A 72,089-nucleotide genomic window follows, 5' to 3' on the forward strand; every position below is an offset into this window, starting at 1 on the left:
TGCTGGAGGGGGTGTGGAGAAAAGGGAACCCTCCTGCCCTGTTGATGGGAATGGATGCTGGTACAACCACTAGGGAGAACAGTAGGGAGGTACCTTAGATATCTGTACATCGAACTACTGTATGACCCTGCAATCCCACTCTTGGGTATCTATCCAGACAAAACTCTCCTTAAAAAAGACACAGGCACCATGTTCATTACAGCACTATTCACAATAGCCGAGACATGGAAACAACTCAATTGTCCAATGACAGATGATTGGATTGGGAAGATGTGGTATATATACACAATGGAATCCTACTCAGCAATAAAATATAATGCCATTTGCAGCAACATGGATGGAACTAGAGACTCACATCCTGAGTGAGGCAAGTGAGAAAGAGAAAGACAAATACCATACAATATCACTTATATCTGGAATATAGTATACGGCACAAAGAAACCTTTCCACAGAAAAGAAAATAATTATCTTGGAGAATAGCCTTGTGTTTGCCAAGGGGGAGGGCCAGGGAGTGGGTTGGATTGGAAGCTTGGGGTAAATCGATGCAGAATATTGCCTTTGGGATGGATTAGCAATGGGATCCTGCTGTGCAGCCCTAGTCACTTATGATGGAACATGTAATGTGAGAAAAAAGAAGGTATACATGTAAGTGTAACTGGGTCACAATGCTGTACAGTTGATAAAATATATATATAAATAAAAGATAAGAAAAAAATAAAGTTTTATACATTTAAAAAATAAATAGGGACCTAGGGACGGCCAATGTCCCAACATTGTTCCTTTAACCGCACTGTGGTATTAGTCTTTCCACTAGAACAGCCCCTGAAGGGGGTCTCACCTGCCCTTTGTCCCTCTGGGTTATGGACATGGTCAGTTTTCTAACTCTTCTCCCTCCTCCATGCCTAAGCAGCCCCATGAGGTATGCCTAAGAAGTGGGCTGGTGGGGACACCCCTGGGAAATTAAAGGTTCTGCACTTCCTCACATGTGACTCTTACATGTGCCCACTTTCCTCTCCCTCCCATGGCACATGAGGCTTCAGCTGGTCCTAAAACCACCCACACACAGGTCTATGCCCCCCAGCACTGCCCTCCAATTTGCATGCTCTAGGCTTAGGAAATGGACATTAGAGTCGCTCACTTTCCCTTCCACCTGATCACCCTCAGCCTGTGCTCTTAGGAAGGCCAGCCCTGGGGCACAACCCAAACACTGCAGCCATGCCACTGGAGTGCCACCAGAGACCAAGGCACTCTTGTGTTCCCTAACGCTGGGGTCAGACTGGGGTCACCAAAGAATCCTGCAAAGCAGAGATTGATTTCAAGGCCCTTCTAAGGCACAGCCAGCAGTGAGTGGCCTTACAGCTCTAAGGCTCAGTTCTCTCTTCAAGAGGTCAGGACATCCCTCCATCCTCCTCAGGGACCTCGATCAGGACCCAGGGCCAATGAGGTTCTTGAGGAGACCTGTCCTCTTAGGGAGACCTGAGGGCTGGGGAACAGCTCCAGTAAGGAGGAGGAGGATCTCCCCACCCTGACCTTCCTCCTGGAACCTCAGCACAACCTGCTGTCCTTGGTGCTGCCCCAGAGCCAAGTCCCCACCACAGGCCTTGTGGGGACTCTGCAGGCTGGGGGACTCAACGAGCTCACTGGGTCACCCCACCCCCCAGAGAATAGGCATCAGCCCAGCCTCCCCAGCAGCTGGCTCTGTGTGGAGGCCTGGCCACCACAGAGAACCTGCCCATGCCCAGGACTGACCTGGGAGTCTTTGGGAGACCAGCCCTAGACAGGGGCTTGTTTACCCTGACAGACCAAAAAGAGAAGGTGTAACACATGTGTCACAGGGAAGAGGATGTTCCACTGCATCCAGTAGTGAACAGTGGGCCAGCTTTCCAGTGCAAGCCCAACAGGAAGCCTAGGGGCTCTCTTTAGTCCCAGCACTGATCCTGGCTGACATGGGGGCAGGGAGGAAGGGCAAGGCTATCAGAGCCAGGAGAGGGGTGGCCCTGCGGGGGGTTAGGTAGTGGGGGATTTGGGTCTGGGTGTGCACAGAAGCACCATTGGGATGAAGTATGCAAAATGTGGACAAAGATAGTTTTATGGGAAATATTCATGGTCCACTGTCATCTTGCTCATGTCTGTGTTGCTCCACAGAGTGTTCTTTGGAGGAAAGAAGGATGAGGGCTGTCACAGGTGCTCTGGATTTACAGGTGAACCATGAAATCTTTCCTCCACAAAGACAAGGACTCATCAAGCTACTCTGGGGAGCACACAGATTTCACTATCCCCAGGAACCCCCACATCATCTCCGTCTCTCAAGCCTGCCTGACTAGTGGGCATCTGGGGCATTTCTACCATTATCTGCATCCCGCTACCTTCAAGGGATTTGGAGCTGCTTTTGTGCCTTTCAGCCCTCTGAACACTCAGAAGTTCCTAGAGTGGAGGCTGGTGACAGCCTATACCTTTAGGGAGTTTCTCTCTGCTTCCCCGAAGTGGCCAGATGACAGGCTGGGATGATCCTACACTCATCCAGGGTGCCCTGTGTGGGTGGCCTGGCCAGAGAGGACAAGGCTTGGCTGTAGGGACAGGACTTTCTGCTTCTCTGCCTCATCGATGGGGGAGAATCCACTGTTCTCAGTGGGATTATTGCAATGGGCAAAATGGTGGAGGCAGGTGCCTCTTAGTCCCAATGAGGACAGAAAGATGGGAATGGTTGAGAGGAAATTCATAGATGATTAGGGACTTGAGTGGAGTAGTCCATCGTGATTTATTTATTTTTTCTTTTTAAGGCTGCACCAATGGCCTAAGTAGGTTCCCAGGCTAGGGGTCACATCAGAGCTGGAGACACTGGCCTATGCCACAGCAATGCCAGATCTGAGATGCATCTTCAACCTACACAGAGCTCACAGCAATGCTGGATCCTTAACCCCCTGATAAGGTCAGGGATCGAACTGGCATCCTCATGGATACTAGTCAGATTTATTGCCAGAGAGCCACTATGGGAACTCTGAGTATTGCACCTTGTCAAATCCCTGCACCACCCCAATGGCATCAACACCCAGATAGCTTTAGAAAGAGCAAGACCTAAGACTTTACAAAGACCAGGAATAGAGTTCCTGCTCTGGGAAAGAGGCCTAAGAATCCTGCCTTGTTCCAAGGAACCCCCATATGCCAAGAGTGTGGCCAAAAAGGAAAGTAACAAAACCAAAAAATGAAATAGACTAGGTTTAACATTAAGGTGCATGGACTGCAAATGACAAATTACACTAATGTTCTTCAAACCATAAAAGGAATGAAATAGAAGGAGTTCCTGTTATGGCTCCGAGGTAATGAATACAACTGCTATCTGTGAGGACATGGGTATGATACCTAGCCTTGCTCATTTGTTTAAAGTTCCAGAGTTGCCACGAGCTGTGGTGTAGTGTCATGTAGCTTTGATCATGCATTGCTGTGGCTGTGGCATAGGATGGAAGCTCAAGTTCTAATTCAATTCCTAGCAGGAGAACGTCCAAATGTCCAGAATGAACCCCACCAAAACAAAAAGAAAAAAAAAAGAAAAGAAAAAGAAAGAAAAAAAAGAACGAAAAAAGAAAAAGAATGAAATTAAAAATATTTAAGTGGAATTTTCATTCAACAGAATCAGCTGTAGCTTACATTTGACCCCTAGTCAGGGAACCTCTACATGCTGCAGATGGAGCCAAACTTGACAAAAAATACATACATAAAATGAAATAAATCAATAGTGATCTAATGGACGATACATTCATGGAATCAGAGAATTGACTACCATCCACAGGGTGGATAAAGGAGGTTCCTAATTGCAGGGGTAGCATGGCTGCAGCTTGTCTGAGGGAGAGGCAGGTGCTGGGCAACCTTTGCATATGATACACACCAAGGGGAAGCCTGCCCATTGACAACACAGAAAGTCTCATCTCCAAAACTCTCAACATGGAATCAGAGCATTGGCTGAAGGAACACACCTGACAGAGGCTGTGGGCCACCTGGTCTGGGTTCTCCCTACCAAAGGCCATGTTTCTCCAAGAACAAGGCAAGGAGTAACACTTTTCTAAGTCACAGACATCATATATGAACAATACAGCTATTACAATTGTGCAGGCAAAGGGCTCTGAAGGGAATTTTTAAGTGGGGGGCAGGGAGCAGTTGTGTACTAGGGAGGATTTGGGCCCTCTGGCTTGTAGGTGACCTCTTGTCAGACAGGGGAAGTGACACACGTGGAAGCTGGGTAGTGTTCCAAGGCACTGCCTTCATTCCTCAAATGGCAGGGAAATGGAGGGTTTAAAAGTGGGAGCAGAGCAAAGAGTTATCACCTACTGCCTCCTTACCTCCTCTGCTTCAGGGTGAGGAGCTTCCTGCTTTCATAGAAATTATTGCTAGCACACCGATCATTGGAGATCTTGAACATCAACATTTTACTTCTCAGAAGCACATAGGAGAAATGAAAGATAGCCCATGGGTGTAGCTAAGGGTCTTGTCTTAGGGGAAACTTGCTTAATTGCAGTAGCTGCTTCCTGGTTAACTGGGGTTCGGTTGTACTTCTTCTAGAAAATGATGTTACTAATATTTGAAAAAGAACGTTTGGGGAGTGACCACCATGGCTCATTGGCTAACAAATCTGACTAGGAACCATGAGGTTGCAGGTTCTATTCCTAGCCTCGCTCAGTGGGTTAAGGATCCAGCATTGCTGAGAGCTGTGATGTAGGTCGCAGTAGTGGCTCGGATCCTGTGCTGCTGTTGCTCTGGCATAGGCCAGTGGCTACAGCTCTGAGTAGACCCCTGGCCTTGAAACCTCCACATGCCATGTGTGCAGCCCTAGAAAATACAAAAAGACAAAAACAAAAGTTTGGCAATCCCATGTTTTGGGAGGTAGCAAGATGGAGTGATGAGATTTCGGTTTCTGAAGTAGTGAGAGGGCAGGGCTGACTTGGGCAAGACAACCTCCCTGCAGGAGAAAGCCTGGCCTTCCTGGGACTTCAGGGTCACTGCCCATAGCCAGGGCTTATGGCTGGCAGAGATGGGAAGTGCTGCCTAGTGACTCAGCCACTTTGGCCTTCTGAGACTTATGGCTGCACCCACAGCTCAGACCCACCCTGAGCAGCAGGAAAGAGGCTGGAGCTTCCCCCACCCTGAGCGCTCATCCCGCAGCCAGCTACTCAACCTGCATCCTGCATGTCACCATGCTGGTTGTAGTCCCTGCCCACAGGGGGCCTGGACTTCTCTGATCATGCAATAAAAAGCACCAAGCCCAAGATCTGGGCCCCTCTCCTGAACGCTGGGTCCGAACAGAGTCTCTGGGTGCTGACCCGGAAAACAATGTGCAATGGCGACCCACAAATTCTCCTACTATTGTTCTGTCTGTGAACTTCCCTTGATAAACGCAACTTCAGCAGCATGAATTCATATATTCAGGCAATTCCCTTATGGTTACTGTATAAGTGAAAAGTCTGAGAACTCCCATGTAAAATTAATATTCAAAAGTTTCACACCAATGACACTGGAGGAACCTATAAGATAAACAAATAGTCATTACATTTCACTCCACTGTGTCCAAAGTATAAGCTTCCCCTTGTATAACAATGAGAATGAGAAGTGAGCCTCCAAATATGTGGAAATTGAGATGCACACTTCTAAATAACCCATGGTTAAAGATGACTCTCAAAGAAAAATTTTGAAATGAATAGAACTGAATGCAAAGGAAGATACAGTCCATAAAATGTGATTGGATCCAGATAAACCATTGTGTAGATGGAAACAAATGGCACTAAATGCTTCTACAATACAAAAGAAGAAAGGTCTCAAAATCAATAGCTTAAGTTTTCCTGAAAGGAAACTACAAAAAAACATTGCAATACTAAACCAATATCTGAAGAACAAATGAACTGACAATGCATTATAATCAAATGGAGTTTATTCTAGGAATACAAGCTTGGTTTAGTATTTAAAAATCATCAGTGTAGTTTGCTGTTATTAATAGATTAAAATAGAAAACGTACATGGTCACATCAATTACTACAGAAAAAGCATTTGGCAATGTTCAACAACCCATGCATGTTAGAAACTCTCAGAAAACCAGGAAGAACACTCCTTCAACCCAGTACAGAACATCTACAAAATACCTACACTAAGCATCCTACTGAAAGGTGAAAGAATGAACGTTTTCCTCCTAAACTCAAAAGAAGGTCAGAATGTCCTTTCTCATTTCTTCCATTCTACTTAGCACTGCAGGTACTTGCCAATGCAGCATGGCAAGAAAAAGAAATGAAGACATACAGAATAGAAATGAAGAAATATAACTGTCCAGGTTCATGGATAGCATGGCTACCTCCACAGAAAATCCCAACAATTCTCTTAAGGTACACTGAAGAGATGGAGGTTCCTTTACCAAAGTCTCAGGAGAGAAGATCACAGAAACATTCATCATATTTGTAAATGCTAAAAAGGGACATCTGGTAGCCCAAACCAAAAACACAATGCAATACAGAGCAGTTCCAAAAAATGAAATATTTGGTTATACATATAAGTTTATGGCTGCTCCTGCAGCTTGTGGAAGTTCTCAGGCTAGGGGATCAAAATGGAGCTACAGCTAGCAACCAACACCACAGCAACAGCAACACCATCTCCAACTGGCATCTGCACCCTACACTATAGCTTGTGGCAATAAAAGTACCTTACTCCACTGAGCCAGGCCAGAGAGTCACCCCACTTCTTCATGGCCACTATATCAGGTTCTTCATCAGGGACCCATAATGGGAACTCTCGTTAGAAATGTTTTGATAGAGGATTTGATTTGTATGATAAAACCCTATAAGACCTAAACAAATGTGTACGCATATACATAGATAATATTCACAGTCTGGAAGTCTCCACATAATAAACTGTCCACTTCCAACAGAATTGCTTTTGTCAACATGGACAAGCTTATTATAACATGTATAAAGAAAAGGAGCCAAAATAGCTAAAATTATTTTGAGAAAGAAAATTAAAATTTGAGGCTATTAGGCTCCATATAAAGCCATATGGAAGATAGATTAGCATTGGTGGAGGAATAGATTCATAGTTTGGTGTACAGGATAGAGAATACAGAAATAGACACATACCAATACAGCAAACTGGAATGGCTTAATACAAAAGTTATAGAGAAGTAGAATGGAAAAGGGATAGTTTTTAACGGATATTGAAATTCTACAAAATGGGGCATAGATTCAAATGCAAATTTCGAGACTGTGAAATTTTTACAAAAAAAAAAAAAAAACTAGGAGAAAAATCTCTGGGTTGTTGGGCTTGATAAAGAGGTCTTACACAGGACAAAAAAAAATTACCCAAAAAAAGAAAAAAATGGAAATTCATAGTTCATCAAAATCAAACATTTCCCTATACTGAAATGTCCTTCAAAAGGCACATGCACCCCAAATATCCCTGAAGCACTGCTTACAAAAGCTATTGACCATGAGAAGTAGGTTGTGAGACCTCCCTCTACAGGCCTTCACAACTTGAAGTTTAATGAAGATTTCATTTTCTTAATTGGCACAGTTGTCCTTGATCTGGAATGATCCAGATCTTTCTCTGAAAGCATCACTGATCAAGAGTCAGGTTTTCCAAATTTAGAAGTCTTCACCTCTCAGTGCCAGGAAGGCTCTTTCTCATGCACTGTGTCCCACATAGAAGGGAAAGTAGACAGACCAGAAATCACTTGAGGTCACATTTGAGTAACAGGAAGAATAGTAGGGAGAACCCTCAGGTATGAGAGTCTACAACCCTATTGTTTGCAAAAAGGGGATCACACTCAAAAGCTCTACAAAATGACAAGGCATAGAATTATAACTCAGATAAAGGAAGAAGAAAAAAAAACATAAAAACAATTAAACGATCTGAAGATTATCAACTTCCACAAAAAAGACCTTAGACTAGTGATAGTCAAGATGGCTCAAGAACATGGAAATAAACTGGAGGCAAAGAGAGACAAGTTACAAGAAAACCCAACAAATAGAAGATTTTAAGATTAAGCAAGCAGAGATGAAAAACACAATAGCTGAAATAAAAAAATTCACATCAAAGGAAACAGTAACAGAATGCAGAAGGCAGAAAAATGAATAAGTGAGATGGAAGACAGCCTGGTGGAAATCACTGACGAGGAACAGAAGAGAAAAAAAGATTGAAAAGAAATGGAGGCAGTCTATGAGAACTCTGGAACAACATGACACGCACCAACATCTGCATTATAGGGGTACCAGAAGCAGAAGAGAGAGAGAAAGGGCCAGAGCACATAACAAAAACTTCCTTAACATGGGAAAGGAACCACTCACTCAAATCCAGGAAGCACAACGAGTACAATAGAAAACAAACCCAAGGAGGAACACCCCAAGACACATATTCATGAAACTGACCAAAATTAAAGACAAACAGAAAATGTTGAAAGCAGCTAGGGAAAAGAAACACATAACATACAAGCGAAGCCCAGGAAGGTTTTCAACACCACCAAACCAGCTTTACAACAAATACTACAGGACTTCAAGAGGTGGACATGAAAAGGCCACCACTAAAATAAAAAATACTAAAAACGACACGGCTTACCGGTAAACATATACATATACATATAGTAAAGGCAGGAAATCATCCACACACAAATATGCTGAAAAGTCCAGAAAGCATCCAAAGAGGGTACAAATGCAGCATACCAGAGTTGCATTTGCAACTAAGAGACCAACAACTTAAAACAATTTGTATATAGATAGAAGCCTATATCAAAACTTCATGGGAACTGTGACCAACAATCTACAATCAATACACACAAAAATAATAAAAAGCAGTCCAAACACAACACTACATAGAGTCATCAAACCACAAGAGAAGAGAAGGGAAGGAAAAGAGGCCAACAAAAACAAATACAAAACAGTTCATAAAATGGTAACGTCATTGGACTAAATGCCCCAACCAAAAGATATAGACAGGCTGAATGGATACTAAAGACCCACATATATGCTGTCTCCAAGAGACTCACGTCAGTTCTAGGGACATATGAAAAGTGAAAGCGAGGGGATGGAAGAAAATATTCCATGCATATGGAGTCAAAAGAAAGCTGGAGCAGCAATACTCTTTTCAGACAAATTAAACCTTAAAATAAAGAATATTATAAGAGACAAACAAGGTCATTACATAATGATCAAAGGATCAATCCAACAAGCATGCATAGGGATGGTAAATGCATATGCACCCGAAAGAGGGTTACCTCAAAACATAAGGCAACAGCTGTTAACCTGACCAAGGAGGTGAAAGACTTCCATGCTGAGAACTCTACAACTTCACTCAAGACAGTTAAAGAGGATTCAAAGAAACAGAAAAATGTTCCACACTCCTGGATTGGAAGAATTAATATCATTTACATGACCCTCCTACCCAAATCAATCAACAGATTCAAGGCAATCCCTATCAAATTACCCATGCCATTTTTCACAGAACTAGAACAAACAATCCAAAAATTGATATGGATCCATAAAAGACTCAGAATTGCCAAAGCAATCCTGAGGAACACAAACCAAGCAGGAGGCATAACTCTCTCAGACTTCAGACAATATTACAAAGCTACAATCATCAAGACAGTGTGGTACTGGTACCAAAACGACATACACTCCAATGGAACAGAATACAGAACCCAGAAATAACCCCAGACAACTATGGTCAAACAATCTTTGACAAACGAGGCAAGAATACAAAATCAGGGAAAGATTGTCTCCTCCCCAAGTGGTATGGACAAAGCAGAACAATTCCACGTAAATCACACTCTCATACTAGAACTAGAACACACTCTCATACCGTACACAAAAATAAACTCAAAATGGCTTAAAAACTTAAACATAAGAGAAGACATCATAAAACTCCTGGAAGAGATCATAGGCGAAACATTCCCTGACATCAAACATTGAAAGGTTTTCTTAGGTCAGTCCCCCAAAGCAATAGAATGAAAAAACAAAAATAAACCAAAGGGAGCTAATCAAGCCCACAAGCATTTGCACAGCAATGGAAAACTTTAAAAAAAGCAAAAAGACAATCTATGCAATGGGAGAAAAGAGTTTCAAATAATGTAACTGACAAGAGCTTAATTTCCAAAACATACAAACAACTTATACAACTCAACAGCAAAAACAAAACAAACAAACAAACAAAACCCAGTTGAAAAATGAGGAGAAGGGGACTGGATTAAGATGGCAGGACAGAAGGAATGGAGTTCACCTGCTCTCTTCAAAACAACAAAATTACCACCAAATGCTGAACAACCTTCAACAAAATGGATTGGAAACTTTCAAAAAAGATATCCTACTCCAAGAAACAAAGAGGAGACCACATCAAGATGGTAGGAAGGCCTATTATGTGACATACACAAGCCCATGAGCATCATGTGGGCAGCACACAGACTGGAAAGGAACTGTGTCACAGACACCCACCTACAGGAGCGAGAGTTCTGAGTCCCACATTGGATCCCCATACCTGGGGGTATGGCATTGGGAGAAAGAGCCCCCAGAGCATCTGGCATTGAGGGTAGTAGGGCTTCTGTGCTAAAGCTCCATGGGACTGGGGGAGACAGAAACCCCATTCTTGAAAGGTACACACAGGCTTTCATATCCACAGGGTCCCAGAGAAAGTAGAGACCCCATGGGAATCTGGGGCAGGCCTGACTGCAGTTCTTGGAGGATCTCCTGGGAAAACAGGGAGTGACTGTGGATCACTGCTGGGGAAGGACACTGGAAGCAAAAGTCTCAGGAGTGCTCACTGGCATGTGTTTCTCTAGAGGTGGCCATTTTGGGAAAATCCGGCCCCACATATCAGCACTGAGAAGCCCCAGGTCAAACACGAATCCAGGTGAGATCACAGCCCCACCCATCAGTAAACAGGCTGCCTAAAGACACCCTAATCACACAACTGCCTCTAATCTCACCCAGAGCAAAGACCCATCCTCCAGAGGGATAAGAAGCAGCTCCACCTACCAGTGGGCAGGCACCAGTCCTTTCCATCAGAAAGCCTATAGCAAGCCCCCATACCAACTTCAGCCACAAAGGGTGCAGACTTCAGAAGAAAGAGGGGCTACCACATTGTTTTCTGGAAAAAGGAGACCACACCAAAAACCTATAAAAATGTAAAGGCAGAGAACCATAACCCAGATGGATAGAGAAAAACCCCAGAAAAACAGCTAAGTGATCTGGAGAGTATCAGCCTCCAGGAAAAAGACTTTAGACTGATGATCATAATGTGATGCAGGGCATTGAAAACAGATGGGAGGCAAAGACTGATAATTTACAGGAAACACTGAGCAAAGAAATACGAAATTTAAGACTGAAGCAAGCAGAGATGAAAAACACAATACCTGAAATATAAAATTCATTAGAAGCAGCCAACAACAGAATACATGAGGCAGAAGAATGAACAAGTGAGGTGGAGGACACACTATTGGAAATCACTGATGTGGAACAGAAAAAGAAAAAAGATTGAATAGATTGGAAGACAGTCTAAGAGACCTCTAGGACAACATTACATGCACCAACATCTGCATTATAGGGGTGCCAAAAGAAGAAGAGAGAGAGAAAAGGCCAGAGAACCTATTTGAAGAGATAATAGGCCAAACCTTCCCTACCATGGGGAAGGAATCACTCACTGAAATCTAGGAAGCACACTGAGTACCATATGAAATAAACCCAAGGAGGAACACCCCAAGACACATATTCATGAAACTGGACAAAATTAAAGACAAAGAGAACATATGGAAAGCATCTAGGGAAAACAAACACATAACATACATGGGAATCCTGAAAAGCTTTTCAGCTGATTTTTCCGCAGAAGCTCTGCAGGCCAGAAGGGAGTGGCACGATATACTTAACGAGATGAAAGGAAAAATCTCCAACCAAGGTTACTCTACCCAGCAAGGCTTTCATTCTGATTTGAAGGAGAAAGCAAAAGCTTTACAGAAAAACAACAGTTAAGAGCCTTCAGCACCACTAACCCAGATTTACAACAAATACTGAAAGAACTTCCTGAGGCAAAGAAAAGGCCACAACTAGAAACCAAAACACTACAAATGACAAGGATCACCAGTAAAGGCATAGACACAGTAAATGTAGGAAATCATCCACGCTTCAATATGCTACCAAATCCAGAAATTGGGAGAAGAGGAGGGTACAAATGCAGGACACTGGAGATGCACTTCCAATTAAGAGACCAACAACTTAAAACAATCAGAGAGAGAGAGACGCCTATCTCAAAACTTCAGGGTAACTACAGGCCAAAAACCTACAATAGATACACACACAAATAAGAGCAATCAACTCAAATACAACGCTAAAGGTAGTCATCAATCCACAAAGGAGAGAACAAGAGAAGAAGGGAAGAAAAAAGAGCAACAGCAACAAATCCAAAACAGTTAATGAAATGGCAATAAGAACATACAAATCAGTAAATAGCCTACATGTAAACAGACTAAATGCCCCAACCAAAAGATCTAGACTGGCTGAATGGATACAAAAACAAGACCCATACATATGCTGTCTTCAAGAGACCCACTTCACTTTCTAGGGACACATACAAATTGAAAATGAGAGGATGGAAGAAAATATTCCATGCAAATGGCAATCAAAAACGCTGGAGTAATGATACTCTTATCAGACAAAATAGGCCTGAAAATAAAGAATATGATAAGAGACAAAGATGGGCATTACATAATGATCAAAGGACCAATCCAGGATCACTTCAATATATAAGGCAACTGCTAACAACCTTAAAAGGAGAAATTAACAACAACACCATAGAGCAGGGGACTTTAACACCCCACTTACTGCAATGGACAGATCATCCGGACAGAAAATCAACAAGAAACCTCAGGCCCTAAATGAAGCATTAGACCAGATGGATTTAATAGAGAGTTATAGGACATTCCATCCAAAAGCAGCAGAATACACTTCTTCTCAAGTGCACATGGAATTTGCTCTAGGAATGATCACTTTCTGGGCCACAAATCAAGCCTTGGTAACTTTAAGAAAATGGAAATCATATCCAGCATCTTTTTCCAAACACAACGCTATTCAACTTGAAATCAACAAGAAAAAAATTGCCAAAAACCACACACACACAAAGACATGGAGGCTAAACAACATGCTACCAAACAGCCAATGGATCATCGAAGAAATCAAAGAGGAAAACTATAGCAAAAGCAGTTCTAAGAGGGAAGTTTATAGCAATACAAGCATACCTTAGGAAACAAGAGAAAGCTCAAATAAACAACCTAACTTCACATCTAAAGCAGCCTGAGAGAGTGTAACAGACAATACCTAAAGATATAAGAAGGAAAGAAATAATAAAGATCAGAGCAGAAATGAATGAAATAGAAAGGAAGAAAACCATAGAAAAGAGCAATAAAAATAAAAACTGGTTCTTTGAAAAGATCAACACAATTGAAAAACCCTTAGACTTATCAAAAAAAAAAGAGGACTCAAATCCATAAAATTAGAGATGAAAAAGGAGAAGTTACAAAGGACATCACAGAAATACAGAGGATTCTACGAGACTACTACATACCAATAAATCTATACCAATAAAAGGGAAATCCTAGAAGAAATGGTCAAATTCTTAGAAAACTACAATCTTCTAAGACTAAACCAAGATGAACTAGAAAAGATGAATGGACCAATCACAAGCACAGAAATTGAAACTGTGATTTAAAAAATTCCAAAAAATAAAAGTCTAGGACCAGATGGCTTCACAGGAAATTCGATTCAAACATTTAGAGAAGAGATAACACCTATTCCTCTGAAACTATTCCAAAAACTTTCAGAGGAATGAACACTTCTTCCAAACTCATTCTAGAAGTCCACCATTACCCTGATATCAAAACGAGACAAAGATGCCACAAAAAAAGAAAACTACTGGCCAATATCTCCAATGAATCTAGATGCAAAAATCCTCACCAAAATACTAGCAAACCAAATCCAACAGTACATTGAAAGGTTTGTACATTATGATCAAGTGGGATCTGTCCCAGCAATGCAAGGATTCTTCAATATCCACAAATCAAACAGTATGATACACCACATTAACAAACTGAGGAATAAAAACCATATCATCCTCTCCATAGGTGCAGAGAAAGACTTTCACAAAATGCAACACCCATAAAATCCCTTCAGACATGGGTACAGAACGAACCTACCTCAACATTCTAAAGGGCATATATAACAAACACACAGCTAACATCATTGTGCATGGTAAAAAGCTGAAAGAATTCCCTCTGTGGTGAAGGATGTCTGCTCTCACCACTAATATTCAACATAGTTTTCGAAGTCTTGGGCATGGCAATCAGAGAAGAAAATGAAATAAAAGGAATCCAAATTGGAAAGGAAGAGGTACAACTCTATTTGCGGAGGCATGATACTATACCTAGAAAATCCTAAAGATGCTACCTGAAAACTGTTAGCATTCATTGATGAATTTGGAAAAGTCACAGAATACAAAATTAATACACAGAAATTCATGGCATTTCTACATACTAAGAATGAACGATCAGAAAGAGAAATTGAGGAAACAATCCCATCAACCATCACATCAATGAGAATGAAATTCATAGGAATAAACCTACCTAAAGAGACAAGAGACCTGTACTCTGAAGACTATAAGACACTGATGAAAGACATCAAAGGTCACACAAACAGATGGAAATACCATCTTTTTGTATTGGAAGAATCAATATTATCAAAATTATTGTACTACCCAAGGCAATCTGCAGGTTCAATGCAATCCCTATCAAACTACCAAGGACAGTTTTTGTAGAACTAGAAGAAAATATCTAAAAGTTTGTTTGAAAGCATGAAAGGCTCAGAATAGCCAGACATCCTGAGAAAGCAAAACAGAGCTGGAAGAATCAAGTTCCCTGACTTCAGATTATTCTACTAAGCATCAAAACCATATGGTACTGGCACAAAGACAGAAATGTACATCAGTGGAACAGAATAGAAAGCCCAGAATTAAACCCACACACCTACAGTCAACTAATCTATGGCAATAGAAGCGAGAACATACAATAGAGAAAAGACTGTACCTTCAATAAATAATGCCATGAAACCAGGACAGCCACATGGAAAAGAATGAAATCAGAACACTTCCTAACACCACACACAACAATAAATGCAAAATGGATGAAAGACCTAAATAGAAGACCAGATAACATAAAACTCTTGAAGGAATACCTAGGCCAAACACTCTCTGATATAAACCAAAGCAATATCTTCTCAGATCCACCTCCTAGAGTAATAACAATAAAAACAAAAAAAATCAATGGGACTTAATTAAATTTAAAAGTTTCTGCACAGCAAAGGAAACCCTAAACAGAACAAAAAGACAACCCAAAGAATGGGAGAACATATTTGCAAATGAAGAGACTGACAAGGGGTTCATCTCCAAAATTTATAGTTACCCCTGCAGCTCAATTACAAACAAGAAAATAACCACATCAAAGAATGGGGAGAAGACCTAAACCGACAATTCTCCAAAGAAGACATAACAGATGGCCAAAAAACACATGAAAAGATGTTCAACAGCACTAATTATTAGAGAAATGCAAATCAAAACTACTAGGAGGAACTACCTTACACCACCCAGAATGGCCATCATTAAAAAGTTTACAAACTGGAAATGCTGAAGAGGGGTGGAGAAAATGGAACCCTTATCATACTTTTGGTGGGAATGCAAATTGGTGCAATACTATGGAAAAGTGTGTGGAGATTCCTCAGAACACTAAAAATAGAATTACCCTTGATCCAGCAATCCTACTCCTGGGCATCTCTCCAGAGAAAACATGACTTGAAAAGATACCTGTACTCCAATGTTCATTGCAGTATTAGGTACAATACCCAAGCCATGCAAACAACCTAAATGTCCATCGGCAGCGGAGGAGATAAAGAAGATGTGGGCCATATACACAATGGAATATTACCCAATCATACAAATGAATGATGGGAGTTCCCACAGTGGCCCAGTGGTCATGAATCTGGCTGGTATCCATGTGGATGCAGGTTTGAACCCAAGCCTTCTTCCATGAGTCGGTGAGCTGGCATTGCTGTCAAATGTGGCGTAGGTCATAGATGTGGCTGATGCCATGTTGCTTGGACTGTGGTGTAGACCAGCAGCTGCAGCTGGGATTCAATCCCTAAATGGAAACTTCCATATGCCCTAGGTTTGGCCCTAAAATGCAGAAAAATAAAATAAAATAAATCATAAAGAACGAAATAATGCCATTTACAGCAGCATGGATGGACCTAGAAATTATTGTCCTAAGTGAAGTTAGACAGTGAAAGACAAACATCATATGATATCATCATATGATATAATCATCATATGATTATAGGTGGAATCTAAAAAAGGGATACAATGAACATCTTTGCAGAGCAGAAATAGACTAACAGACTTTGGAAAACTAATGGTTTCCAAAGGAGACAAGTTGGGGAGTAGGTGGGGTGGGCTGGGTGTTTGGGATGGAAATGCTGTAAAATCAGGTTGTTATGTTTGCTGAACAACTATAAATGTAATAAAATTCAATATAGCCCTGGGAACTATGTCTAGACACTTATGATGGAGAATAATGTGAGAAAAAAGATATATATGTAGGTGAGACTGGGCCACCTTGCCATAGAGTAAAAAATTGACAGAATCCTGAAAAACAGCTATAATGGAAAAAATATTATAATCTAAAATAAATGAATTAAAAATAACAAACAAACAAACAAATGAATACATACATACATACATACATAAACTTAGAAGGTTTTGCACAGGAAAGGAGACCCTAAACAAACCAAAAAAAAGACGACCCATGGAATGGGAGAAAATATTTGCAAATGAAGCAACTGACAAGGGATTCATCTCCAAAATTTATAATCACCTCCAAAAAAATGGGCAGAAGACTTAGACAATTCTCCAAAGGAGACAGACAGATGGTCATAAAGCACAAGAAAAGATGTTTATCATCACTACTTATTAAAAAAAATACAAATCAAGATACAATGAGGTACTCCCTCATACCCACCAGGATGGCCATCATCAAAAAGTCTGCAATAAATAAGTGCTGTAGAGGAAGTGGAGAAATGGGGACCCTCTTAACAGTGTTGGTGGGAATGAAAATTGATACAGCCACTGTGGAAAACACTATGATCCTGTCTCAAAAAAACTAAAAACAGAATTATCATATGATCCAGAAATCCCACTCCTGGGCATCTATCCAGAGAAATCCATGACTTGAAAAGACCTAGGCACCCAAGTGTCCACTGAAGCACTTTACAATAGCCAAGATCTGGAAGCAACCTAAATGTCCATCAACAGAAGAATGGATAAAGAAGAGGTGGTACATAAACACCATGGGATATTAGCCATTAAAACGAAAGAACTAATGGCACTTGCAGCAACATGGACGGATATAGACAGTATCATGCTAAGTGAAGTTAGTAAGACAGTGAGACACCAATATCATATGCTATCACTTATATGTGGGATCTAAAAAAATATGGATACAACTTCTGTGTAGAACAGAAAATGACTTTGAAAAACTTTCCGTTACCAGGTGGGATTCACCCCAGGTTCACAAGGATGGTTCAACACACTCAAATCAAACAATGCCATGCACCACATTAACAAAAAAGTCAGAAACCACATGATCATCTCAAAAGATGCAGAAAAAGCATTTGACAAAGTCCAACATATATTCATGATCAAAACTCTTAATAAAGTGGGTCTAAGAGGGAACAATCCTTAACATAAATAAAGCCATTTATGACAAACCTGCAGAAAATATAATACTCAATGGAGAAAAGCTGAAAGCCTTCCCATGAAAATATGGAGCAAGACACAGATGCCCACTCTCAGCACCAATGTTATTCAACATATTACTAGAAGTTCTATCCACAGCAAACACACAAACAAAAGAAATAAAAGCCATCCAAATAGGAAGAGTAGTGGCAAAAACTGTCAGTGTAAAATGATCACAGTAAACCTAGTTAATATCCATTACCACAAAGTTCTGTGATAAGAACTTTTTTTTTCCTTTTGGATGTGCCTGTGACATGCAGAAGTTTCTGAGCCAGGGATTGAACCTGCGCCACAGCAGTGACCTGAGCCACAGCAATGATACCATTGGATCCTTAACCCACTCTCCACTAGGGCATCCAAGGACTCTTAAGATCCATTCTCTCAGCTACTCTCCAGCACACAACGCGGTATTAACTGCAGTCACCATGCTGTACGTTACCGACCATGCTTTAATTATTTTATTTTATTTTATTTTATTTTATTTTATTTTATTTTATTTTATTTTACTATTATTATTTATTACTCATCTGTAATTGCACAATGACCATAATAATCCAATTTCACAGGATTTCCATCCACAGCCCAAGCACATCCCCCCACCCCCCAAACTGTCTCCTCCGGAGACCATTATTTTCTGTCTTTTATTTATCAATCTGCTAAAAGGGAAGCTGAAGCAGGCTGAGTGACCTTTTAAATGTATGGAACCCCAAATGCTACAAAACGAGATTCCACAGGCTCCAAAGGCTGCCACAGATTCACCCTTCTTTGTGACTATGATGGAATTGTCCACCTATCAGTGTGAGCAGGGAAGATGTTAGGAATGGCTTATCAAAAGTTACTATTTTGCAAGCCCGTTCAGGTTGAGGCTCTTGAATATCATCCTAGAGGTCACTAACAGTTCACTGTATGGAATCCAGGAGCTGAGTCAAAATAGAGGGGTCTATTTTGGGAAGGGAAGCAGGAGGCTGTAGGGTCAGCTGGTGGACATGGTGAGCATATGGCTCCCTGTTGGGATGATGGCTGGATGTGGAATAAAGAAAAATAGGGTCAGGTCATCTGAGAACCAAGGACCTCAGATGAACTCGCCATTGTTAGAAGCATCCTGAACCTTCAGAAAAGAACAGGGACCATGTCTAAAGGTTTGGGAATATCAGAGCCATATCTCCTCAGAGAAGGACTCCCCAGGCTCTCCAGGCCTCACTCCCCAAGCCTCCCTTAGAGACAAGGCCTCCCCACCTTTGTCCTTGTCAGCTCACTGACCCTAGAGGTCCTGCCTATCCCTGAGGACTTGGGTTTCCACAGAGATATGGTGGTGGAGAATTGCTCATACAGCTTACCAGCCTGACCAACAGTAGTTCCCACCACACTGGGGCAACTGGGCACAGGGACACATGGCTCTAGAGACTTGAACCATCTGGACCCCATGTGCACGGTGTCCTGGCCTACCAGCTGTGCCACAGAAGAGCCAGGAATACCTGTGCTTGCCCAACTGATTCTCAGGGGGTTTTCCTGGGAGAACACTTGCCCACCTTACCTCTTATCCATGAATCCCCACGACTTCCTGACTGCCGCTTGTCATGCCAACCACACACCTGAGAAGGTTCTGTGCTAGAGAGTGATCTGCAATCAGCCTCACCCTTCTAGGGCCCCAGATTCTAGGACCATACAAATGCTGAAGGTGTGTCCCTGCCTAAGGTACAGATACCCTAAATCCATCCACATGATTTCCACTGGAATTCACCAGCATTTGGAGGGAGGAATTCTTGACCCTAAAGATTGAATCAACCTGAGAGGAGCAATGCTGTGATTCAGAATGAAGGGCCAAGGCACACATAAAATGGCACATCGCCCAGGATGCCCCACTCACAATTCAAATATAATGTGATATACACACACACCAATGATGCCTGAATATTCTGGCTTGCCACATAATTAAGTCATAACACACAGATGAGTGATATGCTCTAAATGCATTTTTGAAGCTCTTCAAGAAACTCAGGTGACATTTCCGATGTGATATCTGCATCGTATGAATATTCCAAACATGAGCAAACTCAAATTACAAAGCTGAGGTAACTGAACACAGAGCCGATTATCCCAAGCTAGTCTGAACCAGTTCCAGTGCCCTTTCATATATGCATGTGCACACAATCCACTTACACTCTGAGGAGGACCCTCAACACCCACCAGGGGATGTAAGCAAAGGACATCACACATACGTATGTGTGTGTGTGTGTGTGTGTGTGTATCTTCTGAGCACACATGTACCTTTTAATCCTCAGTGTGAATCACCATACAAACTGACCGCCTAAGTTTACATATCTCAATAGACACAAATTCTAAAGTTTTACAGACAAATTCCTACTCACCTGGAATTTTCCACTGCCTCTCCTACTGAGACAGGTTGGGACCTGGCACCCTTGGCTGTGGTGGCTGCAGTGGCTGCAGGGAATGCACCTGGACAAACATCTCCTGGGGAACAAAATACAGCAAAAGTATAAACAATGAGAAAGAACTCTGCTTGCACATTGCGGACAAATCATGAGAAAAATACAACTGCCACTTCTGAAGAACAGAGAGCAAAAGCAGAGGACTATCCATGCCCCCTACATGCACCACACTAAAGGGGTGGGGTGGGCAAGCCCCCTCAGCCACCCCCCCCGGCCCAATCCCTGGACATGCCCCTATCCTCACCCCATAGAAGGAACTAGCTCACCATTACTCAGTGAGAAGGTGAACGAGGGAACCTGGTGATTGCTTCAGTGCCTCTATGCTGAAGCAGGTGTCCTGAATAAAGCCTTCACTGAGTTTCTCCTCCAGCATCTTATCAACTGCTCTTTATTAAGGAAGGCCAAGAACTCTAGCTGGTAACACTCCAACTCTATACACATGCAAAACATGGGCCTGAATAAAACAGGTGCAACCTACCTACCAACCAGTTGTCCATGTGGAATACCTACATGTACAGGCTCACGAAAACCAGCAAGTCCTCAATTGTCTCATGCATAGCCCGTATGCCATGCCATAGCCCTAAAACACAGCCAATCCAGGACTCCTGAACACACACACAGCCTACACCGTTTCTTGGTTTCCAAACACACAGACTTCTCACACCTCTCAGAATACATACCACATAAGCTCCAGGAACTCAAATACACACACAGCCACAATTAGCCTACACTGACTAAGATACATATACAAATGTCAAACACCTATGGACACACACATACAGATATTCCCAACCCTTGGACATACAGATGCCCCAAACACTAGGCGTGATGCCACCTCTTCAAAATACAACCACCCTCCTCCTCCCCCAACATAGACACCAAAGGGCACTCTAAGTGTATGTGTGTCAAATGTATGCATGTTTTTACCCTCCCCTGGATAGACACAGACAGACCATCTCTTAGTACCTATTAACAAACACATTAGCAACAAACACATAACACCTTAGCATTCTCCAAAGGAACATACTTTGCACACTCCTAACAACTCCAAGCCATGCGAACAAGACTTGCGCAGTCATGCACCTGGTGATAGACATACAAACATGGATATGCAAGTAAGACCCATGGACATATCTCCAGAAAACCACATATGAAATGACTTCCATCTATCAAATGATAAGAGGAGCCAGCTCACACACCTGCATCTACTAACACATAACCATAGCCCATATTTCTCCTACACATCAATGCAAGTCTCCAACTCCCCTGAATAAACACAGAACCTCATCTCTCCATTAGAAACACACATACGAACTCCTGGAAGAGCACATAGGCAAAGCATTCTCTGACATCCACCTCATGAATATGTTCACAGGTCCTTCTCCCAAGGCAACATAAAGGAGAGCAAAAATATAAACCAATGGGACCTAGTCAAACTCACAAGTTTTTGCACAGCAAAGGAAACCAGCAAGAAAACACAAAGACAACTTTCACAATGGGAGAAAATAGTTTCAAACAATGCCATGGACAAGGGCTTCATCTCTAGGATGTACAAGCAACATATGCAACTCAACAGCAGAAAAGCCAACCACCCAATGGACAAATGGGCAAAAGACCTGAAGAGACATTTCTCCAAGGAAGATACACAGATGGCCAACAAGCACCTGAAGCAATGCTCAACATCCCTGATTATTAGAGAAGTGCAAAGCAAAACGACCATGAGATACCACCTCACACCAATCAGAATGGCCATCATTCATAAGTCCACAAATAACAAGTGCTGGAGGGGGTGTGGAGAAAAGGGAACCCTCCTGCCCTGTTGGTGGGAATGTAAGCTGGTACAGCCACTATGGAGAACCATATGGAGGTACCTTAGACATCTATACCTAGAACTACCCTATCACCCTACAATCCCACTCTTGGGATACATCCGGACAAAACTTTCCTTGAAAAAGACACATGCACCCGCATGGTCATTACACAATAGCCAAGACATGGGAACCAACCCAAATGTCCATCAACAGATGATTGGATTGGGAAGATGTGGTATACATACACAATGAAATCCTACTCAACCATAAAAAAGGACATGAGGCCATTTGTGTCACCATGAATGGAACTAGAGACGCTCATCCTCAGGGAAATAAGTAAGAAAGAGAAAAACAAAGACCATAGGACATCACTTATAACTAGAATCTAATATACAGCACAAATGAACATTTCCACAGAAGAGAAAATAATAGACTTGGAGAATGGACTTGTGGCTGCCCGGGGAGAGAGGGAGGGAGTGGGAGGGATTGGGAGCTTGGGGTTAACAGGTGCAAAGTATTGATCTTGGAATGGATGTACAATGAGATCCTGCTGTGTGGCATTAAGAATTCTGTCTAGATACTTACATTGCCACACAACAACGTGATGAAAACCTGTGCGTACATGTATGTGTAACTTGGTCACCATGCTGTACAGCGGAAAAAAAATAAATGAATAAATAAATAATAAATAACAAAGAAACACACATGTGCACTTCCCCAAATATTTAGGCCTAAAATGTCCCTACTGAAAAATACAAGTGCATAGCCCCAGCAAATATTCTACCAAATGACCATGCCCCTTGAATACACACACAAACTCATACACACAACTCCTCTCCACAAGGCCCAAATATACCCACAATTACCCAGGACATTACAAATATGGCAACGTATAACCCCTATGCATTTGGTTCCAAATACACATATAATACATGCTCTGCATATACATAAAATCACACTCCCCCTCCCACCCAGCCTTCATGCAAATACAGAAGCACAGAAACACAGGACAGCCACCTATGGAATATTCACCAGTCTCATAAAAGTTTCAGACTTGCCCTAAACACATCAAAAGACACACACACAGCTCCTGAAAAACTGCTACACAGAAAAGCCAAGAAGCATACAACATGCTACAAATACACAAATAATCATCCTAAAGATAAGGATAGATTCGGGTACTTAAAATACATGAAAAGTCCCACTGGGGGTGAAAGACAAGGTTTATGAGTTTGGGGAACTAGTGTAAGCTGAGGAGCACTCAAGGAATGGAACCCAGCTATGATCTACACTAACTTGAAGGAAGACCAGGGGCCTGTATGTGTCAGACATGCTGAAGCCACAAACCCCCATACTTAAAACATAGGACAACACATAGGAAGAGTAAATCCTGTTGCATGAAGTCATGGAGTTAGTAGTCCTTGAAAAGCAGCATTTTTTCACATACCCAAGACAGAAATATAGATGACAGGGGATGAAACTAGGTAAATGGGGACATTAGCCGGAAACCTGAGATGAATTGCCATATTGTACATGTTACCACACTCCTGGTAATACACACAGGACTTCAATAGCATTGTTGACTGACCTGGTTAAGCCATGTAGGGGCAAAGTGAGGGACAAAAGATGTAAGCCTTGCCATCTGCCCCCAAATGAGGAAGAAGGCAGACTTCTCCCTTCTCCTCTTTTCCTTGGATTATAGAAATGGAGCTCTCGTGGTTCTTGGGGCTGCTCTGCTCCCTTGCCAGCCTACTTCTCTCTCTCTCACAAGTGTCTTATGCTAAAAAGCTCGCTCATTGCCTGCTGCTTTGTCTCAAGCTGAATTCATTCTGCAATGAGTCAGAAAAGCCTGAGCTTCATGAGTCCTGACACTAGGAGAGAGGTTTCTCCTTAAAAGAGAGTGGTTTTGAGGAGTTTGAGTCATTCTTTTGTGGCACAGAAGGTTAAGGATACAACTTTGTCACTGCAGCCATCCAGATCGCTGCTGTGGCATTCAGTCCTGGGCCTGGGAACCTCCACATGTGGCAGATAATATCAAAAAAAAGAAAAAAAATAATCATTGTGTTCCAGTCCACTCCTAACCTGGGATCCTGGGTTCAAGTGCCAAGCTACCGTGCAGGTTGATTCAAGTCCCACTCTCAATTTTGGCTGGGTTGAAGTCCCAGCCACGGAGTTTCACTACATTCCCCACATATACAACATAAACGGATTGTACACCCAAACGAACAGACCCCCGTAATGACCAAACATGGCCCTTATGCATAGGCAGATAATCCAAGTCCACCATTAGACACACAATCCCAAAACTCATGGGTGAAAACACCACGTGCCAAATATTCCCCTGAACACTAACTTACAAACACCTAAACACCAACTCCTTGAGTGTGCCTCTGTTACATCTCAAAACACTTCAAATATAACACTCCCCTTTAAAAACGTTCACCAAAACACAGGCATGAACTCCCCTTATACACACATATCCATAGACCTCACCAACCCAGATATCTGACCACCCACCAGACTCCCAACAACCTATTAAATATGTCTGAACCCCATCTAGGCTTGTGCATCATTCATGATTTACATCAGACTACAAAGAGATAGTGAGCACTACATTCAGGAAAGTTGTCCCCACCATGGACCCAAGCATGCCTTTTGAATATGAGCATTGACAGTAATTTTTATGTTCTGAAGGAGACACCAATGAAACCATGATCATGTACCTTGGCTCTTCACTGATTTTCCAGTGACCTGTGCTACTCCCTGGGAAGTGCATGAGGGTTTTCCAATTGGAAATGTTTCTGTCTAGCTTTCCTACTCTTGAGAACTGCATGCTGGAATGGCACACATTTGAATGGCCCACAAACTTTATGCACCTGCCTCTGGAGGCCCGGCAATCACTCAAGTCTTCATGCAGCCCGACCCACAGTGCTGCCAATAAACTGTGGTGGAAACACTGCTCCGGACCTTAACTCCATGCTGGCATGAACCCACACAGAGGAGGGCCCAGATAGCCTACAGAGTGAAAAAGAGTGCTGAGGGCTCACACCCAACACATGAAAAGTCCCCATATGCCTTACCAGGGCCTTCACAGAATTAAGCAGAAAGGCTGCCATGACTGGCCCCACCCCCAGGCGGGCCACCCTTTGGGAAACCACCCTCTGCCCTCATGCATGCACTACTGGCTTCCCAAGCAGACCCGCCTCAACAGATGCTAGGAGCGGTTGGTGGAGGGTAGTCCCTGCACCTGACAGCCCTAGCCACTAGTGGACATGTGCATGCTTGCTGGCGTGGGATGTGTGAATACCTAGCCCAGGTATTCTTGCAAGAGAGGAATATAATAGAGAATTGACAAGCTCTGGGGAGTTTTTTGATATGTCTTCTCATTGCGATCTTTCTGACCTTCTCCTCTTCAACCTCTCTCTTGTGAGATGATCTCCCACATTCAAATTGCAAACTTGAAAACCGTCCATTTAGATAAGATCCCCATGAAAGAGTTTGGAGAGCTCCAGCCTAAGCACGGTATCCTCAATTTGGGCCAAGGGTATTCATGCCCTTTGGGCTGCAGTTCCTTAGTTTTGCTTACTGTTTTTTCTAGAAATATTAGGTCCTTTTACCTAGCAAGCCTTAGGGTTCCATTAAAAAGAATTTCTAGCAATGAATTGTAGACATGGAAAACACTCTGAGAGAAATTTCTCCTGTTTCCATGCCTAGAGCTTTTCCAAATGCATTTGTTCTACTCAAATGTCTTGCTCTCAGTGTAGTTAGTTAATGCATGGAAGTTTTTCAATGAAGGTGGATTCATAGGTGTTTCCTTTGTAAGGTTTTGGTTATCCTTGTGAAGTAAACTTGACAATCTTGGCCAATTATAGCACAGCAGGTACTTTGGGAACAATTGTACTCTCCCTCCCTACTTCTTTGACTACATCACAGAATTTCCATTGGCAATCAACCAACAAATAAATAGGAGCAGATTCAACTTACTGACCTGACATTGTCATACTTTGCAAAGAAATGTGAACCATCAGGACCGTTCTCCGGTTAGCTGCAACGTTGGAGCATTTCTTCATCAACAGGATACCTCTCATGAGCCCTTACATCTAACAACACCCAGAGCTCCCAAGGGCACAGACTTGAAACGTCCACAAGACACAAACCTGGAATCTCTCAGTGCCTTTAAATTTCCATCAGCAAGTGGGAGATTACCTGTCTTCTGATGCTTGTGATCCATTTCCAGAGATGTTTCTCCTCAGCTGTCAGTGCCTGCCCTGAAGCTCTCTGCAGGAATAATCAGAGATAAGGGTCCAAAAGACATTGAGACACCCACATGCATGACTGGTTTTCCCTAATTACATTTCAGCTAATTTGATTATCTCTGCCTCTAGGATGTAGGGTTTGGAGGTAGGAAACAAAAATTGATTGCAGATTGGGAATGTCACTTTTCCACAATGTGATTTTCTATCAGGGTCCCTGAGAAGATGCATTCAAATACTATATCAGAGCTATGAGTGAGGATCTTATAAATAATCGGTTGAACAAGGGGAGGAGACAACAAGGAGCCTGCCCTTCTTGAGAGCCTGGGTACAATGCTTGCCTCACCAATCCTCCCATATGAAGTTATTGGTTGAAAAACATTTAAAATTTTCATTATAAGAGCTCAAATACAGAGAAATATTTCCAAATTGTTTATTTTTTCAATCCCTCATCAAGAGGTACTTGATAGAAAGCTCACCATGATATTGCTTGAAATCCTCTCACCTCAGCTTCTCACTCTCTTTTGAGTCCATTTTTCTTTGCAAGGGCTAAGAAGCTTCTGAAGCATCTTCCCAAGTCTTTTTCTCAATGTGGGACACTCCTTATAAACCTCTCTTGCCTTCCCCGACACCCTAACATCAGTAGGAATTGTAGTGGTGCTACAGCAGAGAATGAATTTCACCTCCCAAGAGATTTGGTTGCAGTCCTATTAGGTTTCCACCCCTTATCTCCCTTGGCAAGTTTCCTAATTGTCCTCTCTTCTCACCACACAAAACATGAATACTCATTCATATCATTAGGAGAGTGTAAGGTGACATTAATTCCCAACATGAAAATAAGAGTCAGAGAACTGTTTCTCATTTGTGTCTCTGTTTTGTTTTCTAAGGGATGCAGATGGGACCATAGGTAATGATGAGCCTAGATTCTAAAGTGGAAGGTTATGGGATGCAGACAGGAACTTCACAAGCCTATAAGTAGGGCTTGAAGGCCAGGTCTTAGATGGGATTGGCTTTGTCCAAAAGGAGAGTGGACATTGGTGGATAAAATACTGGCACTCTCTCAAGGTGCACATGCATTTCATGGGCAGTTGATTTTTTAAATCCTAGAAATACAAGGAGTTTCCAGTGTGGCTCAGCAGAAACGAACCTGGCAAGTATCCACAAAGATGTGGGTTTGATCCCTGGCCTCCCTCAGAGGAATAAGGATCTGGTGTTGCCTTTAGCTATGCTGTAGGTCACAGACACAGCTTGCGTCCCACATTGTTGTGGGTGTGCATAGGCCTGCAGCCGTAGGTCCGATTTGACTCCTATTCTGGAACTCACATATGTTGCAGGTCTGGCCCTAAAAGGGAAAATAAATAAAAGACCAAAAAAAAAAAAAAAACCCAGATCTCTGGGATATTTAGTACATTAACTTGTCTTCTTGTCCCTTATTTCTGTCCTTAACCCCACGAAGCACAAACACTCAATCCTATATCCTGCCTCTTCCATTGACATTTCATCCTGCAGATTTGGGGTCCCTTTGCCATTTTATTTTGGGTTGGACCAAAATGCACATTTCAGTTTCTAGTCCAAGTTCTCATCCTCTCTAGAACTGCTCACTACTAAGCGCCTAATATGTTACCCTTTTTGGCTAGTCTTGCCAGATAAATGCTGATGCTGAGGGAAAGGTAAATTTCAGATAAATAGGGAAAGAACTTTCAGTAAAGATATGTCCAAAATGTTGCATAGGACAGAGGTAAGGCTAAAGACAGGCACTGTGTATAGGAAATGAAAAATTTAAATGGAGCTGGATATTTACTTTTGATATTGCCTGGCTTTGAACACTCTGTTCTTTCAGTTCCTTGAATTTCAAGAGAATGTAGAAACTCCCATAATAAAAGTTAGTCCAGTAACAGAGCAGCCACAATGGCAGTATGAAGGCGACAAAAATAATATACTCAGATATACGGAGACAAGATTTAATTTTCTATTTTTCCTTTTTACTTTTTTTCAAGATGAACTCTTACCTTATAATTGTTAAGTTTTCCATTGCAGTTGATTTACACTGCTTTGTCTATTTCAACTGTACAGCAAAGGACCCTGTCATACAGACACACAAACACACACACACACACACACACACACACACACACACACATACATATACACAAATATTATAAATATATAATCGCTTTCTCACATTATCCTCCAACATTTTACATCCCTGTGCACATTTTAATTTTCAGAGACAAAGAAATAACTTTTGAAAAGGCAAATGGATTGGATTCAATGTTCCTTGCCCAAAAGATCTCTGAAAAGATGTGAATGAAACAGGTATCTCTGATCGCCGGTGGGAACGAGGACGGAGTGGACAGGGGAAAGAGGGGGGAGGAGGACTCAACACTGCATATTCTATCTGGTACAAGTGGATTGTGATCCCTGAGAAGGGAGGATTTGTGGAGAATATTACATTCAATCATTAAAAAGGTAAAACATACAATACTTACCAGCAATGTCATAATATGGGAAACACGTCAGACTCATCTCTGGTCTTGGACACGTGGGCTGTGCAGTTTCTTTTTGGATAGGCTGGGCCTTTCCAGCACAAAGGAACATGAGGAAGGTGGGTCCTGCTGGATGCTGGTTGGCTCACAAGGACGGCTTCCTTAGGAAAGATGGACACACACCAATCACAAATGGTGGGTCTGCTGAGAGAAGCCAAACCATAAACATTGGGTTCCAGGTGGCCATGAAAACCCAAGTGGTTATCAGATGATAAATGGGGAAATTTGTTCAGAAAGTCTGGCCTCTGGGGAAGGAAGTCAAGAGCCAGGATGGAAGCAGAGCATGTTGAAGGACAACAACTAGGTTGAGGGATAATGAAGTGAAAGGGAACTTCAAAACAAACCTTGGTGCTGTGACTCTGAAAACCACCACATACATTGTCTGACGAGGCACTCGACAATTGTCTGGCCCCTGCATAAGGTGGAAGAAACGTCTGGTTCTTGCCTCCCTGCAGAGGCCAGCATGGAATGGCACCCCACCCCCACCCAGGCTCACCTGCCCTCGGCCCCTCCCCCACTGCAGAATGACTGGAGGACCGCATTCTACTGTTGAGATTCAAACTTGGGCTCCTTTACTTGCATCCTGAGCATCTGTTGGGACAGGTCCCTCGCTGGGTTCTGCTCTTGACTGTCCACGTTGAGGTCACCAGCCAGTGGTGGTCCAGGCCCATGACTGTGGGAATGGCTTCAGAAGGCAGTAAGCCTCTAGACAGGGGCTGTTTTCCAAGAGAAAGGGCCTCCCTCAAATCCCTGGGTTTCCGTTGGGACCCTTCACTGTGGACATGGAGTTGGACTGAAGGAGAGGAAGGCGAGAGCACTGCACCCCAGGGACATCTCAGCTGGGGAGCCTAAGGTCATATAGAAACCTGAGGCTGCCCTGGGGAGGAGAGCTGCTTGGAGGTGGTTCAAGAGGCCTTGCTCTGGTTGTGGAGGCAGGATGGCAGCAGACAGGTTGGCGGTTTCTAAAAGGGAGACAATCAACTTGGAAAGTGTATGTAGCCAGTGTCCTCTTACTATTCAATTTTATAACAAAACTTGCTAATTTCAACCAAAAGAGGTGAATCATTTGAAATGGGGAAAAGATTAAATTTTAGAAAATTTGTAAGAAATGACATCTTGTGGAGTTCCCACGGGGGTGCAGCAGGTTATGGATGGGGCATTTCCACAGTTCCAGCTTAGGTTGGATTCAGTCCCTAGCCTGTTTCTCTATGCTGCAGGTACAGCCAAAAAAAAAAACCCAGAAAACCTGACATTTCATTGTACTCATGCCTACAGAATCTAGGCAGAGAGGCTGTTTTCACAACTAGACAATTAATTGTTATTCCTAAGCCATTCATTCCTTAACAGTTCTAATCTTTTATATGTATTAATCTCTCTTTAAGAAACATAAGAATCTTGCCAATACCTACGGTTTTATCAATGAACCCATTTTATCAACTGTCAGTGCCATGGCTATACATGTAAGAAATCTAAAATATATATGTGTGTATTGCATATCCCGAGTTTGCTATTTTTCTGCCTTTTGCTTCTTAGGGCCACACCTGCAGCATAGGGGAGTTCCCAGGCTATGGGTCTAATCAGAGCTACAGCTGCTGATCACAGCCACAGCAATGAGGTATCCAAGCCATGTCTATGACCTATACCAGAGCTCACGGCAATGCTGGATCTCTGACCCATTTAGTGAGGCCAGGGATCAACCCTGCATCCTCATGGATACCAGTCAGATTTGTTTCCACTGTGCCACAACAGGAACTCCTTGGGTTTGCTATTTTTCATATCACACTCTCCCTCCCTCAATCAGTACAATGGTGCTGTGGGGTGATCAGTCTTGACACAGACACCTTTCCTGGGTTCCCCTCACAGAGCCCTGTTCTGGACCCCATACCCACTTCAGCCACCCCTCTCTCCACACTCCTTTCTGCAGTGAGCTGCTCTAGGCACCACCAGACAGCTGCTAACATACTCTACATGGATGAAACATCGCAGTAGGTTATGTGACAGCAGGTTATCTGGTAGAGCTGCATGAACCAGAGGGACTCAACTCTTGGCCAAGCTCAGGCTGCACACACCCCAAACACTTTGCTTCCTGATAGCAGTGCCTTTCAAACAAGATTCTTACTCAAGTCCCAGAGAATAATGCAGACATGGGTGCTAGCTGCATGTACATTTCATAAGAAAGGACTTATGATCTTAGACTAAATCTAATCACACATTCTAAAATTCATCAACCAATAAATGAATCACCTGGGGGACATCTACAGTACAAATACTTTCATCTCAGTCTTTCAGAGGTTTCTTTAAATAGTTTTGGAATTTATTTGACCAGGGGGAGGGGTTGGTCAGGGGATTTAGAAAGAGCCCATCACACATTCCCCATCGGACAACAATGTCCTGGAAGGCAGCAACAATGGCTTCCTGCCACCAGCACAAGAGCAACAAGACTAGGGTCAACTCTGCACCCCCTGAAAACATGCCCAGTAACTGGTAGAGAGTATTTATGCTCCAAAAATATGAGACTTCCTCCCCCAGTACGAGGATACTCCAAGAATCACTCACAGAGCCCCATCCTCTCAGTTTACAATGAAGAAACAATGGCTGGAAGAAGTGGAGTCATTGGACCAAGGTCACCCAGTAGCTTGGAGTCCAAGTAAATACATTTATTTAGCAAACAAGGGTCTGGAAACCAGTGCAGTAAAGTCCTCATCATCAGAGTGATTTTATTATTCCTCAGCCAGCCAGCCATATATTTGTTCTATTAAACTTTCACCACACAGCCTTGGCTTTAATATTGTCACATGCATTCCTCTTCTCTCCCCAGAAGAGTGATGCTCTTTGAGGCACAAGATTCCCTCCAAATTCCATGTTAACAGTCCAGGAGAGCCTGGCTCTGCTGGGTGAGGAAGGACCATCACCTGACTGAGTGCTGCTGGAGGCAGCAAGCCAGCTGAGCAATGCCTCAGGTCCTGAGTGGACTCACTGGGAAGGCTGGTCTTGGCACTCATCAGGGGCTGTCGCAGCAGCTGCATGTCTGTCATAACCACATTAGGTGTCCAGGGCTGATTGAGGGGCCAGAGTGTGGGAGGAGGCTGAGTGCTGGCTGTATAATTAAGACCTAGGAGAGGTACAGGACAACACCCACACACTCACTTCAACACTGGGAGAAAGCCTGAGACCAAAGTGAACCATGAAGATCAAGGGTGGATGCTGCAGGAATAAGGGGATAAAGCTCTGTCTTCCTCATTGAGCACCCTTGCTGGGTAGATCTCTCCTCTGGGACTGTGACCCTCTCTCTGTAAACCAAACTGTCACCAGTCTGAGGTCTTATGTGAAGATGGATCTTCCACATATCAAATTAGGTTTTAGGCTTAACAAGCGTCTTCTTGGCACATACTTAGTGGGATGACATTAGTGATGGGGGCCAAAACCCTGCTGTAAGCCATGGTGCTCCATGGCCTGCAGGTTCCTTCGGTGGAGGAGAACTGTGGTCCAGTGACTGCAGGGACCTACTTGCCATGGGCAGAGACCCAAGATGTCAGTCATCACATTTGTGTTTCATCAGAGGGGTCACGTGCTTCATGGTAGGCGAACCAGGAAGGAGCATGTGCTAGGAGCTAGGATGCAAGGGCAAGGCTGTCTGAGAACCTCAGTTACTGACCGCAGCTGCATTTTCCACGGGCCACATGCTGTTGGAACTAGACTTTGGTGCAAGCAAGTTTAGAGGGGTTCTCCATGGTGGGAGCTGTGTTCTCTCCTGATGGCACTCTGCCCATGCCAGCCTTGTGGTGTGAAGACAGAATGAGGATTGGGTGGGCTCAGTTTCTCAGCTGTGAAACCTGCATAAAAGGAGCTGAACCTCAGATATTCACGCTTATGGACTGTCAGTGAGACCATGCTCCTTGCCTCTGATCCTTTCCTGCTTCCTCATCCTATTTCTTCACCAGTGAGCCTGAAAAGTAGGCATGGATATAGGAATGGAGGATGGAGGCTCCAGCCCAGCAGCACAGTGGTGCTGACCAGTGAGGCATGGAAGTCCTCATGTGTTGCCGAGGCTCATCGTCCAGCATAGATGCAGGCAAAGCCCAGTGAAGATTTCAAAGTCAAGAGGATAGTGTACTCAGAAGGCTGTGCCTGGACATCTCTGACACTAGAATGAAGCTTGCTCAGAGGCAGAGGGGAAACCAGTCAGTTGGTTAGAGAAAAGCCTTTAGCTCTGCCACCTAAACTAACAAACTTACAAATTACCTGACAGGCTTTGGGACAACACGAGGAAGCCTCAAAGACTAGGGTCAACTTCCTAGCAAGTTTTGTTCTAACAAGAGGGGGAGGAAGCCTTGTATTTTAGCAAATAGCTGGGAGAGGAGGAACGAGTCAAGTGAAAAGGCAGATGAGGCTGGCAGCCCCGGGCAATCTTCAAAAAATTACTGGGAGAAACCCAGGGGGAGCGAGGAAGCTGTTGATGGGAGGTTCTGTTCCTGGTGGGGGTGGGGGGTTGCTGTTCTGCTGCAGAACTTGGAAAGCTGAATCAAGCCATGGTGCTTGATTTAGCTTGGCTTGGTCTTTCTCAGGTCGAGCATTTGACAGGCACCTGCAGAGCTCTCTCTGGACCCCAGAGAGCTCAGACTACAAATCATCATTAGCAAAAGGTTCACAGCTTAGGTTAAGAAATGAGAAGGGACTAGGTCCATCTTCAGCAGATGAAGAAACCAGGAGGCCCTCTTTTCTGCACAGAAGCCAAAGACAGCAGCCTTAAAATGTCTTGGGCCAGTTTGAAGAATTATAGGGAAAAGAGCAATGGTTGTAAGGAAAGCAGGGCCCTTAATTTTGTTTGGAAGTTGCTTATTATAATTGCGGATTCCATTGTCACCTGGGGTGTGGGAACCCTTGAGAATAGAAAAGGGGATTTCGGAAGTTTTAACGCACAGCCTATACATGGTGAAGAGACAGGAAATGCCATGAAACCTGAAGGTGCCCCCAATGCAAGTTACACACTTGTTAGCTGACAGTGGGGCTTTGGATGCCATTTTTCAGGGTGAAAGGCAGTCTGTCTAAAGGGTAGAAGGTGTCCCTAGAACATAGAAACTCTGTGTCACAACCCATTGACCGGAGACAGCTTTTAATTGACCATGGATGTTTGAGGCTAGAGTCTGGTGAAATTATGCACTTTTAATGGCAACTTGGAGGAGCTGAACCAGGACACGTGCTGCTCTTTTCTCTCTTTGACTCCTTGTCCATTGTCCTCCTCTACACACTGCAAGCCATCTGCCATAGTCTGTAACTGGTGACAACCGTGCAGATTTAAACTGCAGGAGAGGCATCAGGCTCTGCAAACTCCGCATTTCCAAAATCGCTGTTTGGACTGTAAGCTGACCAAATAGACACATTTAGGATTTGGGCTCCTGTTTCCCAGCCAGAAATGCAGGCCTGGGAAAAGACGCTTCTCTATCTTGACACAAAGCTTTGTCTTGACAATTCATTGGAGCGTTGAGAAAATGGAACACAGAAGTCTCAGAGTTGGTGCAGCCCAATTTGGAAGCACGGGGAGGCTCCACATCCATTCCGGGGAAAATGAATTATGCTGCAGGTTCCAAAGAAGATCCTGACATTATCAGGAGCCGCTCTCACTAGGGCCCTCTGGTCAGGACCAGCCAGAGGAAGAAAAAGGAGGAGAGAAGAGATGCTTTTCAGGTATCTTAGGTCTTGAGTTGATGATGGGAGGGAGCTGGGTGAGAAATTTTACAAAGTTATAACACATTGTTACGATCCCTCACCTCGTCAGCTCCTGTCTGCTTGACAAGGACAATATCCCTTCAGGAAAATATGAAATAAAATGGAAAGTGGCCTCACGATGAAGTTACCTGAAGCAATGGCCTGATATGTTACAGAGTGTTGGGAGCAACATTAAAAAGGCATTTGTAACTGGCCACCTCCATGGCTCCAGGTGGAAGCTGATGCAGGCCTTCTCAGTCCCAGGGCTTTTGTGAGAGTTGGCCCCTCATGACCACTCTTGGCAAGCCAGGCCTGGGACCCTGGGGACCTCACCTGGGAAAAATTCCTTTTAAAGAGTCACAGCCCCTCTAACATGGACATTCTAGCAAGAGTCACGTCTGGGCAGAGGGTCAGAGGCATTCGCACCTGTGAGAGGACGAAGGAGGAGCCCAGCACCAAAGGGGGCTGGAAGTTGGCGACTGTCCCCACAATAATCTAATTATTACTCTGCTCCTGTCCCCTCCTGAATAACTTTTTTATTGAAGTAGAGTTGATTTCCAATGTTGTGTGTCAGGTGTGCAGAAAAGTGATTCCATTATACCCCTGCATGTGTATATCTAGTCTTTTCCAGATTCGTTTCCATTACAGGTTCGTAAAAGACGCTGATAGGTTGTCTATTTGATATTTAGTAGTGCTGATAACGTCCTCAATCTACCATAACTGGGCGCATCTGAATGACACCCAACACTGCTCCTTCCTGAAGTCTTTCCTCTCAAGCTGGATGCCTGTCAAGATTCCTGCGCTGTGTGACAGCCCTCTCACTGCTGGCCCTGCAGTCAGCCCCTTCTCCACTTCCTCTAGCTGTCCTCCCACCTCATCACCATCCACCCCGCCTTATTCCCACCTCATTACCGACCTCCCACTTCATCACAGCTGTCACCATCCCATCGTCACCCTCCTCCTTCACCCCCATCCTCCCACCTCACCGCAGATCTCCTAACCATCCTCTCTCTCAGCTCAACTCCACCATCCTCCCACCTCATCTCCGTAACCCCACCTCATCGCTGTCCTCCCCACTTCATCACTGGCATCCTTCCACCTCACCACCACCCTCTCATCTCATCTCCGTCGTCCCCACCGCCCCCTCACTCCCTCAGCACCACCACCTGCTCCCCACTGGCTCTTCTGGCGGCCTGGACTCCTCTGCCCCCCCCAGGCCTCCTTCTTCTCCTCAGCAGTTCAACTGTCACCTACAAAGCCCATTAACAATTCCCTGCTCATAAAAGTACAGTCTGGGAAATAAAGCAAAGTCTACCTTTTCTTTTCCTTTGTGCTTGGCCGGGTTTCAGTTGCTTGCAGGGCGCAGTGCAGAGACACCACGCCTGCACTGCAGACCCCAGTTAGGGAAGCAGCTGCGCCAGCCGTTAAAAAACTAACGGTTCCTGAGGAAACTAAGAGCAACACCGCGATTCAAGATGGCAGCGGAGTGGGATTGGGTGTGAGCCCTGTGCCCCCGCCTCCCGCGGCCTGCCGAGGCCCCGCCCCCCGGGCACAGGGCCTGCCAAGGCCCAGCTCCCCCTGCACAGGGCCTGCTGAGGCCCCGCCTCCCTGACACGCGGCCTGCCCAGGACCCCCTGTCCGCGCGCTGCCTGTCGAAGCCCCGCCTCCCCGCGCGCGGACTGCCGGGGCCCCGTCCCCCTGGAAACGGCCTGCCGAGGCCCCGCCTCCCCCGCTTGGCCGGCAGAAGCCGCGCCGCCCCAGTCACAAAGCCTGCCGAGGCCACGCCCCCCGGCAGAGGGACTGCTGAGGCCCCGCCCACCTGACAAAGGGCCTGCCCCACCTGTCAGCGCGCAACCTGCCGAAGCCCCGCCTTCCCGCGCGCGGCCTGCCGAGGCTCCGCCTCCCTGACACGCGGCCTGCCAAGGACGCCCTGTCCGCGCGCTGCCTGTGGAAGCACCGCCTCCCCGCGCGCGGCCTGCCGAGGCCCCGCCCCCCAGGAAAAGGCCTGCCAAGGCCCCGCCTCCCCCGCTCAGCCTGCAGAAGCCGCGCCCCCCCAGTCACATAGCCTATCGAGGGCCCCCCCCCTTGGCAGAGGGCCTGCCGAGGCCCCGAGCCCAGGCACCGGGCCTGCGGAGGCTTCACCTCCCTGGCACGCGGCCTGCCGAGGCCCCGCCCCCCCACGTGCGCCGCCTGCAGTAGCCTTGCCCACCTGGCACTTGGCCTGCTCAGACCCCGGAAGGGAGAAAGCCATGGAAGGGAGACAGGCCAATAATATCTTCCAGATGAGCCTTGCCCACCTCCAGTCTCCTGACGCAAGCATTTCCGTATTGCAGATCTTCTCACACGTGGCTCACCCACCAGCTGTGGATAACTGCCCTGAACATGGGGCCCTGGCTCACCCTCCACATCTGCACAGCCGAAAAGGATAACAGGTCATACACCTGAAGAAAGCATCACTCCAACACACACTGTAGGTGCCTTGCGAGGAGGATAAAAGCCAGGGCTTGAGGAGCCAGGGAGTGGGGAGCTCATTCCCAGAGTGCTCAGAAGAAGGAAGTGCTCAAGGGACAGGAAGTGTACAGTATGTTCTGGCTGGCAGAGGTCTGCCCTGGCTTCCACATGGTTCACCACTGGATCTTCCATCTGGTGGGAAGATGTTATTGATTTTATATATATACACATACAGTTGGTTCTCATTAGTCACAGATTCCATATCAGAGAATTCACCTATTCACTAAAAATGTATTTGTCACCCCATGTCAGGGCTTGGGGTGCTTTTGCTCACATGTGGACACACGCAGAGAAGAGAAAAATTCATCTACCTACAAATGTATTTCCAGCTAAGGCTGAACAAAGCGAAACTCTGCCTTCCGGTTTCCACTCATACTGTAAGCAAATGCCCCTTCTCTGGTCTATTTAGTGCCACATTTCCCCACATTTTTGTGGTGTGTGTGTGTGATTTAACTCTTTCAAATGGCCCCCATGTTCGGTGCTGAAGTGTTGTCTAGGACTTTATGGGGGGGAAAATACATTGGTTAGATACATTTTGTTTACACATAGGATTACAGTGCAATTGGCTGTGAGTTCAGGGCCAATGAAACAACAGTGTATATTAAACAAGGTGTCTTTAAACAGAAACACACATAAAATAAGCTTTTGTATTTATCAAGAGACAAAAAAGTGTGACCAGAGGCTGGCAGGAACCTAACCCTGAATTTCCCATGGGCGCAGTGGTTCAGTGTTCACTGATTCCATGTTTGTGGTGACTACAGACCCCAACCACATGACAATGAGGACTGAATAGGTATGTATATACCCATGCAGTCATACATAGATGTGCACTCATCCATGTCCGTGTAATGATACAAACACGCATGGGGTCACATGGCATGTGGCTCCAGTCATGGTTTCATGAGAGACTGTCATGGTTCTATAACCTATATTGTGAAAGCAGGAAATTTCAGGAGATGAAAGTGAAAAAAGAAATGCACCAAGACTCTGTGCATAAACCATTCATCAGTGGCCTGAATCCAGGATAAGACATGAATGAGATGGGCCATTCCACATGGCTTTGCAGGGAGATTTTATATCTTCCTGATAACAACTCTGACTCCATCAGGCCTGTGAGAGTTCCAGCACACAAGCGATTTTAATGCACCTAGATGGTAATACTTTTCCCCAAATTTCAATATTCTAAATATTTTAAGAGTCACAAATTATTTGCTCCCAAACAGTTTATATGAACAAACTTTCAACAGTAATGATCTAAGCAAAATGTGCATCCCATGGGCATGACATAAAAAAAAGAGGCTTTTCCAATTGTCAACCTTTTGAAGCAGCATTATCATCTTTGCACTTCCCATAGCAACATGTTCCATTGCTTGGGTGACAGTGATCTTGTGCTAAACTAACTTGGAAAACAAACAGACATTTCCTCCTGAGTGTCCTCACATCTCACAGTTGCCTCCAAGCCATAGAGGGTTGATGTACCCAGTGCAGCTTCGTGAAGAGTTATGAGGACATTTCATAAACAAGTTTCCAGGATTTGGCCTGTTAAAGCAGTTTTCAACTTCAAGAGCTTTCCAACACGAACCACATCGCCCTTTGTGTTATGCCATGGAGATTGTCCCAGCTGCAGAACAGATGCCAAGGGAAGACATGCCATCTTGGGTGGATTTGTAGCAGTTCCACAAAGGACCTGAGGGAGAGGGTGGGATGGAAGATGCCCAGTCCTACCGTCACCAACTCAGGCAGCAGGAGCCACTCTGGGAAAAGTGGATGAGATGCAGCAACCATGAAAGGCCAGTTTCTCCTTCCACAAACCACGTGGTAGAGCCACAATGCAGGACGGTACTCCCATGTTGGTTTCATTCTATCCATATTTTCATGAGTATGGAATCTCATAAGGGAAGGTCTCATACATGCACAGGGGTGGAAGAGATAGTTATAGGAGTGGAGGGGCTATTTTAAAGTACATTTTAGCCCAGAAACCTAGAAAGGGCTCCATGCTTTCTCCCAATGCCTCTCACAACTGGTTTGTTTGAATGACACATGTAGTCAGGACATTTCTTGAGAAAAAGTGGAATGTAGAGAATGGAATGTCAGTCAGTGGATTTGCAGGCACAGACACACTGTCCTAGTGCATATTTTTCTCCTGAAATAATCAAATATAATTTAGGCACTTTATAATTAACCCAAAGGGGGCTTTTAACAAAGAGCACAGAGCTCTAAGTTGAAAACGTACACTTGCAGAGTGTGTCCACAGCCAACTTTGTTTTTCAAAAGGAAAATGTGTCCTCTCACTGCTTGAATTCAACCAGAAGTGTGTGAACCAGGCTTAGAGAAGGAGGCCTGGCCTCTCAGGTCCCTGAGATAGTGTAAGGCTGAGTCCTATGGGAGAAGACAGGGTCTCATCTCTCAAATTGCAATGGTTAGAGAAGCCAACTGGTGGACTTTTAAATAATTATAAAGGAAAGAGAAATAATTTGAGAATAAGGCAAGAAACTATAATGAAATCCTAAAACCTGATAGAGACCATACACTCCATGTGAAGGCTAGAATGAGCAGTTCCAAATCACAGAGGGCTAAAGAAGGCGGGGAGCCTTCTCACACCTGCTAGAACTTGTCACACTTCAGGCTATGTTTTCTCTGCAGAGGAGAAGTAGCAATACTACAGGACCGAGGAAGGTGGAAGGCACCTCCCCTTCCTAGTACCGAGTACTGTGACTTCCTCCTTGATTTCTGTTTCCAGTGGCTCAGTCAGTCCTAAAAGGCTCCTGCATACTGAGTGCCCAAGACATTGCAAATAAAATCAGAGGCCATGGTGGTGCATCACTGGGCCTCAGGGTCCAGTGTGCTAGCTTTTGCTTCCCTAAAAGCCAAGATCATTGCTACGAGCCTAGGTCATTGCCACAAGCATACTTCAAAGCTTCTTCAGCATTCTTGCCTCTTCAATACCTCGCTCAGTCTGTCTATTCAGACACTATTCAGCGACACAAGACCTGAGCCATACCTTTGACATACACCACAGCTCACGGCAACACTGGATCCCCCACCCAGTGAGCAAGGCCAGGGATAGAACCCGAATCCTCATGGATACTAGCTGGATTTGGTTCTGCTGTGCCACAATGGGAACTCCCTGAAACCCAGGTTTGTATCCTGTTAGATTCTCATTCTTAATCTTTTCCCCTTGGTATGCATTCATGTTCATATTCTCCCTCTCTCTCTCTCAAAAAAAAAAAAAAAAAAGAAAGAAAGAAAAAAAAAAGTAGTTCCCATCATGGCTCAGTGGTTAACAAATCTGACCAACATCCATGAGGACACAGGTGCAAGCCCTGAGCTTGTTCAGTGGGTTAAGGATCCAGCGTTGCCATGAGCTGTGTTGTAGGTCTCAGATGTGGCTTTGATCCTGCATTGCTGTTGCTGTGGTGTGAGCTGGCAGGTATAGGTGCCATTCGACCCCTAGCCTGAGAACCTCCATATGCTGTGAGTGCAGCCTTGGGAAAAAAAACAAAAAACAAAAAAAACAACCACAACAAACAAAAATATATATATACTTTCTGTTTAAAATATATATATTTTAGGGCCTCTAGGAAGTTCCCAGGCTAGGGGTTGAATCGGAGCTGCAGCTGCCAGCCTATGCCACAGCCACAGCAACAGCAATGCTGGATCCCAGCCACAATGGCAACCCATGCTGCAGCTTGCAGTGATGCTACATTCTGATCCTTAATCCACTGAGAAAGGCCAGGGATAGATCCCACATATTCATGGACCCTGTCGGGTTCTTAACCCACTAAGCCAATTTAAAGTATGGAATTCCTGAAGTCCGTACTTTAAAATCCATACTTTTTATTCAAACTTCCTTAGTTTTCACCTCATGTGTTTTTTCTGTTCTAGTATTCCATCTATGATACCAAGTTACTTTTAGTTGTCATGCCTCCTTAGGCCCCTCTTGGGCTGTGACAATTTCTCAGACACCTTGTTTTTGATGGCCTTGACAGTTTTGAGGATGCTGGTCACTTAGTTTGTAGAATGTCCCCCGCTTGGAATATGCCTGATATTTCTTCATGATTAGATGCAGTTTATGGACTTTGGGGAGAAGATCACAGATGTAAAGTGCCATTCTCTTCACATATCAATGATACACATACTCTAGGAAGGACTTAGCGCTTCTGTTGTTGACCTTGACTCCTGTTAGATTTTTCCACTGTTTTTTTATTCCCTTTCTATATTGTCCTTTTTAACAATAAGACATGATAATCAGTCTACAGTTAAAAGCAGGAAATTGTGCTGCACGTCCTGAGAACAGAGTACCTACATATGTTATTTGGAATTCTGTACAAAATATTTTTATTATTCCTTATTGATTGTCTGAATGATTAATTTAGTCATTTATTTATTAATAGGGATTCATAGCCATTTATTTTATACTTTGGGTTATAAACCAATACTATATTACTTATTTTCTTGGTCAAATTACTTCACTTTGGCCATTGGAAGCTCTTTCAGTTGGCCCATGTACACCTCATTTTTTTTTAGTAGTTTCTGACTTTCTGTTTTAAAATACTGTTTGCAAATACATTGAGAACCACTTCAAATACCACAGTAGTTTTTTGTTTTGAAACATCAAACATCATTTTTAAAACCTCAGTGGAGGAGTTCCCGTTGTGGCGCAGTGGTTAACGAATCTGACTAGGAACCGTGAGGTTGTGGGTTCGATCCCTGGCCTTGCTCATGTGCCTTAAGGATCTGGCATTGCTGTGAGCTGTGGTGTAGGTTGCAGATGTGGCTCAGCTCTGGCATTGCTGTGGCTCTGGCATAGGCCAGTGACTATAGCTCTCATTTGACCTGTAGCCTGGGAATCTCCATACACCACGGGAAGCAGCCCTAGAAAAGGCAAAAAGACAAAAAAAAAAAAAAAAAGAAAAAAAAAAAAAGAAAAACCTCAGTGGAGAATAATTTTATCCTCATCAAATAGCAACCCTGGATATTCCTCTTTTTCACTCATGACAGCCCATGTTTCTTTCTATTATCATTCCCCTTCTGTCTCAAGAAGATCCTTTAGGAATTTTCAGATTAGATCCACTGGCAGCAAATTCACTCGGTTTTCCTTCATCTGAGAAAATCTCTTTTCACTTTCATTCCTGAAGGATATTCTCACTGGATATACAATTCTGTTAACAGTTCCTTTCCCTTAGCACTTAAAAAGTGGTGTGCTATTTCCTTCTGGCCTCCATGGCTTCTAACAAGACATCACAGGAATTAGAGACATTTTGCCCCAGTAAGCAATGTGGCATCTCTGTATGGATACATTTTTTTAATTTTATTTTTTAACCTTTAAATTTTTTTGTCTTTTCTAGGGCTGCATGCGCAGCATATGGAGGTTCCCAGGCTGGGGGGTCAAATCAGACCTACAGCTGCTGGCCTACACAGCAGCCACAGAAATGCCAGATCTGAACCATGTCTGTTACCTACACCACAGCTCAGGGCAATACCAGATCCTTATCCCACTGAGGTAGGCCAGGGATTGAACCCGAAACCTCATGGTTCTTAGATTCGTTTCCACTGCATCACAATGGGAACTCCTCACACAGCTTCTTGAATCTGCAGATTATGCTTTTTCTCAAATTTGTGAAGCTTTCAGCTTTTTGTCAGCCCTGATCTCATCCTCCTCTCCTAAATATTAGATATACTGTTGTTGTCCTACCAGCCCTTCAGATTCTGTTTCCTTCTTTAAAGTTTAATTGTGGGAAAGAACACATATAAAATTTACCATCTGAACCATTTCCAAGTATTCAGTTCAGTAGTGTGAAGTGTATTTACAGTGTTGTGCAACCAATATCCAGAACTTTTCATTTTGTAAAACTGAAACCCAATACCCATTAAACAGCACCACATTTCCTCCTCTCCTTAGCCCCAGCAACCATCAGTTAACTTCTCTCAATATGAATTTGACTTCTCTACACACCTTATATAAGTGAAATCACATGCTTTTTTTTTTTTTTTTTTTGTGACTGGCTTGTTTCAGTTAGCATAATATCCTAAAGGTTCATTCATACTGTAGCATGTGTCAGATTTTTCTTCCTTTTTAAGAATGAATAGGGAGTTCCCTTTGTGGCTCAGTGGTAACAAACCTGACAAGTATCCACGAGAACTCAAGTTTGATCCCTGACCTTGATCAGTGGGTTAGTATCCAGCATTGCTGGGAGCTGTGGCATAGGCCAGCAGTGCAGCTCTGATTCGACGCCTAGTCTGGGAACTTCCAGATGCCACAGGTCTTTTGCCTAAAAAGACAAGACAAACAAAAAAACAAAGACCAAAACAACCCACCAAGCATAATGAGTAATATTCCACTGCATGGATATACTGCATTTTTTTAGTCATTTATCTGTCTGTGGACACTTGCGTTGCTTCCTTATTCTGCCTGTTGTGAACAGTGCGATTATGAATGTGGATGTGCAAATATCTCTTCAAGACCCTGCTGTTAATTCTTTTGGAAATTTCTCATTGTGGAGCAGCAGAAACAAATCTGATTAGTATCCATGAGGATGCAGGTTTGATCCCTGGCCTTGCTCAGTGGGTCCAGGATCCAGCATTGCCATGAGCTTCGGTATAGGTCACAGATGCGGCTTGAGTCCCTTGTTGCTATGGCTGTGGCCAGCAGCTGTAGCTTTATTTTGACCCCTAGCCTGGGAACTTCCATATGCTGCAGGTGAGGCCCTAAAAAGAAAAAAAAAAAAGGAATTAATAAATTTTACAGTTCACATTTCAAAGACTACAAAGAGGTCCAGTGAAAAGTTGTCCTTCTATTCTGTCCCCAATCCTTCTAGCCCCTCCACCAGGTAACCACAATCATGAAATCTCGAGTATTTTTTCCAGACATATTATGATGCATAAACAAGTATTATTTATATTGTTTTCTTTTTACATAGTGGCACTCTATGCTCTATTTTTCATCTTGCCTTTTTTTTTTTTTTTTGGCTGTGCATACAGCATATGGAGCTCCCTGGCCAGGGATCAAATCCACGCCACAGCAACAACCTAATCCACTGCAGTGACAACGCCTGATCCTAACACGCTGTGTCACAAAAGAACTCCTCGTCTTACCTTTTTAAACTTAATAATATATCTTAGACATCTTTCTATTACTATACATTAAAAAGCATCCTTGGGGAGTTCCTGTTCTTGCTCAGCAGTGACAAACCCGACTAGTATCCATGAGGACTCAGGTTTGATCCCTGGCCTGGTTCAGTGGGTCAAGGGTCCAGCGTTGCTGTGACTGTGGCATAGGGAACTTCCACATGACGTGGCTGCAGTCCTTCAAAAAAGAAAAAAAAAAAAAAAAGCACGCCTGTTCTTTTTTGAGGTAGTATGGTTTTCTATTTGATAGGTGTATCAAAATTTAGACAGTCTCTTATGGATGGACATCTATGGTGCTTCCAATCTTTTGCTATTTAAACTATGATTCAATGAATAACTTTGCCATGTCATTTTTTTTTTTTTTTGTCCTTTTCTGGGGTCGCTCCCACGGCATATGGAGGTTCCCAGGCTAGGGGTAAAGTCGGAACTGTAGCCACCAGCCTACACCAGAGTCACAGCAACTCGGGATCCAAGCCGAGTCTGCGTCTTACACCACAGCTCACTGGCAATGCTGGATCCTCAACCCACTGAGCAAGGCCAGGGATCGAACCTGCAACCTCATGGTTCCTAGTTGGATTGGTTAGCGACTGTGCCACGACGGGAACTCCTGCTATGTCATTTAATACATGTGCAATGTGTTAGGTGGGGGAATTTCTCAAAGTGACCTTGCTTGGTCTAAGGGGATATGCATTTATAATTTGATCAGCATTGCCAAATCACACTCCCATCAGCAATATATGAACACTCCTATATATATATTTCCACAGCATGGCCAATGCATTGCTAGATATTGAACCAATGATAGGTGGAAAATTGTAGATTATTTTGCATTTACCTTATTGTGTATGAGACTGAGCACTTTCTCAGAAGTTTAAAAGCTACTTGTTTATTTTGTCAACATCCTTGGTACATACTTCTTAAAAATCACTCAGCTGCAAATTCCTCCAAATGCTTCCTCAGGAGAAGCCCTCAGACTTGGACTTTCTGGGTCAGAATTTGCATTTTTAAAAATCTTTCTCCACAAATTGCCTGTTGATCCTCCTGCCAGGACACAGACCCGAGACATCTCCCTTCAGTCACCATCGGCTCTGTGTCTCATAGGTGGGAAATGACACCTCTATGTTCTCAGAGGTGGCGGCTGGCACCTCTAAGCCTGCTCAGGGAGGTGGAGGGGCAGGCCCCGCCTTCAGCCCCACCCCCGTCACCTTCAGCCCCTCCCCGTTACCTTCAGCCCCCCCCCCCGCCCCCCGCCAGCTCCCCGCCCCGCCCGCTGAGCAGCTCCACCCTCCCGCCTACGCAGCCCCGCCCCACCTGCTGCCCGGCCTTGCCCCGGGGCTGCATGGCCCCGCCCCGTGCGTGCTCTGGCGTCACTCGTCATGTGATGCCCGCGCAGGGTTGAGAAGGGGTGACAGTGAAAGTTGCTGCGGTTGGTCCTTTGTGCACTCGTGTGACTCCCTTTGAGGGAAGCGCCCTGAGCCGTGATGGCGAGCGCCTAGGGGAAGGCGCAGACGAGCCCAGGGCCGCCTTCCCTGGCAGCGCTGGCCTCCCGGTCCCGGAGCGCGCGCCCGCGCCGTTGCTAGGCAGCCGCCTATGGGCGCAGAGGGCGGGGCAGGCTTACGAGAAAGGGTCCGGTTGCTTGTGCAAGGGAGAGGCTGTGACTTTGGAGCGTAATAGTGCCAGGCAGAGGGCCATGGAGCAGTACTGCATCTTGGGCCGCATAGGGGAGGGCGCTCATGGCATCGTCTTCAAGGCCAAGCAGGTGGAGGTGAGCACCCAGTCCTTCCTTCGGTTCCTTTGAGATCTACCCTATGTTCGCACCCACGCATGGGCCATTGCTCCTGCCTCCCCTCAGCTTTTTGTGGCGTCCGCCTATCTCTTGCCCCCTTGGCGGGGTGGGGTGCGGCCAGCTGTCAGCGGTGCTTTTAGATGGCAAGTGTTCCCTGTGAGCTGGTGTGGTTATCTCTGAGCTGTTTTCCCAGCGCTGCGACTCCTGGCCCTGATATCCCTCCAGAATGGGGTAGGGGGTGCGTTCCACTCTCACGAGGGCCTCAAGCCTCGCATCCCATTCCTTTTCCCAGCCCGGGATGGGGTAGCAGTGTCTGCGTCCTGTCCCAAACAGACTGGAGAGATCGTGGCCCTCGAGAAGGTGGCCCTACGGCGGCTGGAGGATGGCATCCCCAACCAGGCCCTGCGGGAGATCAAGGCCCTGCAGGAGATTGAGGACAGTCAGTATGTGAGTAGGGCTGGTGCCCTGTGCTGGGGTTCCTGCCCTTATCCACTCACTTCCACCCTGGGGACTTGCTGTCGTTTGCTTCCTCACCCCTCACTACTCCCTTTCCTGTCCACTTGTTCACCCTTATTCCCCCCCAGTTATTTCATTCCTCACTCACTCCCTCTCTGTTCACCCACTTATTTCTTTGTGTACTTATTCATTTATTCACTAACATCCCTTTTTGCTCAAAACTTTTAATGAATTCTAATAATAAGGATAATTGCCACCCATTGAGCTCCCATTGTGTTCCGCAGGCTGGATTAGCAGCTTTATGTACATTGTCTTTCTTCTTCTTTTTTTTTTTTTTTTTTGGTCTTTTTAGGGCCACACCCACAGCATATGGCGGTTCTCAGGCCAGGGGTCTAATCAGAGCTGTAGCTGCCGGCCTACCACAGCCACAGCAACGTGGGACCTGAGCCCTGTCTGTGACCTACACCACAGCTCACAGCAACACCGGATCCTTAACCCACTGAGTGAGGCCAGGGATCTAACCTGCAACCTCATGGATCCTAGTCAGATTCGTTCCACTGAGCCATGATGGGAACTCCACATTGTCCTTCTGAGTTTTCTCCTCTGATTGGGGAATCAGTACATTTTAACTTTGGGGCCCACATAGGCTCTGCCCTCTGCTGGGCACTGGTGATGAACACTGACCCTGACCCTGACCTGGCTCTCGAGACAGGACAGAGGCTGCAAGAACCTCCTGGCCTTGTTTGTGCTGTGATGGGCCCTGGAGGGGCTGTGGGTACAGGAGGAGAGACCACACCCACCCAGCCTCATTCTCTCTGTGCACTTCTCTCTTGACTGTGTCCGGAGTAGAGAATGTGTGTAATTTCCTGGGGAATGCCAGGGGCAGGTCCACCCACCCAACAGTGGGTGATACTCTGGCTTGCTTCTTATCCTCTGGAGATGTTCGTGCTACATCAGTGCCAAAACCATATTATACAACTTCATGTGTCATCCTGGTTTTGTGCGAAAGTATTTTGTATACGCCTGTGCATATATGTCTGTATGTGCCATGTCTGTTGCTAAGTCTGGTGGAATATACTTGTGAGGTTGACAGTAGGTGATAGGATTCTTCTTTTGCGATTTTTTTTTTTTTGCTTATGAGTTTGTGTATTATCTGAACGTTATGTGTTTGTCTCAATCTGTAAAGTGATTGTCTCCTACTCTCAAAATCAGAAAAGCAGTAATATGGCCCTTCTCACTCTCTCCTTTTTTTTTTTTTCTTTTCTTCTGCTTTTTAGGGCTGTACCCGCAGCATATGGAGGTTCCCAGGCTAAGGGTCTAATCAGAGCTACAGCTGCCAGCCTACACCACAGCCACAGCAATGCCAGATCCAAGCCTCTTCTGTGAGCTACACCACAGCTCATGGCAACACCGGATCCTTAACCCACTGAGTGAGGCCTGGGATCAAACCTGCAACCTCATGGTTCCTAGTCAGATTTGTTAACCACTGAGCCATGATGGGAACTCCCCCCTTCTCATTTTTTGAGGAAGGTAAAAGGACTTGGCAGCAGCTTGTGCATGGGAGAGGTGGAGGGCCCATGGGGTCCCGTGTCCTGTGCATCAGCAGGCCTGAAGGTTCTATCTTTAAAACACTCCAGATATCATTCTAGCCTTGCCCAGGCCATCTTCACCTCTCATCAGAATGACTTTGCCCCCCAAACCCCCTCCCTGACCCCACTCTACAGTCAAAATGTGTAGTTGAAGTTATCCACTCTCCGGCTTGAAAAGCCCCAGTGGCTTCTTTTCACTCCAAAAGAATTGTCACTGTCTGCTGTCACCCACCTCCAGTCTCTCTCTCTCTTTTTTTAATTTTTTTTTAGGGCCACACCTGGGGCATATGGAGGTCCCCAGGGGTCGAATTGGAGCTACAGCTGCTGGCCTATGCCAGAGCCACAGCAACGCCAGATCTGAGCCACGTCTGCGACCTACATCACAGCTCATGGCAATGCCGGATGCTTAACCCACTGAGCAAGGCCAGTGGTTCCTATGGTTCCTAGTCGGATTTCTTTCCCTTGCGCCAGGGTGAAAACTCTTCCAGTCTCTTTTTCTATTCATTCAACACTTAAGTTTCTCTTGCCTGACAAGTATGTCTAGGCTCCAGGAGTACAGAGCAGCCTCCTTCCTGTTCTAGCCTCTGGAGCCCTGTGCTCACTGTCCCCCTGCCCAGAACTCCTTCCCAGATCCCTGCATAAGTGAGCCCAGCCCATCTCTTCTGTCTTCATCAGAACCTTCATCAAGATACCCAATAGATTTGTTCTTACGCCTGTCAGTCATTTGTCCCCCGAACTCCTTAAAGCCCATCAGGACCCCCTCGCTCTTGCTCCTGCTCACTGCTGTGCAGCCTGGCCCTTGTGACCCGTGGGCCCTCAGGAAGTATATGTGACATATCTCCTGCTGTCCCAGCGCTGGGAGATGTGATCACCAGTGCCTTCTCTTGGTTCTGGGAGTTAATGGCTGTAGAAGAAACAGGAGGAGACGTGTGTGTGTGTGTGTGTGTGTGTGTGTGTGTGTGTGTGTGTGTTTCCAGGTGATTTTCCAGTTCGTAGGCTGGGTGGGGGACCAGACACTGCCCTAAGTGGATTTTCTTAGACCTCCTTTCTCCTGCGCCTTTACTGGAGCATTAGAGTAGGGTCTTGCCTTCTGTTGGGAGAGGGGAGCACATGAGAGCACCCAGCTCCCTGATTCTAAGCTCAGATCTCCTGTCACCTTTTCTGCCTGGTCTTCTGTTGAGGCAAGAGCCGAGAGTTCCACAGAGGGTGTGAGCCACGTGAGTCTGGGGGCTGATGGTATGCCTCTCCCCCTCCCCCACAGGTTGTGCAATTGAAGGCTGTGTTCCCGCACAGTGCAGGCTTTGTGCTGGCCTTTGAGTACATGCTGTCAGATCTGGCTGAGGTGCTGCGCCACGCCCAGAGGCCACTGGCCCAGGCACAGGTCAAGAGCTATTTGCAGATGCTGCTCAAAGGCGTTGCCTTCTGCCATGCCAACAACATTGTGCATCGGGTCAGTTCCAGCATGGGCTGGGGTGGGACCTGGGGGACCATGATGTAGGGCATGCTTGGAGAGGGGACAAAGGGGGCAGGCCCATGTGTGAGTGGCCAGGGGTATAGCCCTGAAGGAGGTGCGGTCCTGGGCTGACCCGGGTGCTCAGCCTGCCCAGCTCTCTTATCCCGAGGTCCCATGGGGGCTCACAAGGAACCAATGCCTCTTTTTGTGCCCTCAGGACCTGAAACCAGCCAACTTGCTAATCAGCGCCTCGGGCCAGCTCAAGATAGCGGACTTTGGCCTGGCCCGGGTCTTTTCCTCAGATGGCAGCTGCCTCTACACGCACCAGGTGGCCACCAGGTAGGGAGGACCAGTTCCCAGGCAGGACCAGGCAATGGCCAGGCCCCACCCCTCCCACTGGGGTAGAGATGCTTCTGGACCTTCTGTTCAAACAGTGCTCCCGGAGCTGGTGTGGGGGCCAGGGTGACCTTCTGGGGCAGGCAGCTTCCTGACAGACCGGTGACCTGGCTCTGACCACTGCCATCCTCTCACAGGTGGTACCGAGCCCCTGAGCTCCTGTATGGTGCCCGCCAGTACAATCAGGGTGTTGACCTGTGGTGAGCCTCCTGTGGGCTGGGCAAGGGGTGGGGTGCGGGTGCTTGAGTGTTCTTTCCCGCTGGGCATTGAGGTCTCCAGGCTATTAGGGGCTGTTCTCCTGCTGTGAGCTTAAACATACAGGGGTGCCCTGGGGGTGTCTTGCTTGGTTAGAGTATCTCTGAGGAGTTGGAGTCACTGTTCTTTTCCATGAGAGTTTTGAGCTGGGTGGGGGTCAGGTGGGATGGGAGTGGCTGTCCCAGGAGGAGGTCTCTGGGTGGAGGTTGGGGAGGTGGTCTGGCCATGGAACGTCTGCTTGCAGGGAGTGACACCCTGGAACACAGTGTCCCTGAGCTAGCCCAAGGCCTGGGGCCCTGGATGGGAAGGCCCTGAACAGTTCTCTAGGGTAGGATGGTCTGTATTTGCTGAGACTGTGAGATTTGGGGGCCGTTTTGGAGGTCTTCCCTGGGATGGGAGGACAGGGTGTATGTCCAGAATGGGAGGCTCTGAGAGGTCTTATAACTGCTGAGGGGTTGAGGCCTGAGAGTTGCAGAGGAAGGGGTATAAATTCTGCGTTCTAGACTTGAGGTCTTTCCCGGTTTGGGGGTCTGTATTCTTCACTCTGAAGCCTCTAGGCTACTTTGTGGGTGTTTTGACCCTGGTGTCAGGTGTGAGTGCTGGTGCGGGGAGATCTGTGGCTGTGCTGAGATCCCTGAGATGTTTGTGTTCTGTATCTGCAGGGCCGTGGGATGCATCCTGGGGGAGCTGTTGAACGGGTCCCCCTTTTCCCAGGGGAGAATGACATCGAACAGCTTTGCTGTGTGCTTCGCATCTTGGGCACCCCCAGCCCTCAAGTCTGGCCGGTTTGTAGGGCCCTATGGAGGGGAGGGGTGGGACAGGTGTCCTCTGTCCCCCCAAGAGCTAGTGAGTCCCCTGGCCCACACCTTCTCTCCTGTAGCCCCACAACTCCCTGACCTCCCATTCTCTGTCTTGGCTCAGCTCAGGGGCTCCTCCTGCCCTGCTGGAGGCAGGAGAGCTGGTCCGTGTCCCATCCCCTGTCTGTTTCAACCTGTCCCTGGCACTCACACAGCTCTTACCCAGCTGGGCACAGAGTGGGCTCCCGAGAAGTGGAGGAAGGACTGAAGGACGGATTGAGTGCGTGATGACAGAGTGACCTGGTACAAGCAGGGGCTTGGCAGGGCGGGTGCCAGCCCTAATGGGCCTGCTTCTCCTCCAGGAGATCACAGAGCTGCCTGACTACAACAAGATCTCCTTCAAGGAGCAGGCACCCGTGCCCTTGGAGGAGGTGCTGCCCGATGCCTCTCCCCAGGCCTTGGACCTGCTGGGGCGGTTCCTCCTCTACCCTCCACTCCAGCGCATTGCAGCCTCCCAGGTAGGCGACACCTAGTGCCCTGAGCCTCCTCGTTCGTGCTCATGTGACCCAGCAGGTTGAGGTCCCCCAGAACCTGTGATGGGCTCGGACAGAACCCCCGGAGCCAGTGCAGGAGGGTGTGGAGCAGCTGAGCCTCTCCTGAGCAGACCCCAGAGGGGCTGTGGTGGCCAGGGGTGGCCCATTAGAAGGGCATGCCCACATTGCAGAAGAGCACATCTTCAGGTTATTGGTGACTCACCTCTTCATGCCTTTATTCCTTCAATAAGTATTTACTCAGCATCTGGCACACACCAGGCATTGTCCTGGGCCCTGGTGCAGAGTGAACAGACAGACGTAGCTCATGTCTGTGGGGTGTCCAGCCTGTGGTGAGGCAGGGCAGCCAGTCTGTGACAGCCCTGAAGAGTGATGTTGGGACTGACTTTGGGGTCACATAAGGCTTCCTGGAGAAGGATCAGTTTAAGCACAGGGAGCTGTTTCCCCAAGAGAAATAATGAACAGAGGCCTGGAGAGGAGAACCCAGGACAGGTGGATTGTGGCTGGAAGGCAGGGGAGGAGGGCAGGGCCACCCGCTGATGGCAGGGATGGCATCAGAGCCTCTATCGGGTGTACCTGTCCTCCCCTCCTTGCCCTTGGCCCTCATACCCTGGTGAGTTCCCATGTCAGCAGTGCCTTCAGAGTGTACTGAGGCCAACCGACCCCTTCTCAGCTCCCTGCTGCTGTCCCGTCTAAGTCACCCCCCTGTCCTCACCCCCATTGTAAGCTTCCCCTCCTGCCCATTCCTCTGGCAGAGAGGGGGATCTTGTCCAGGGAGGCTGTCACACCCTCCCCTGCAGGGCCCTCCTGTGGCTCCCTCTCAGAGGAGAAACTCAGGTCCTTGTGACCTTCAGGCATCACACACTAGGGGCCATCCTCTTGGTGACCCTGGCAGCTCCCATTCCACTTGCTCTGGGGCCCCTCCATGTCCCTGGGCCTCACTCATTCATCCTTCAGGTCTCTTCTCAAGCGCCACCTCCCGGGGGCTTCCCCTGCCCATCTTCAGGTCTGCAGCCTTTCCGCTGTTCCTCTTTCCTCCTCACTGTCCACCCCCCACAGCACTCATCATCCAATGTGCTCTTTCTCCTACTACTTTATATGATTTATTCTCCTCTTTGCTCTGTTTGCTGCTGCATCCTGGGTCCCTGGAGCAGTGCTTGGGCAGCAAGCACTCAGAGGCTTGGAGTCAGCTGCACTGATGAGCAGAGGGAGGAAAGCTTCTTCAGGGCCATATTCACATCTCCCCCTCAAAGGGAAGTGAGCTGAAGCTGGGATGGGGAGGTGACTGGTTTCCTTTTGCTGTCCCTTGCTTGCTGCCTTCAGGCCCTCCTGCACCAGTACTTCTTCACAGCTCCCCTGCCGGCCCACCCCTCGGAGCTGCCGATTCCCCACCGCCCAGGGGGACCTACCCCCAAGGTCCACCCAGGACCCCCCATGTCCATGACTTCCACGTGGACCAGCCTCTGGAGGAGTCGCTGTTGAACCCGGAGCTGATTCGGCCCTTCATCCTGGAGGGCTGAGATGCTGGGCCAGGCCCCGCCAGCGTGCTCCCTACCAGAACCACCCAGGCCTCTTGTTCCCCAGCTCTGGCCTGATTCAGCCACAGGCTGTACCTGGTCCTGCTCTCAGCTGGGTGATGAGGACATCCAGCCCCAGCAGAGGGCACCTGCGGCCTGCACTGTCAGCTGCCGTCTGTGTGCTGCTGACAGGTCCATCCAAGGAGGCAGTGAGTGCTGCTGCTGTGTCTGCCACCGTGCTGCTTCTCTAGCTGCCACCTTCTTGGTCAGGGACGGCCTCGGTAGAGCCATCTGGGGGAGCACTGAGTGTGAGATGTCAGAAACACAAGTGGGGAGGAAAGTGTAGTTTGATTTTGTTCTCAGAGACATTAAGCACTAGTTCAATTCTGAGATTTAGGATAAAACCCAAATAGTCCTACCTGATGTGTACCCTTCTTCTGCTCCTGTTGAGGGATGTGCCTGAGGTAGCATGGTCTCCTGGCCCTTGCTTGTCTCTGGTCACTTGGAAAGTAGCCCCATTCATGGCCGCCTTAGTCTTGGGGACTTTCTAGGTGCTTCATGTCTTGGAGCTCCCACTGGAAGGTGAGATGACAGAAGTCAAGGCCCAGGGATGGCTCAAATTGGGGCCCCAATAAGTGACCCTCCACATTTTTTTTTTCTTTTTCAGGGCCAAACCTGTGGCATATGAAAGTTCCCAGGCGAGGGGCAAATCAGAGCTACAGCTACACCACAGCCACAGCAACACCAGATCTGAGCCTTATCTGCAACCTACACCACATCTCATGGCAACATCGAATCCCCAACCCTCCAAGCAAGGTCAGGGATTGAACCCACATCCTCATGGATCCTAGTTGGGTTTGTTAATAACCACTGAGCCACGAGGTGAACTCCGTGACCCTCCACATCTTAATCTGGTTACGTCACCCTCAGGATAAGCATGAGCCAGGACCACACAGGCCACCTACTTACTCAGACACCAGGCAAATAGGACAGACATTCCTGAAAATCATTTGTTAATTCAGTAAATCCAGTACAATCCGAACTGGCTCTTCTTTTTCATATTTAATAATTTGGTAAGCCAATTCTGAAATATATGCAGAAATGAAAGGGTTAAGAGGGGGAGGCAGAAGCAGAAGAAAAGGAGAAAGATGAAAGGACTTAGCGTATCATATCCCAAGACTCAGGGCTGTAATAAATAAGAAGTGTGGAATCAGCTCACAGATACATAAAAGCAGACAAATGGAGAAACTTAGCAATCTTTTAGTTTAAAACATTCATTTTGTTCCCATGTGGATAAACTCCTCTGAGCACAGAGTTCACAGAGAACTAACACTGCCACAGTCACTGCCTTCCAGATTTTTAGAGGGCAAAGCACAGTTGTTGCTTTCAGGGTAAAGTCTGAGTGTCTCATAGGTCTTTAAAGATATTTTAAGGATCTGGCCTCTGCCTGTTGGACTACCCACATCTGTAGACTCTAACCTTAAGTCTAGCTCAATTTCTAGTTATCTCTCATCTCCACATAAATGTGAGGCTGTACCCACACCCTGACTGCTGATCCCTGGCCAGTTCCACTCACAAAGACCCTAAACCTTAGTCCGCCCTGACATTGACCCTCACTTTGGCCTTGAGCCTTATGCTGAACCTGACCCTATCACCCTGACCCTGACATACAGTCACTCACCCTCATTCAATTTTTTGCCAACTCCTTCCCCACCTATACCTGGCTTGGATCTTGGCATTGACTCTCAGCCTCACTCAAACTCTGACCCTGCTTGACCTAGAATTAACCTTGTGTATGAACTTGGCTCTCATCTTCACCTTAACACTGACCCTCTAATTGACTCCTTTGATGTTCATTATAACCCTGATCTTGACTTACCCTTGACAATGACAACTTCTCTCCCACTGATCGTGACCCAGAACATTACCATGAATGAACCACTCGCTGCTCTCCATCTGATTCTGACCTTTAACTCTACCCCTAGAATGAATCCTCACCTTGGTAAAGACTATCATACCAACCTACCCTGCCCTTGAACTTGAGCCTTGGTGCTGAACTACACTACGCCAAAGGTGAAAGAAATATCTGTACCCCAAGCCTGACCATGACCCTGATCTTAATCCTGATTTTGACCTGGACCTCAATTTCACCCTGACCTGGGTCTTCATCCAAACACAGAGCCTCATCATTGACACCCTAACCCCATCCTGACCTTGAAGCTGACCTAGACCCTGATCCTGAAATTGAATTTCACACTGACATTGACCTTCATTTTTATGGTGAATGTTCATCCTCAGTCTGATCACCTTCATTTGACCCATCATATCACACTGAACCTTAACCTTGAACCTGATTTTTGACTAAACCAAACTGATCCTCTCTGATAATCAGAATAATGTCCCCCCAAAGACGCCCATGTCCTGACCTATAAATATATTGCCTTAAACAAAAAAGGGACTTTGCCGATGTGATTAAGGGTACATATTTGAGATCGAAAGAGTATCCTGGATTATGCAGATTGGGCCAGTGTAATTGGTGGTGGGGAGGGAGAGGTGGAGGAGGACTTGATTCCTTCCAGCAGCAAGAGGAAAGGAATCCCACCTTGACTTCTAATTGACCTTGGCCTTCACTCTGATCCTGGCAGTTATCCTCATGGTTGATCTTGACTCTAAGTCTGCATTGATGCTTAATCCTGAACATCAACCTCGCCCTCACCTTGACTGAATCCTATTCAGAACTGGACATTCACTGTCAACCTGAATCCAACTTTCAATCGTTCTTTCATCCTGACAACCATGATCCTTACCCTGACCTCATCCTCTTATGGATCCTCTCCGATGGAGTCTCAACCTGATCCTCACACTGATCCTCGAACCTGATTCTGACACCATGACCCTGACCATCCTCTTGTCTTGACCCCTACCTGATCTAGAATTTTACCCTGGACACTCACCCTCATTCTGATCTTCATCACTGTCTGCCACCCTGACTGCTCTGACACTGAACTTGATCATGACACTTGCTTTTACATTACATTTACATTGTTATCATTTATGCTAACTCTGATCTGATCTTGGCTGGGGCCACAACCAAGTCCAGAGTGAGGTCCTGGTATCAGGACCAAGGCGAGGGTAAGAGCCAGGGTGGGTGCCATGACAAGAGAGGCACCAGGTTTTGGGCAAGGGCCAGTGCCATGGCAGGAGGGAAGCTGGAGGTCATTGTGAAGGCGACTGTGAAGGTGGGAGTCAGGGCTAGGGAAAGTTTAGGGTGAAGTGTGTGTTACAGTGTGCCTAGGTCAGGTAGGGACAAGGGTAGGGTAGATGTCTGATGTTTGTAAAATCAAGGGTTTTGATTAGGGCAAGGCTGAGGAAAAGGACTGAGTTCTGCGTAAGGGCTAGCACCAGGGCAAGGGCTCAAAAGGTGCTGGGTCATGGACACCCCAAGGTCCAGCTGGTCTGTGCAAGGGCAAGAGTTCTGCGTAAGGGCTAGCACCAGGGCAAGGGCTCAAAAGGTGCTGGGTCATGGACACCCCAAGGTCCAGCTGGTCTGTGCAAGGGCAAGGGTCAGAGCGAGGGTGAATGTCAGTGTGAGGGAGGAGGTGAGGGTCTGCCGAGTGTCAGGACAACGCAAGAGCCAAGGGGCAGGGCAGAGACCAGTGGAAGGCCAAGCAGAAGGGGGTTCGGCAAGCTTTTGGGACCTGAAAGAGGACGGCTGGCAAGGATTAGCCTGGAAGGGCTTGGCCTGAGGGGCAGAAGTGGGAGGCGGGGCTGGGCATGAGGGGCTGAAGCAGGGCGGGGCGGCGCTTGGCCTGTGGGGCAGAAACACCGGGAAGGCGTGACCTGGCCAGAGCGCCTAGGGCGGCGGGCACCATGCAGGCGCAGTTGGGTTTGCCTGAGTGGCATCACATCTTCTCGTTTTTGGAAGCTCAAGACCTGCTCCGCGCCGCCCAAGTGGACAAGGTAGCGCGTGCAGTCCCAAGCAAGAGGCAGGGCGCAGTTCATGGTCCTGCCGTGACCATGCTTTACGTCCCCCCTGGACTTCAGTTTCCCAAATCTGGGAGGGGGAGTCGGGTGGCTCTGAATACGCACTTGGCAGAGGACATTTGTGGACCCCGAAGTGGTAACCTCGGCGGCCTTTGGAGGGGTCGCTCTGAAAGTCTCCCACTCCTCTGCCCCTCTGGCTGCCCCTGCATCCAGAGCTCCTGGGGGTTGGCCTGTGCTGGGCACCTGTGAACAGGATTCACCCCTTTGGCTTAATGATCCCGTGTCTTTTGGAATATTCTGGAATTTCCCTTCTGGAGTTTTCCTGGAAAGCCACGATTTCCACACGAGTGGCACCTTCTTCAGGCTCACCGGGTTGAACTCCCATACTGGTTGCACCAAGTGCCTGTTGAGTGCGTTAATTTGAGTAGCACTTCCCCCCAAGCTACAGGTGTGCTCAGCACACCTGCAACTAAATGATTTATAGGATCTGTGTGTCATGTCAGTTCTTCTCCCCTCTAAACTTTTTCCTAGGAGCAGAATGTTTGTCTCTTGCATCACTGTGTGTATAATCACTGTACACACCCAGTGTATGGCCTGACATTTAATGTACTTGCAGTGAATGAATTTATTTACTTTTAAAATACATTATTGGAGTTCCCTTCCTTCCAGCTCAGTGGTAATGAACCTGACTAGTCTCCATGAGGACCCCGGTTCAATCCCTGGCCTTGCTCAGTGAGTTCATCCCAAATTGCGGTGAGCTGTGGCGTAGGTCACAGACGCAGCTCTGATGTGGTGTTGCTGTGGTTGTGGTGTAGGCTGGCAGCTACAGCTCGGATGCGAACCCTACCCTGGGAATTTCAATATTCCCGTGGGTGCGGCCCCTAAAAGGACCAAAAATGAAATAAAGTACAATAAATTTTTAAAATACAGTATTATATTGGAGTTCCTGTTGTAGCTCAGTGGTAACAAACTGGACTAGTATCCATGAGGATGTGGGTTTGCTCTCTGGCCCCGTTCAGTAGGTTAAGGATCCAGCATTGCCGTGAGCTGTGGTGTGGGTCACAGACATGGCTCAGATCTGGTGTGGCTGTGGCTGTGGTGTAGGGAAGGAGCTGTAGCTCCGATTTGACCCCTAGCCTGGGAGCTTCCATATGCCCCAGGTGTGGCCATGAAAAGCAAAATCAATCAATCAATCAATCAATCAATGCATGATTATGTAACTTTACATGATCAGACCCTTGCCTGAATTCTGTAATTATGATTTTATTTTATTTATTTGTCTTTTGTCTTTTTAGGGCCACACCCATGGCATATGAAGGTACCCAGGCTAGGGGTTGAATCGGAGCTGTAGCCACTGGCCTACATCACAGCCACAGCAACAAGGGATCTGAGGTGCATCTGTGGCCTACACCACAGGTCACAGCAATGCTGGATCCTTAGCCCACTGAACAAGGCCAGGGATTGAACCCACAACCTCATGGTTCCTAGTCGGATTTGTTTCTGCTGCCACCAGGACGGGAACTCCTCAACTTCACATTCTTACCAGCCCAAAAAAACTTATTAAAGGCTGAGAGAAACTTTGGTCTTGGATGAGTGAGGGCTGTGGAAGTGGGTCCTGGGCTCAGAGAGGATGGTGGTTATTTCTGCCAGAGCTTGGAAAGCTGCATATGTGGATGGCATCCTCAGAGGGTCTGGACCATAAGAAAGCTCCGGAGGGTTTCCACTGAAGCTGTGTCGGGTCTAAATCCAGGGTGGACCAGCCAGAAAGGCCACAAAGTTGGAGGATGCAGGTGTGGGCCTGAGGGAGGGGGAGGAAAGATAATCTCTTCAACAAATAGTGCTAGAACAACTAGATAGCCATATAAATCCTCGTATTTAAAAACATAAGACTCTAGAGATAGAACTTATACCTTTTTAAAAAAATGATTGATTTACAATGTTCTGTCAATTTCTGCTGTACAGCAAACTAACCCAGTCACACACACACACACACACACACACACACACACACACACACACACACACATATGCCTTCTTTTTCTCACATTATCCTCCATCATGTTCCATCACAAGTGATTAGATATATAGTTCTCTGTGCTATACAGCAGGACCTCCTTGCTTATCCATTCCAAATGCAAGAGTTTTCATCTACTAACCTGAGATTCCCAATTCATCCCAGTCCCTCCCCAGCCCCACTACATACACTCTTCTGTCCTACATGTCCATGATCTTTTCTGTTCTGTAGATAGATAATTGGTGCCATATTTTAGACTCCTCATGTAAGTTATATCATATGGGGTCTGTCTTTCTCTTTCTGACTTACTTCACTCAGTAGAAGAGTCTCTAGGTACATACATGTTGTTGCAAATGGCATTATTTGGTCCTTTTTATGGCTGAGTAGTATTCCATTGTATATATGCGCCACATCTTCCTAAACACCCATTCAGATGGGCAATTAGATTGTTTCCATGTCTTGGCTATTGTGAATAGTGCTGCCATGAGCATACAGGTGCATGTATCTTTTTCAATGAATTTTTTTTTGTCTGGATATATGCTCAGGAGTAGGTCATATGGTAGTTCCATATTTAGTTTTCTGAGATATTACCTTATTGTTTTTTATACTGGTTTTACCAATTTACATTCTCATCAACAGTGTAGGAGGGTTCCCTTTTCTCCACATCCTCTCCAGCAGTTATTTGTTGACTTGTTAATGATGGCCACTCTAACTGGCGGGAGGTGGTATCTCATTGTAGTTTTGATTTGCATTTCTCTAATAATTAGTGATGCTGAGCATTTTTTCTTGTGCCTGCTGGCCATCTATGTGCCTTCTTTGGAGAAATGTCTTTTTAGGCCTTCTGCCCATTTTTCAATTGGGTTGTTTGTTTTTTTGCTAGTGAATTGTATGAGTTGTTTGTATATTTTAGAGATTAAACCTTTGTCAGTTGAGTCCTTTGCAAAAATTTTCTCCCATTCTGTAGGTTGTCTTTTTTTAAAAATGATTTCCTTTGCTGTGCAGAAGCTTTTGAGTTTAATTAGGGCCCACTGGGTGTCATACAGTGTTTGTAGTATACTATATTCTTCTTCTTTTTACAATCCTTTAAAAATTTGTAAAAACTTTTTTAAATTTTTTTAGCTTATGGCCTCTACAGAAACAGTTGATAAGCAGGATTTGGCCTGTGAGTTATAGCATCCTGATCCCTGGACAAAAAATTTCAAAATTAATTGATATAAAAAAGAAAATTGAAATCAATCAAAAAACTCCAAATCCATTCATCATAAAAACTCTAGTAGGAGTTCCCTCTGGCACAATGGGATTGGCAGCATCTCTGCAGTGCCAGGATGCAGGTTTGATCCTTGTCCGGCACAGTGGGTTAAAGAAGCTGGCATTGCCACAGCTCTGGTGTAGGTCGCAACTTTGGCTCAGATCTGATCCCTGGCCCGGGAATTCCATAAGCTGCAGGGTGCTACCCCCCAAAAAACCCCTCTAGTATATTAGGAATAGAAAGGAACTTCCTTAATAAATGGTACCTACAAAAAATCTATAATTAACATCAGGATTAGTATGAAAGGTTTCATATTTTACCCCAGGATCAAGAACAAAGCAAAGATATACATTTTTTTAACATCATAGGCTGACTAGCCAGTACAATAAAGCAAGGGGAGAAAAAACCATATAGACTGGAACGGATGACATGATCATTAAAGTAGAAGTCTCTAGAGTCTACTTTTAAAGGCTACTAGACTTAACAAGTGAATTTAGCATAGTTGCCTAATAAAGGTCCACATATGGAGTTCCTGGTGTGGCACAACAGGGATCAGCAGCATCTTGGGAGAACTGGGTTGAGGTTCCATCTCCCGTTTGGCACAGTGGGTGAAGGATCTGGAATTGCTGCTGCTGTGACTTAGGTCACAACTCTGGCTTGGATCTGATCCCTGGCCCAGGAACTTCATATGCTGCAGGGTGGCCAGAAATGAAAAAGAAAAATAAAAGGTCAACATACAAAAATTAAAATGCAATTTATACAATATTAATGTATAAATCTGTTTTTAAAATACCTTTTATTTAAAAAAAGGAAATACTTTGATATAAACCTGAAAATGTGTGCAGGAGCTATATGCTTAAAAATAAAAAAAAAAGCTAATGAAGAAGATCAAAAGACATCTAAAAATCGAAATAAATGGAGAGATATATTATGATCATGGATTGAAAAATTAAATATGGTTAAGATGCTAATTTTAAAAAAAGTGATCTATAGATTTAACACAACTCCAGTCAAAATCCCAGGATCACTCATTGTATATATTGACAACTTAATTTTATATTCTATATAGAAAGTGAGAGGAACTTGAACAGCCAAAATAATTTTGAAAAGAAGAAAATCTGATTTTAAGACTTACTATAAAATCACAGTTATCAAGACAGTATGGTAATAGTAAGAGGTTAACCACACACAAACACATAGATCAAAGGAACAGGACAGATTATAGGTGTGAATCCACACAAATGTAAGCTTTTTCATTGAGGTACATTTACATAACATGAAATTCATCATTTTAACTCTCTCTTTTTTCTTTTTTAAGTCATTTTAGGGCCTCACCTGTGGAATATGGAGGTTCCCAAGTTAGGGGTCAAATTATAGCTATGGCTGCCAGCCTGCACCACAGCCATAGCAATTCAGGATTTGAGCCATGTCTACAACACCACAGCTCATGGCAATGCTGGATCCTTAACCCACTCAGCGAGGCCAGGGATCAAACCTGTGTCCTCATGGATTCTAGTCAGATTCATTTCTGCTGAGTCATGATGGGAATTCCTCATTATTTTAACCATTTTTAAGAGTATATAGTTCAATGCTATCTTTGGTATTAAGGTCTGTAGTAATTTCCTCACTTTTGTTTCTTATTTTAATCGGAGTCTTTTCTCAAAGATTTGCCAATTTTGTTGCTCTTTGAAAATATCTTTGGTTCATTTATTTTCCCTCTTGTTTCTCTGTTCTTTATCTCCACTCTAATCTTCATTATTACCTTCCTTCTGCTAGTTTTTAGTTTTTCCAAGTGCTTTAAGGTGCCAATTTAAGTGGCTAATTGGAGACATTTTTTAATGTAGGAACATAGGCATTTAAAGCTACAAATTTCCTTCTGAGCATATTTCACTGCATCACAAAAATTTTGGTACAGCATGTTTATGTTTCTTTCATTTATGTCTTCTAATTTGTCTTGTGATCTTTACTTTAGCCCACTGGTTGTTTAAGAGCGTGTTACTGTGTGCATGTTTGTGAATTTTCCAGTTTTCCTTCTGTTGGTGCTGGGGGTAATTTCATAGGAATTTCTTTACTAGTTTGAGCAGGGGAAGAAATTCATGAGTAGACCAGAAGAAGCAGAATTCTTGTAGAATGGATTCTGGCAATCTCTACACAGGACTACTGTTATTTTATCAACATGTGATAAAATAAGGTTATATTTTATTGAAATGACTCTCTCCAGCATTGACAGCAACAACTACAGGGAAACTTAAGTTTTAATCCTACGATGGGTGGAGGAAAAAACGTCAAGCAGAGACCTGCCTTCTCCCACAAGAATAAGAGATCATAATAAAGGCGTTCATTCCTTCTATTCCAGCAGCAAGATTTAAACCCTGCATTTGGAAACAGAGCATGGAAACAGATACTCCTGTTGGCGCAAAGTTACACAATTTTTTTTGAATGGCTGCATCGAAGGCATATGGAAGCTCCCAGGCCAGGGACTGAATTCCAGCCGGAGCTGCAACCCCATGTCTTGCAGCAAGCCAGATCCTTTAACCCACTGCACCAGGCCAGGAATCAAACTGGTGCCTCTGCTTCGATTAGTTAGATTCTAAACCCACCTTGTCACAGCAGGAACTCCTACATACTTTCTTTTCGTTTTTTCATGTTTCATTTCTTTTTTGGCTGTCCTGAAGGCAAATGGAGTTTCTGGGCCAGGGATCAGATCCAAGCCACAGTTGTGACCTGTGCTGCTGGTATGGCAACATTGGATCTTTAACCCACTGTGCCGGGCCAGGGATCAAACCTTTGTCCTGGCCCTGCAGAGATGCCACCAATCCCATTGTGCTTTTTAAATGCCAACTTTTCTACATTTCACACCAGTAAAGCTGCACTTAAATTGATGTTACTTATAATGGTCATGAGATGAGTGATGTAGCTCCACAGTTTATTACTGCATCTCCAATTCCTAGAAATGTCACTTCATTGAAATGCCCAGTAAACGACTGACTTGTATTACTTTAACGATTCTCCTATTAATACTCTTAGAATTGATTTCCAGTTTGGAAGTATTACTACAGTGAGAAGTGAATTACTATAATATCCTCTTTTTTATGTTTTTATTTTCTTTTGCTAACATGTTCTCAACTTTAGAAATTCTTCTCTGAATGGTTTCACAGATGCAAACTTCAGGACAGAGGTTGAAGAGTGAGAGTCTACTGCTGCAGAAGAAACAGAAGGACAAATTCCTTTTTTTGGCCCTTTTGTCTCTTAGGGCAACACCCACTGCATATGGAGGTTCCCAGGCTAGGGGTCCAACTGGAACTGTAGCCACTGCCTATGCCAGAGCCACAGCAATGCAGGATCTGAGCTGTGTCTGCAACCTACACCACTCTCATGGCAATGCTGGATCCTTTAGCCCACTGAGTGAGGTGAGGGATCGAACCCACATCCTCATGGATGCTAGTCGGATTCACTAACTACTGAGCCATGACAGGAACTCCAGGACAGGTTCCTTTTGAGGTAACATGATACCATGAATAAATTAGTACATTTGTCACCTTTTAAAATTACAATGGCTAGCCTCATGGGGAAATTGGAAGAGATGAATATCTACTTCCTAAAATATCTTGGCCTCCTTCAATTTAGTTTCCTGAAAGAGGTGGTGAGTCAGATGAGCTCTGAAGTCCATTTGAGCTCAAGGTTTTTATTCTTCTTGACCTGATAGTGCCAGGGAAGGTGGCAGCATTTCAGGGCTGATGCAGGCACACTGGGTTTATGGAAGCCAAGATGATAAGCCTCACATGAGCTCCATGGGATGAGGTTCTGCTCTCAGGACATGCTGGCAGCCACCCCCACTTAGGACATAACCTGAATTTTAATGACTGAAGACATAGGTACCCTGTGGATATTTTCATAAATGCCAAAGTTCACACATTGTGGCTGATTGACTATAATGGCTAATAAACTTCAACAGAGTTTTTGCAAGGAACTGTATCTTATGATGAACACCATACTAGATGCTGATTGTCTGTTATTATTAATGGTATCTTCCTGAAATGTATTATGAATATTTATTTAGTCATGAACTATTCATAATTCATGGGATATCATATATGTTTGTAATCTTTGTGATATTCTTTCCTCCCAGAACAAAAAGTTAACTCTGTGTCAAAGAAGCCTTGCTTTGATAAGATTTCTGTGGAAATAGTCAATATTGATGTTCCTCCAGCAGATGTATTTTCACCAACTTATCTTCTATTATGAAAAATTTCTTCTATTATGAAAAATATTTTATATTGATATACAAGTGTGTGCACCCATGGGTTTCAGCTTTCAGCAGTGACCTAAGTTTGTGTTGATTCTCTTGTGTTATGTCAAAGAACTCCAAGCCATTATTAGTATTTTACTTCATTTTAAAGTAAAAGTGGGAGCTCCTCTTGTGCCTCTGTGTGTTAAGAACCCAACATAGTGTCCATGAGTCCCTGGCCTCGCTCAGTGGGTTAAGGATCCAGCATTACCTCAAGTTGTGGCATAGGTTACAGGTGTGGCTCTGATGTGGCATTGCTGTAGCTGTGGTGTAGGCTGGCTGCTGCAGCTCTGATTCGACCCCTAGCCTGGAAACTTCCATATGCCACAGGTTGGGTCCTAAAAAGAAAAAAAAGTAATAATAAATAAATTAAAAATAAAAATAAAATGATGGTGTTTGTTATGAAGTGTCAGGTTGTTTTAGGGATGATGATGTGCTACCAAACGATCTTTCAACATTAACAGCTTAAAAGAATGCTCATAGATATATTTCTTCAAGTCAATCTTTGAGAAATCAGATTTCCCCATAAACACAGAGCTTTGACATTCTAGTATATAATATAATTTATTTAATTCTACTTTCATACTTGAAATAATCACGAGGGTTGGTAGATGCTGCATTTCTGAAACCCTGACATTAATTTAAGGAACTCAGCTGAAAAGATAAAGTTTCAGAAAATTGCAAGTGATGTAATGTTAACAGTTCATAGGACTCTGATACAGATCACCAGTTTGCATTCTCCTCCAATAGAAAAACTCACCACATTTCATCTTCCTCATGACTACAGGTGTTGAAGAGTAATCATGTTAAGGAAATGTCTATTCAAGTCTTTCGCCAATTTTTTAAGTAAGAGTTGCTTTTTGTTGTTGAATTATACAAGTTATTTCTACATTCTCTATATCAAACACTTCTCAGGGATGTGGTTTGCAAATATTTTCTTCTATTCTGTAGGTTATCTTTTTACTTTCTTGGTTATGCCATTTGCTGCACAAAAGTTTTTAATTTTGATGAAGATCAGTCTTTTTGTCTAAATAATATTAAGAGCTGATTTCTCATCAGAAACCATGGAGGCAGTAGTGTTGCAAGAAAATGGCATGTTAATGGATGGTCATGTCTTGGGTCTTGGGTAAATTTCTGGGAGAGGCTTCCAAGTGAGGGCTCGTGGCTTTGTGCAGGAAAGAAAAGAGCAAGCCATAGTAAAGAGGAAGTGAACTTATTTAGAAAGATACATATTCCATAGACAGAATGAGGACTTTCTCAGAAAGGGAGAGCTGGCTTGACATGTGGGGTTGTTAGTTTTTATGGTCTGGATAATGTTATGGGCTAACAAGTGGGAGGATTATTCCAATGATTTTGGGGAAGGGGTAGGCATTTCCAGGAATTGGGCCACTGCCCAGTTTTTCGGCCTCTTATGGTCAGCCTTGGAACTGCCATGGCACCTGTAAGTATGTCATTCAGCATGCTAATGTGTTACAATGAGCATATAATGAGTTTCAAGATCTACTGGAAGTTGAATCTTCTACCATCTTTGGCCTAATAGGCTCTCACCACTTTTTGTCAATGTTCTAACCACTGTTCTTCTCAATGGCTGTCATTCTTTTAATGGTCGTGCCTTCCCCTCCCCTCCTGTTTCGGTAGGAGGATATATTCAAAGTTCTGAGAGAAAAATAAAAGTCAAATGAAGTATTCTATATCCAATAAAACTATCCTTCAAAGACAAAGGGGAAATGAACTTATTTTGAGCTCAACAAAAACAAATAATTCATTCGTTATAGACCTGCCTTACTAAAGGGGTGACATCAGTAAAAAATGTCAGATTAGATAGTTCCAGGGGCCTATCCCTCCATAGAAACACTGAAAAAAATCAAGCAAAAAATGTAAGAGTCACCATAGTCAGAATTGTTGAAAACGGAGGTTTGCAGCAACAAAGAGAAAAATGAATCAAAAAAAGCCAACTTTAAAATGGTAGGAATGTATTGCAACATTGTTACTTGTCCTTGACCTGCACCATTCCCCACCCTTGGTAGCAGTCTTGAAGAAAGCAGCCTTCAACCTTTGTCCCTGGCTAAAGGGAGTAGAGAAGACCTTATTTACAGTGACTCATGTTTGTCTGCTTTGACCTGTCTTAGGTATCACCTGAAAGATTGATAGAAGGTGCTTGTCTGTTTAACATAATTTGGAATTTGCTCAGGCCAAAAAATTGGCTACACAGGTAGCATTCCTCAAAAAATTGTACAACAAATGAACAAAATACTGTAGCTTAGGGCAAAAGATATGGTTGAGAGATAATAATAAACCTGCCAAAAGCTTAGGGAAAGAGTTTCTCTGAGAAATTAGGGCATTCAAATGTACTTGTGTATGGTGGTACATTTATGTGTATAGACATGCATATAACCTAGGCATGACACATGCTCAGAAAGGACCTGAGAAGAGTCTGAGCCTTCCTTTCTGGCTGATCTCTAAGGTCAGCACAAACAGGAAGTGAAGGTGAAGGCAGAGTTGTAACTTGCCTGGCTAGGCAATAAAGGAGTGCCTAAATACAGAATCAATGTGAGAAAACCGGGAGAGATTTTTATTTTCCTTTTTTCATTTTTAGGCATTGGTGGACTTTTAGCTTCCTAAGAACTTTTCAAAGCCCCTGTGAATATTTTATTCCCCAGTTTTTTCTTTTATATTTTTTGGCTGGTCTATTGTCTGTCCCCACTAGTATTCCCTGCCTCAGGCAGCTGTAAATTTAAACAATTGCCTGTAATTTTTGAGACAAGTGCTCTCAAAGAAGCCTTTTGACAGTAGTTGAACTCTCACTAAGGTCAAATACATAGCCTTAAAGTAGGGGTTCCAAGGAATCATCAGTCAGATCAAATAATGGTAATTCTCTGGTAATGGAGCTTAGGAAAAACTCTAACCCTCGTTCTGCCCCCTCCTGGAGCTGGCAGCCTGCTAGTTTTCACTGTGATTGGGAGCTGTTAGTTTTCAATGCTACCATGGATCTGGAGAGTGGAGGATGGGGCTGGTGCCAGTTAAAACACACCAAAACAAACTTATAAGCTTTTGCACAGCAGAGGAAACCATCAACAAAATGAAAAGGCAACCTAATGAATGGGAGAATATTTGCAAACCACATCAGAAAAGGGATTAATATTCCAAATACATAAAGAATTCATGCAACATTAGGAAGTAATGTGAAACAAGAAAAAAAAAAAAAAACTAGGCGTTCCCATTGTGCTCAGTGGTTAAAGAACCTGACTAGTACCCATGAGGATGTGGGTTCAATCCCTGGCCTGGATCATTGGGTTAAGGATCTGGCATTGCCATGACCTGTGGTGTAGGTCACAGAGGAGGCTCAGATCTGGCGTAGCTGTGGCTGTGGTGTAGGCTGGCAATTTACAGCACTGATTCAACTCTTAGGCTGGGAACCTCCATATGCCATGGGTGTGGCCCTAAAAAGCCAATAAAGAAAAACAAACAAACAAAAAAAAAACAAAGAAACAAAAAACCCTCTGATTTTAAAATGGGCAGAGGACCTGAATAGACAGTTTTCCAAAGAATTCATACAACTGGTCAACAGAGGAAAAAGTGCTCAACATGATTAATCATCAGGGAAATGCTAATAAAAACCACAAAGGGATAGCACCTCGCACCTGTTAGAATGACTGTTATCAAGAAGACAAGAAATAAAAAATGTTGCTGAGGATGTGGAATAAAAGGAAAACTTGTACACTGCTGATGGGATTGTAAATTGGTACAGACCCCATGGGAAAAAAAGTAGAGTTCTTTGAACAATTAAAAATAGCACTACCATATGAACAAGCACACCAGAAAATGGGCAGAAGGTCTAAACAGACAATTCTCCAAAGAAGACATACAGATGGCCAACAACACACATGAAAAGATGTTCGACATCACTAATTCTTTGAGAAATGCAAATCAAAACTACTAAGAGGTACCACCTCACACCAGCCAGAATGGCCATCATCAAAAAGTCTACAAACAATACATGCTGGAGAGGGTGTGGAGAGAAGGAACCCTATTAGATTGTTGGTGGGAATGTAAATTGGTGCAACCACTATGGAAAACATTATGGAGATTCCTCAAAAAACTAAAAATAGAACTACCATTTGATCCAGCAATCCCACTCCTGGGCATCTATCCAGAGAAAACCATGACTCAGAAAGATACATGTGGAGTTCCCTTCATAGCTCAGCAGAAATGAATCTGACTAGCATCCATGAGGATGCAGGTTCAATCCCTGGCCTTGCTCAGTGGCTTAAGGATCCAGTGTTGCCATGAGCTGTGGTATAGGTTGCAGACATGGCTCGAACCTGGCATTGCTGTGGCTGTGGTGTAGGCCAGCGGCTTTAGCTCTGATTGGACCCCTAGCCTGATAACCACCATATGCCTCTGGTGTGGTCCTAAAACACACACACACAAAAGATATATGTACTCCAATGTTCATTGCAGCACACTATATACAAAAACTAAGACATGGAAGTAACTGAAATGTCCATCGACAGAGGAGTGGATAAAGATGTGGTACATACATACGATGGACTATTACTCAGCCATAAAAAGGAATGCAATAATGGCATTTTCAGCAACATGGATGGACCTAGAAATTATCATGCTAACTGAAGTTAGTCAGACAGTGGGATACCAATATCATATGCTATTACTTCTATGTGGACTCTATAAAAAGCATACAGTGAACTTCTTAGCAGAACAGATTCTGACTCACCGACTTTGAAAAACTTATGGCTTCTAAAGGAGACAGGTTGGGGGAGGGGAGGGATGGGCTGGGGTTTGGGATGGAAATGCTGTAAAATTGGGTTGTGATGATCATTGTACAACTATAAATATTATAAAATCCTTTCAGTTACAATAACCAAAAAAAAAAAGCTACCATATGATCCAGCAATCCCATTTCAGGGTGTTTATCTGAAGGAAATGAAACCACTATCTCAAAGAGATAGCTGCACCCCTGTGTTCATTGCAGCATTATTCACAGTAGCCAAGACATGAAAACAACCAAAGTTACACACATACACACACATGAACACACATTAAGTGTGTGTTTGTGTTTTTGGGACTGCACCAGAGGCATGTAGAGGTTACCAGGCTAGGTGTCAAATCAGAGCTGTAGTCACTGGCCTACACCATAGCCACAGCAATGCCAGATTCCAACCACGTCTGTGACCTACAACCTAGGAGATATATATTTGGTTTATATATATATATATCTAACATGATATATATATATATCATGCATGTGTATATATATCTATATGTAGAATGTTATGTGTGTGTGTGTGTGTGTGTAATGGTATATTATTTGGCCAAAAAAAGAAGGAAATTCTGCCCTTTGCAACAACATAGATGGACCTCAAGGGCATTATGGTAAGTGAGGCAAATCAGATAAAGACAAATACTATATAATCTCACTTATATGTGGAGTGAAAAACAAACAGGAAAAGAAACCCAAAGCAACCCCCCCCAAAAAAAAACCTCATAGATGTCAGAAGACAGATTGGTGGTTGCCTGAGGTGGACGGTGGAGGAAGTGGGTGAACACGGTCAAAAAGTACAAACTGGAAAGTTATAAAAATGCATAAGTCCTAGGAACGCAATTTACATCCTGTTGACTTAACAATATTCTATTGTATAATTGAAAGTGGTAAAAAGGGTAGATCTTAGAAGTTCTCATCATAAGAAAAAAATTGGGAGTTTCCGTCATGGCTCAGTGGGTTAGGAACCCGACATAGTGTCCGTGAGGATGCGGGTTCAGTCTCTGGCTTTGCTCAGTGGGTTGAGGATCTGGCATTGCCACAATCTGTGGCATAGGTTGCAGATGCAGCTCAGGTCTGGTATTGCTGTGGCTGTGGCGTAGGCTGTCAACTATAGCTCCGATTCAACTCCTAGCCTGGGAACTTCCATATGCCACAGGTGCAGCTCTAAAAAAGAAAAGAGAAAAAAATATATAGCTATGTGTGCTGATGGATGTTAACTAAACTTACCGTGGTTATCATTTTGCAATATATGCATATATCAAAATGAATACACTATTATATGTAAACTGTATCTCAATGTTGTAAAGACCTCCATAGCCCACCTTAAAGAATATAGAAACAACAATGAAAATTCAGGTAGCAAAGTTAACCTGGGAGGAAATTTACTGGTGGCCTCCAGCATGTCCCAAGAGGGAATATACAGCTGCCCACCAAACCAAATGTGTATATAGCCTTAGCCACAGCAATACATACATATCTAAGCAGATCTAACTGTATGCTGCATCCTCATGAATATTAGTTGGGTTCAATTCCACTGTGCCACAATAGGAACGCCTATAATTTTTTTCCTTTTAACTTCATTATGAGCAAACACACATATAATTTTTTCCAGACCTCTTTAGTCAGGAGCAGAATAGCTGAACGATGTGGAATATTCATTCCTAATAGCAGGAAAGCACATTTTTCCCCCCTACCAGGAAAATTTCATTTTCTTTCTTTTTATTTATTTATTTGTTTGTTTGTTTATTTATTTATTTTTTAGGGCTGCACCCATGGCATATGGAGGTTCCCAGGCTAGGGGTTGACTCAGAGCTGCAGCTGCAAATCTGTATCACAGCCACAGCAACATGGGATCTGAGCTGCATCTGTGACATATACCACAGCTCACAGCAATGCCAGATCCTTTAATCCACTGAGCAAGGTCAGGGATCCAACCCACATACTCATGAATACTAGTCAGGTTTGTTACCACTGATTCACAATGGGAACTCCTAACTTTCCTTTTTAAATTGAGGTATAATTGACCTATAACCTTATATTATTTTCAGATTAAAATATGATTCTATATTTGTATATATTATGAAATGATAACCACAATAAGTCTAGTAAATATCCATCCCCATACATAGCTACAATATTTTTAAGGACTTTTTTTTTCTTTTTAGGGCCACACCCCCAGCATATGGAGGTTCCCAGGCTAGGGGTCTAATTGGAGCTGCAGCTGCTGGCTTATACCACAGCCACAGGAAAGCCAGATCTGAACCACATCTGTGAGCTCATGGCAATGCTGGATCCTTAACCCACTGAGTGAGGCTAGGGATCAACCCTGCAACCTCATGGATCCTGGTTGGATTCGTTTCCACAGCACCATGACAGGAACTCTAATAAGGGCAAGATCTACTCTCTTATCAATTTTCAAATATGCAATGCAGTATTAGTAACTGTAGTCACTAGGCTTATTACATACTCACAACTTATTTAATAACTTGAAGTTTATACTGTTTGATACATTTTACAAATTTCTCCACCCCAGCCCCTTGCCTCTGCCAACCACCAATATGTTCTCTGTATCTATGAACTCAGTTTGTGTGTGTATGTGTTGTTTTGTCTTGTTTTTAGACTCCACATATAAGTGACATTACATGGTATTTGTATTTCGCACTTAGCATAATGCCTTTAAGATTATACATACATATGTATATATATATATATATATATATATATATAT

General features: G+C 44.7%; 1 long non-coding RNA gene and 1 pseudogene across 2 annotated transcripts; one reads left to right on the top strand and one right to left on the bottom strand.

The window, feature by feature from the left end:
* Window positions 1-31,534: 31,534 nt before the first annotated feature.
* Window positions 31,535-36,076, bottom strand: LOC146396313 (uncharacterized). Its single transcript, XR_014827756.1, has 2 exons — window positions 35,920-36,076; window positions 31,535-34,617 (listed from the first exon to the last, which is right to left on the bottom strand). It is a non-coding gene; the product is annotated as an uncharacterized LOC146396313 (long non-coding RNA).
* Window positions 36,077-45,612: 9,536 nt separating this feature from the next.
* On the top strand, window positions 45,613-56,055 carry LOC146396314 (cyclin-dependent kinase 20-like; annotated as a pseudogene). The gene is made up of 8 exons (XR_014826495.1): window positions 45,613-46,008; window positions 46,363-46,476; window positions 49,336-49,524; window positions 49,745-49,866; window positions 50,061-50,123; window positions 50,841-50,963; window positions 51,338-51,493; window positions 52,850-56,055. The product of XR_014826495.1 is annotated as a cyclin-dependent kinase 20-like (transcript).
* Window positions 56,056-72,089: the final 16,034 nt, after the last annotated feature.

Source organism: Sus scrofa, chromosome 14, assembly GCF_054392235.1.
Source record: "Sus scrofa isolate SSC_HxYL_T2T_F1_AM1 chromosome 14, Sscrofa_HxYL_maternal_Yorkshire_Landrace_v2.0, whole genome shotgun sequence".
Taxonomy (NCBI): domain Eukaryota; kingdom Metazoa; phylum Chordata; class Mammalia; order Artiodactyla; family Suidae; genus Sus; species Sus scrofa.